Source organism: Arachis hypogaea, chromosome 7 (genome assembly GCF_003086295.3).
Source record: "Arachis hypogaea cultivar Tifrunner chromosome 7, arahy.Tifrunner.gnm2.J5K5, whole genome shotgun sequence".
Taxonomy (NCBI): domain Eukaryota; kingdom Viridiplantae; phylum Streptophyta; class Magnoliopsida; order Fabales; family Fabaceae; genus Arachis; species Arachis hypogaea.
The window spans coordinates 78185995-78258083 of NC_092042.1; the positions used below are offsets into that span (position 1 = coordinate 78185995).

At 34.0% G+C, this 72089-nt stretch overlaps 3 protein-coding genes across 5 annotated transcripts; 1 reads left to right on the forward strand and 2 right to left on the reverse strand.

Moving 5' to 3' along the window:
• Positions 1-6738: 6738 nt before the first annotated feature.
• Positions 6739-10783, reverse strand: LOC112703573 (BES1/BZR1 homolog protein 4). Of its 2 annotated transcripts, XM_025755087.3 has the most exons (3): positions 10180-10783; positions 7170-7903; positions 6739-7054 (listed from the first exon to the last, which is right to left on the reverse strand). In XM_025755087.3, exons 1-3 carry the CDS (start codon positions 10390-10392, stop codon positions 7039-7041), a joined length of 963 nt encoding a protein of 320 aa, XP_025610872.1. In that variant the 5' UTR covers positions 10393-10783; the 3' UTR covers positions 6739-7038. The 2 variants fall into 2 exon arrangements, with proteins under 2 accessions (XP_025610872.1, XP_025610873.1); XM_025755088.3 differs by lacking the exon at positions 6739-7054 and having other exon boundaries at positions 7166-7903.
• Positions 10784-17537: 6754 nt separating this feature from the next.
• On the reverse strand, positions 17538-28998 carry LOC112703574 (uncharacterized). 2 transcript variants are annotated; one of them, XM_025755090.3, is made up of 4 exons: positions 28219-28998; positions 19578-20066; positions 18423-18540; positions 17538-18325 (listed from the first exon to the last, which is right to left on the reverse strand). In XM_025755090.3, exons 2-4 carry the CDS (start codon positions 20000-20002, stop codon positions 18104-18106), a joined length of 765 nt encoding a protein of 254 aa, XP_025610875.1. In that variant the 5' UTR covers positions 20003-20066; positions 28219-28998; the 3' UTR covers positions 17538-18103. The 2 variants fall into 2 exon arrangements, with proteins under 2 accessions (XP_025610875.1, XP_025610874.1); XM_025755089.3 differs by lacking the exon at positions 28219-28998 and having other exon boundaries at positions 19578-20275.
• Positions 28999-65800: 36802 nt separating this feature from the next.
• LOC112703576 (protein HEAT INTOLERANT 4) lies at positions 65801-71295 on the forward strand. Its single transcript, XM_025755091.3, has 14 exons — positions 65801-66186; positions 66516-66554; positions 66661-66714; positions 66815-66878; positions 67007-67065; positions 67391-67515; positions 67588-67629; positions 68000-68058; positions 68250-68329; positions 68525-68563; positions 68981-69043; positions 69120-69167; positions 69251-69376; positions 69844-71295. Exons 1-14 carry the CDS (start codon positions 66049-66051, stop codon positions 69889-69891), a joined length of 984 nt encoding a protein of 327 aa, XP_025610876.1. The 5' UTR covers positions 65801-66048; the 3' UTR covers positions 69892-71295.
• The last annotated feature ends 794 nt before the right edge of the window (positions 71296-72089 follow it).

Here is a 72089-nt window from a genome sequence, read left to right on the forward strand (position 1 = left end):
TAACCAATAATAAGGCACACGTTTGCATTTCCCCGGCAACGATGCCATTTTGACGTTAGGATTTTTGCTAGTAAAGAATTTTACAAAAATATAGTCGCGTTGTGAGTATAGATTCTAAACCAATAGAAAATTCCTTCGTACAAATGTTTTGGTTGTCACAAGTAACAAAACCTAATAAATTTATAAACCGAAGTATTCAAACCTCGGGTCGTCTTCTCAAGGAATTGCTGGGAAGTATGATTTATTATTGGTTATGAAAAAGTAGATTTTGGGATTTTCAAAAGCGTTGAACAAGTAATTTAATTGACAAGAAAAATAAATAAATGACTATAAAATAAACTCTTGGCAAGATATGAGAAATTGGAAGTCCTATCCTAGTTATCCTTATCAGGTGTGATGAGAATTGGATTTTAATCCCACTTAGTTAACCTTTACTAAAGCAAAGGAAAGTCAAGTGGACTAATTAGTTTGATCCTCAAGTCCTAGTCAATCCCTGTGGGAAGACTAGTTTTAGAGCGATCTGGATCAATTAGAATCTGCCAATTTCAACCACTGCTGAGTTTGACAACTCAAGAGTTACCAATTAATCAACCAAAGCCAAAAGGGAATAAAATCTACTTGAATGAAAATAATTTGGATAGAGTCGAAGCATCAATAACATAAATTAGAGAAAACAATCATAAGTCTGAAATACCTCAAATTATATTAATTAAGAAAATCCTAACATGAAAAGTTCATAAGCCTAGGCAACATAAGTAATACGAGCATTAAAGCATCTAGAAGTAAAAGAGAAATATAAAGTAAAAGGAATATTAAACCTGATGAAGAGTCGAAATCCTAAATCCTTTAAGAGGAATCCTAATCCTAAATCCTAAGAGAAAGGAGAGAACCTCTCTCTCTAAAAACTGCATCTAAAACTATATAAAGTGTATTATGAATGAATGAATATGAATGGATGCATTCCCCCACTTTATAGCCTATAATCTGTGCGTTCTGGGCCGAAAACTGGGTCAGAAACAATCCAAAAATCACTAATTTCGAAATCTGGTACGTACAGGTCGCGGGAAAGTGACGCAGAAGCATCGTCCACGCGTTTGCGTGGGTTGAGATCCGCAGATGCGACGCAGGCGCGTCATTCACGCTTCCGCGTCACCTAACTTCGGAGCAGCTATGGCAAATTATATCTTGTTGCGAAGCCCCGGATGTTAGCTTTCCAACGCAACTGAAACCGCGTCATTTGAACCTCTGTAGCTCAAGTTATGGCCATTTTAGTGCAAGAGGGTCAGGCTGACAGCTTTACAGTTCCTTCAACTTCTTGTATTCCTTCCACTTTTGTATGCTTCCTTTCCATCCTCTAAGCCATTCCTGCCCTGTAATCTCTGAAAACACTTAACACACATATCAAGGCATCGAATGATAATAAGAGAGGATTTAAATAAAAGAAAATAAAAGCCAAAGAAGCATGTTTTCAGTCATAGCACAAAATCAGAAAGGATAATGTAAAATCATGCAAATCATATGAATAAGTGGGTAAAGAGTTGATAAAAACCACTCAATTGAGCACAAGATAAACCATAAAATAGTGGTTTATCAGCCCCCATCCAGAACAATTGCGTTTATCTCGGATGCTGAGACCCCCATAACGAACGCGCGTATCTCGGATGCTCAGTATCCGATATCAGCGCATGTTTACATTACGAGTGCATTCGAGATATGGCTCGCAGTCACTCTATCACAGAACGGGGTCTGGACATCTGAAATATGCTCATTTTTAAAAATCACCCTCAACGTCCAAGATTTGACTGAGGATGCATTTTTGTAATTATTTCAATGTTTATTTATTTTCGTAAATACTATATTTATTTAATTTAAATGAAGAATCCAACAAATATATTATAAGAGAGTTATTAATTCTAAAATCTAGAAAATAAAACTAAGACCAAATTTTTAAAAAAGAAACAAGAAAAACATGAAAGGAGAGGAGGAAAAGAAAAAAAAGTGGAGAAGAGAGGAGAAGAGAGGGCCAAAAGAGAGAGGAGATAAAGATTAAGATAAAGGTAAAAAAAAGAGTGGATAGAGAAGAAAGGAAAAAAGAGGGCTAAAAAAAGAAGGGAGAAGAAGATAAAAAACGAAAGAAGGAAGAGTGGAAAAATAAGGGAAAAGGAAAGAGGATCAATGTTATTTTGTTAGTGATATGGTGACAACTTTTTAAGGATTCAAACTTTTTTATTGTTACGGTCTATGTTGGAAGGGAGACTCAAACAAGGGGGTAAGTTATTAAACCGAATTGAAAGTTATCACAAAACCAAACTTAAATTTACAACAATCGAAACTAAAAATCGAAAAAATTGATTTTTTATTATAAAACCAGTTGGTTCGGTTCTGTTTTCACTTGACTCAATGAAAACCGAACTGAAGATTAGTATAGAGTGGCGATGCTTTTACTATTTTTTCCTTTAACCTAGCAACAAAACCCCTATCCGCAACGTTCTTCGTTGCATTGTCGCTAGTTCTAACTACTGCGCTCTTCATAGAACCTCATTTTACTGTGATTAATATTCTGTTAATTAGAATTTAAAAACTGAAAGAATCGGCTAAATCAAACTGTTTTTGGTTCGGTTCAATTCGATTGTTGCAAAAATAGCAAACTGATTAGTTGATGCTGTGTGAGAACCGAATAGATCGGTTCGGTTGGTCTTTTGTCCAAAATCGAACCAAATCAAGCTGATAACACCCCTAACTGAGATTGAGAGACTAAGACTAAATTAAGTCTTTATATCGTGTTTGATGTAAAATGTACTAGACTGAGTTGTGTCAAAGTATCATGTTTAGTTTAAGATAAATGTGAAGATTGAGGAGTAGATTTGGAATTACAAAAGTTAAATGAGAATATTTTTTAAAAGAAATGTTATTGAAGTTCCAATCTCCAATATTAGAAATTTCAATCTCATGTGTTCTTATTTTCTAGAAGTATTGAAAGAACTAAAATTTTGTATTCTTAGACTAAAATTTTAGTTTCAATCTCTAACCATGAGACACAAACACAATAGAGTTATAATCTCTTAGTGTCAGTTCCATCTCTATAAATAAACACTATCATAGAGATAAAACAAGAGCTAGAGAGAAGACAGAAATGTAAAATGCTAAGACGTGAGTTTAAAAATTATAATTGAATTGTAGCCAAGAAGAAGATAACATTTACACTCGTTATAAGAAGTAAATTTCATCTTAAATTAATAAATTTTTAAGAGTTCTAAAATTTAACCAAATTGTAATTTGACATGGTTGAATTTCAAATGATTAAAAGCTTTGTAAAATCAATTAACAACCTTTGAATTAAGTAAAGTGATGATGGTTTATTAGATCTGTTGGATAGGCAAATGGTAGTTTTATTTATTGTCAAGAAAAATAACTTGGAGAGTAAAATAACTCATTAAAAAAGGCTGATTGGGCTTAAATTTTAAACTGTCAAAAAAAATATGTCTTCACTAACCAGCAACGCTTGATCCATGAAATATGGTAGGATAGGCTGACAAGCACCTGTCCTTTCTCTAACACCTTTAATTTAGGGCTACAAAATTAAAATATAAAAAAAGATAAAACCTAATCCTAAAATTCTTATTCCTTTTAAACACAATTTACAAAATCACATGAAAAATATTAGAATAAACATTCAACTCCATCTCTGTCTATCTTTTCAAAAAACAAGGCAATTTTTATTAAAAAAAAAAGGGACATTTCGGCTTCTAACAAAATTATTTTGAGATAATATGATCTATTTGTTAAAAAATTATTAAATAATAACAAAAATTAGTATTGATTATTGAGACTTTTATTTGTAAGTTATAAGAGTTTTAAATCTCTACAAAGTTCTTTTCTATAATAGGACCAACTACCATCACCACTTCCATCATCTTTTTATTATCATCGTTGTAATTTTTATTTTTACTATTTCAATTATGCAGTCATATCTCATCATCATTATTATCTCCTCACCATCAACACCAACAACATCACCATGCTCTTCTTTTATTTTTTGTTCGTTGCTATTTTTCTTTTTTAAAAGGTTTTCGTATTGTAATTATTTTTTCTTCTTGTGATATTATTTCTGTAATGGTCCTTCTCTACTTAATCACTACTAATAAAAAATTTTTTTTAAAGTAAGCTTTTTAATAGTTTGTAGGAATTTAAAATTCTACAAATTATAAATAAAACTCCCACAAAATTAGTTTTCATTATTATTTAATGAATTTTTTAATAAAGAGATCGTATTATCCTAAAATAATTGTTATTGGCCAAAATGTCTCTTATTTTGACAAGAATTATATTATTTTTTGAAAAAATAGATAGAAATCGAATTGAATGTTTACTCAAAATATTACAAGAGAAGATTCTTCTCCAGAAATTAGTTTAAATCATATTATAGATCTAAAAATAATAATGATGATAATTGAGCATTTGAGCTACTAAACTTTGTAAGAATGATATTTCTTGTCCTTTTATGTAGAATATGTACAGTAGACTTGCGAACTTTTATCAAATATTTCTTATATTAAAGGTTTTATTTTTATAAATTAATAGTCAAAATCGTTCCTAAAAGATATTTTGATCTTCATTTTGGTTCTCGAAAGATAAAATTAATCAAAATCGTCCTCGAAAGATACACAACTTGGTCACGTTAGTCCTTCCGTCAGTTGAATGATGACGTGGTGGGTTAATGCCACGTGTCACAAAATAATTGGTTGACGTGTCAGATCAGGTGCCACGTATCACTTGACATGTAAAAAAGTTATTTATAATCAAAATAGTTCTCGAAAGTTTAGACGTAAGTCATTTTCATCCCTAAAATTTTAAAAATTAATCAAATTAGACTATATATTTTTTTATTTTTTTGATAATATTAAATTTGAAATATTTTTTTATACTACTAATTTTAATAGAAATGTAATTGACAAACAAAAAATTAGTAATTGTATCTTTCTTCTTAAAAATTTTTTAATAAAATTATCTCTCTCTTTTAATTCTTCTCAAAATCTCTCTTATTCTTTCCTATTCTAAAACATTTTTCTTACATTATTACATTTTGCTGGAATATATACAATTCTTCTCAAAATTGTAATGTATGTATTTGTTAACCTAAACAAAGTTATATGCTCAAAATCAAAATTTATGTATGTTAACCTAAACAAAGTTATACCACTATTTTTTTTCTACTACATCTTTTTTTTCCATTATGGTATTACTTACATATAGGATGTAATGGTAGTGATATTAAAAGAAAAATATTATAATCTATCTCAAATATATGAAACACAAAAAAAAAGTTATGATTTTTGCATGTAGTATGCTTAAAAAGCAATTTGTTTAGCATATAATAATAATAATAATAATAATAATAATAATAATAATAATAATAATAATAATAATTAAGTAACAAATTTTTAATATTTTGTAAAGTTTAAAATTGAAGCAAAATTTGTGAATCTTCTTGAATTTTGACTTTTAATGTCACTACCATTACATCCTATATGTAAGTAATACCGTAATGAAAAAAAAAAAGATGTAGTAGAAAAAAAAGTGGTATAACTTTGTTTGGGTTAACATACATAAATTTTGATTTTGGACATATAACTTTGTTTAGGTTAACATACATAAATTTTAATTTTGAGCATATAACTTTGTTTAGATTAACAAATACATACATTTTAATTTTGAGTATATATATATATATATATATATATATATATATATATATATATATATATATATATATATATATATTCCAGCAAAATGTAATAATGTAAGAAAAAGGTTTTAGAATAGAAAAGAATAAGAGAAATTTTGAGAAGAATTAAAGGAGAGAGATAATTTTATTGAAAAAAATTTTAAGATATAATTACTAATTTTTTGTTTGTCAATTACATTTCTATTAAAATTAGTAGATCAAAAAATATTTCAAATTTAATATTATCAAGAAAAAATAAAAAAAATTATATAAGGACTAATTTGACTAATTTTTAAAATTTTAAGGATGAAAATGACTTACGTCTGAACTTTCAAGAACTATTTTGATTATAAATAACTTTTTTACGTGTCAAGTGACACGTGTCACTGATTTGACACGTCAACCAATCATCTTGTGACACGTGTCGTTAACCCACCACGTCATCATCCAACTGATAGAAGGACTAACGTGACCAAGTCGTGTATCTTTCGGGAACGATTTCGATTAATTTTGTCTTTCAAAGACTAAAATAAGATCAGATTATTTTTCAGGAACGATTTTGACTATTAACTCTTACTTTTATTTTAACTAAATATTTTTTGTCCAAAGTAATAAAATAGTTTGAAAAATAAATATTTTTTGTCCAAAGTAATAAAATAGTTTGAAAAAGAGGCAGCCTATCAAGTCGCCAATCCGCCAAAAAGCAGAATAGTATTTCCACACCGTGTTTTTAGGCGGGACGGGTCGACCTGCAGGCTTTGGCAAGGTAGGGCAGACATGCCGGTTGCCACCCCTACCTACTTTTGGGTTGTTGAGCAATTAACAGTTATTATACAGAGTTCTTACTTCTTATGTCATGAATGAGGCATTTTGAGAAATGTAATTTTTCAAATGATGTTGGTAATTCTTGAAGGAAACATCCCACGGCCATACTTTGAACAAAGGTTAAAGTTTCAGTGCAGGCTCCCTAATAAAATCAGAAAAACAAAGAAAACATCCCATGGCCATTCAAGTACACTTGAATCTCCAAGTAGAATTTCATTCAATATCATACCGAGATCCATACACGTATATTGATCTTTCTAATAGAATTCAGGGTTTGTGGACACGACACTGACCAAGTCAATGGCAGCAAAACGCCTAAACCTAACTAGTGTATACAAAACTACTAAATAAGTTAAGACCTGATAAAAAAAATTAACAAACCAAACCATCAGCAGTTGCTTGTGCTCACTATGGTTGTTCCCTTCTCCAACTTTGTTACAGAGCAGACAAAAAGGGTGTCAAAGTCATGTGAACCACTGGCTGTTCATTTATGCAGAAGTTTGCCTGCAACATAACAAAATTTAGGTTAGGAATTTATTGAGAGAATATATTTTGATTTCTCATACACCTGCATCGGAATATAACTTTTAAACACTTGATAAATTAAGATCCTAGCTACCTGGTTTTTGAGCTCCCGAGGGTGAGCTCAAGATCATCTGACCCAATAACGATCCTCTCTCCTTGCCAGGCATTCACAAAACCTTTTTTGGTGCTTCCAAAGGCAAACTCATCTGAAGCAGCTTCAGCCATCAGAATATCTGTTGTGTGATCAGAGCTTGCGGCGACAACAGGAGAACAAGTACCACTAGGAATTGGCGTCCAGTTGCAGGAGCTGCTGCCACCAAGAGTCTCCTCCTTGACGCCAAATGGGTTTGAGGAGACCAGGCTGAAGGTTGGAGAAGTTGTCCCATCACCCTGTGGAGCCCTAATCTTGCCGAACCAATCTTGGTCAACAACTTGGCGTCCAGGGCTTGGAGGAGTGGAGGAAGGCATGAAAGAGTACTGCTGTACACCCACCATGGGATTGGCAGGCTGGTCTTCCCATTCAGCTCGCGCAGATGGAGAGCTCAGTGGAGGAGTGACAGGAGCACTAATTGAGCCATTATGAATGAATATTTGGTGAATCCTTGAAGAGGCAGCTGACGATGATCCAGATGAGAGGTTCTTGAGCCATGGAATGAGTGAATTCGGATCAGCATTGGCATTTGTGGCAAAGGGAGATGAGCGCGGGCTAGGGAACGAAGAAGATCCTGGGCTGGGATTATAGGAAGCACAGGGACTTGGATGGAAAGATGAACATGGGGTTGCCACTGCAGAACCACCAACTTCCAAGCGTTCAACAGGTTTGCATCCCTTCATTTACAAATTGTTCAAGGTTAAGAATCTAGAGATAGCATGTAAAATTGTCAGAATGAAACAACTAGAATTTTTATAATTAAAATATATTACATAAGCAACGACAGAGATCCAAATTACAAAAAACAATGTAGCAATTTCTTCATTAACAAGGTTTTCGCGGTATAACCTAACGAGCATGCAAATTAAAAATTTAATACAAACAACATAATCATTCCACAAACAACACAATCGTCCCATAAACAACATAACCACCAAATGTTCAATTCTACATAAAAGTCCTTGAATTAATAACACAAACACAAATAAAATGTTGTGATATAATGTTGTATTACTAAAATAGAATTGGTTTTCATATAAACAAGTTTTAAACTATCAATTGAGGATCTTAGCTCAATGGTAAAAATCTTTTACACTAAGTAAGAGGTATTTGGTTCAACACCTACCTATAACATATACATATATAAGGTGCGGGTTGGTCGGATAAGGTTGAAACTCAAACGGCACCCTACCTGACCCACGCTCAAACCCGCTCCGCAGGTAGGGTGCATGTTGCCACCCCTAACATCAATTACTTGTGAACTCAAAAAAAAATGTGAACTCAAAAAGAAAATAACTGAGCAAACCTGTTCCCTGTCATAATACCACAGTCCACAGGTAAAGTTCTCACATATGCTTGTACCCCAAAAAAAAAATGATCCAAACACTTCTTAAATCATAAAATCACTATTAATAGTAACAATAATTTGTAATTATATATCCAACATTGGTGGTGTAAAACATAGAATTATTTAAGTAAAGCATAGAATTTATCAATAGAGCATTGTAAGCAATCAATCCAGCACATAATGCAAAAGGGACCAAGTTGAATATAGAACATTAAATACACAAACTGTACAACTAATCTTACAAGATTAGTTTCCTGTAGTTTTACCTGATTCAACTCAATTTCAAGTTGTCATTCTTACTTTATTCAATTACATCCATTCCATTACTGATGAAGACCAGCTTCCAAAAGTTTGGCATTGAAGAGTTTAAACATATTTATATGTTCATATGCATTAAATTTTTTAAACAGAATACATCAACCTAGATGCCAAAGTCTTTAGAGAGCAACTACAAATTTCCAAGACATCACTTAACACCTTAACTCAAGTTACATTAATTATCACAAGTAGTTTGCTTTTAACGAAGATAGAATATTGTACAACACCCCCCCCTCCCCCCTCTCTTTTTATTTTTTCTCTCTTTTTTCCCCTTCTTTTTCTCTCCAAAACACACGTGCTTCCAACCCCTTTCTTTACCAAAAACAATTAAAAAAAAAAGAAAAAGAGAAAAAAAAAAAAAGCAAAAGAAGAGAAACCAAACCAGACCCAGAAAAAAGGCCCTATTCAGCATAAACAAATCTGGCGAGTCAAAACAAGCTACATCTCCAGTAATAGCCGGCATTATTGAACACTTTATGTAGGGCGTCATCAATAAAGGTGGGTGGCCACTGCAGAAACAAATAAATACAACTGCAAAATCCCCTTAAAAAAAAACAGAAATATCACGGGTTTTCAAGGAACCCCCCTCTTTTCTCCCCAAAAACAAATGGAAGAAAGAAAAGTGGCTATCCAAATCAGAGTACCATGCAATGTCTGCAAAAGGCTTCTGCCATGTTACCCCTAAGCAAGCGCGCGCACACACAAATAAATACATTACCAATGACTATGAGGACACTTTTTTAAGCTGACAAAACTACCCCTTTAAACCCCCTCTAATTCCCACTTCCCGGTATCAAATGCAAGATGATTTCCTCCTCTCTGGCACTCCCTCGAACCCATAATGGCCATTTTATTCACATTCCTTTACCTCGAGATCTATGCCTTCATCCTATCTATCGCATGAGGACTAAAACAACACACCATACAGCGAATCTTTTGTGCTCCATGCTCAATAGAGAGAGAGAGAGAGAGAGAGGCACAATAGCTTAGCTCCAACCAGATCTAACGTACACTGGTGAAGTGAAATCCCCTAAAAAGCAATAGAATCAACACCCAAAACTAAACACCAAAAGTCCAAAACAATTGCAACACTAACATCAGCATTTTTAACACTGCAAAATCAAAATAAACTCAAACCTCACATAGCATCAAAACAACAAAAGATGATCACAAATTCACAATCAATTTTTGCATAACAGCTAACTTAAATTTAATTTAAACAACCAAAACAAAATAGCATTGTTCAACAGTAACATCAAAGGTGAAGCTTTTTGCCTATTTCATTACCTTCCGATAAGTGGTGCCGTCAGGTTCAACGGTCCAACCGGCTTCGTTGCACAGCGCCTTAAGAACTTCGTTGTTGTCGCAGTGCTTCGGGAGCTTGTAGTTTCCGTACATTCTCAGCCCGGCGAAGATCTTGGCGGCGATCGCCCTCCGCCGCCGCTCCCTCCGCTTGTTGTTCTCCCTCTCCTTCCAAGTAGGCTGCCTCGCCCCCGTCATCTCGCCGGAGAAAAATCCTCCGGCACAACCACTACCGAAGAAACCACCCTTTTCCTCTCCTCAGAACCAGCGAATAAATAAGGATCAAGAAAAACAACCGATTCGAACGTGGCGGCCGCGATCCCTGCGTGTTATCCGGCGAGATCGCTCATCGGAGCGGTGGGTGGTGTCGGCGAGCTTGGAATAGTGGTAACTCGGGGTAACTCGGGAGAGTGGAATCGGAGGAAAACGACGCTGGATTATGGAAGATTTTGAATCGAAGGAAGGTGATCGGAAAATGAGGAACGGGATTTTGGAGACTTTTGTGAGTAAAAAGAGAGAGGAGCGAAGAGAGTGTAGCCGGTGAGAAAGGGTTGGGTTAAATATGTTTGGGGGAAAATTAATTGACCTTGGTTTTCCAAAGTTATTACGATTGTGCCATTTATTAATTATTGTTGTGGTCTGTGGCTGTGAGTGGAGTTGTGTGATTTCGTACGTGTCTGACTCGACTACGTGCCTATGGTTGACTGAACCCCAAGCGCTGCCCCTCCACATGCAAACGATGGATTAAGATTTAACTCATTTAAGATGCAAAATGATCTCTTAAAAAAAAAATAATGAAGACCCATTATCCATTTTAACTAAGGATAAGGTATTTTTTATTTAAAAAAAGAGATATTTTTAATTTTTAATTTTATTATTTTCAAATAATACGATAACAATTTATTAAATAATAACAAAAAATAATTTTGTGAAAATTTTATTTGTAATTTGTGAGAGTTTTATTAAATAATAATAAAAATTAAAGTTCTTTTCAACAATATAGTCATAGTTGTAAAAATCGAACCAAATTGATCGGTTGGATTAAAAATTGATAAAACCGAACCTCCAACCAATTCAAAGATCATTTAAGGTCAAGAATTGGTGAGAACCAGTCAAACTAGTAAAAATTGATGAAAAATCGATACAATCGAACTGCTCAAAAAAAAATCTAAAATTGATAAAAATGTAGTCGCCGAAATAAAGAAGAAAGGAGAGAGGGGCTGCGACGGGGGAGAAGAGAAGAGGAAAAGGAGATGCGCCAGCGCTACAAGGGCTCGCCACCACCGTTGCGTCGTCATTGGGCCTTGGAGGGAGACCACGCTGCTGAGCCGTCGTCACCGATTCGCCCATGAGCTGCCGTCGGGAAAGCACCGGTGGTTCTGCTTCGACTTCTGCATCTGCTCCTTCTTCTGCATCTGTTTCCGATCTGCTTCTGCATCTGCTTCATCTTCTAAATCGGGAGACACTCTCGGAAGCATGCCACGTCAATTATATCATTAAGTACAAAAACCCGATTTTTATATAATAGAATATATTTGGGCTTTAGATACTATTTTATTTGGACTTTAAGATTTAATGGGTGTCATGCTCAAATATAAATAATGACTTTAGGATTTTGGTCCCCAACATACCAAAACTGCCTCTATCGCTTTTTTTTCTATCAAAGGAGTTACAATTCAGTCCTATCAATAATACATAAGGTTTTGGTTGAGGAAGATTGAGACATCTCTTTAATTAATTTTATGGGTACAAGTATGCTATCGCACTATGATATATAATTTTGGGGAATGTTAGGGGAACAATGATTATCTTGAACAACATGAACAACCACCAATCAAATACAAATACATTACACTCTAATTTAATGCTACTCGTTAAATTTACTCTTTTAACTCTATTAATTCACATTGTTCACACATTATTCAAGAATATTATTAGTTACCTATACTTTTTCTATAATTTTTTATGATTCAATATGAATGATTTGGATTAATAAAAAAATAATTTGTTCTAATATAATTTTTTTTAAAAGGTCTTTGTAAATAAACTTATTAATAGTTTGTGGAAATTTAAACTTTCATAAATTAAAAATAAAATTCTTACAAAATTAATTTTTATTATTAAAATAAAAAAGTTGAGAATTAAAATAATTTTTTTAGTGAAAATAAATAAAGACCGGATTAAATTTTACTAAAAACACATTAATGTTTAGGCGGTCCCTAAAAGGACAATATGCAAAGTAAAATTTACAATTTAGCTCGTATTATGCTTTTAATAAGACGTGTTACTTAATATTTAATAGTTAATGGTAGTACTCAATAATTAATCTAAGTCACTAATAAGATGATCAAATGAACACTTGTCTGAACAAAAAAAAAAAAGACGGGGAAAAGGGGGGGGAGAACCGAACCTTCTTGTTTCAGGTAGTTTTTATAGCTGAGTCTTAATATGGAAGCTTTTTGAACTATGTAGTGAATTTTTTATTTTTCTACGAAACTAGGAAAGATGAAGTAGAATATCATAAATTTTTTTATGTTTGTTTGTTTGGATGGAAAATAATTAAGAATTTAAAACAAGCATAAAAGTATGAATAAATAACTAAAGAATGTATGCGACAGGACAAAAAATAACACGATGAAGTATTCCACCAGCTAACTATAAGTGATGCCAAAAAGTAAATAATAATGTAAATTGGTAAATAAATAACGTGTTTAATAATTTTAATAAAATTACCCTATTTAAATAAGGATTGTTTAGACAAATACATACACGAATATTACAAGCAAATATATAATACAAGTGTCAACAAATCCACCCTATTTAATGAATTTTTTTGTATCATCCAAAAAAATTGCAGTAGAAGCAAAAACGCTCTAGCTTGTATCAAATGATTGAATTAGAAGTTAGAAGCCAAGCTTTGTTTGGTAGGGTTGGGGGTGATGGTTAAAGAGCGAAATAAGGTTGCGTTATTACAAAGCACGCTTATTTGACCTGAAAAGCCAAAACTGATGTTGAAATGCCATGAGCCTTTGTGATGGTGATAGATGTGAACATGGATAATTCGACAATCCCGGTAACAAGAAGACAAGAAGAAAAGGCTGAAACTGTGCCAGGGGTACTATAGTAATTTCCACTTGGCTCTTTCGGGCATAGAATGGTTAAAGAAATACCCATTTCAAAAAGTGTGCTCTACAGCTATAGCGTCGTTTCCGTAACGGTATCTCATCTCAATCTCAGATGAGGAAAGAGGCACGTGCGTAGGTGTAGGGTTGCACGTGCTTGAGAGGGACAGTGGGGTGCACGCGACACGCGTTGCGTGGAGAAGGAAGACAGGAGCCGATGATGTTGGTGGCGGAGGGTGGTGACTTTCACGTGACCCCACGGCTTTGCATGACTCTTGTGGGTCCCACTCTACCCAATCCCTTTTTATGTTTTCAGCCAATGTGCTTCGTCCAATTCTCAATCCCTTGCCACAAACGTGTGTGCCCTACTTTCTTTCTTTCTCCAACCTCGTTTCTCATTAAGAAATAAATTATTTTTTATTCTAATTACAGTGTGTTTTGTCTTTGTGTCTGCTTCAGCAATAATTTAATCCCGTAATTATTTTTTATTTTAACATTATTAAGATAATGTTTGGCAAATACATTCCTAGAATTAGATTAGATTAGTTGTAATAGAGGGTGACGCATTGAGAGGCAGTGCCTCCCATTGATTGTAATATCGCCACGGAGTGAAACTAGAAAGAATCAAAGCACGTGCAAAAATGTGGCAAAGACCGGTCAACGTACTACATGTATTTTGTATTGTAATAATGTACATACTGACATACATACTACATACTTGTAGGCATTTTTTCAGAAATAAAAAAAAATATATTTTCTCAAACATTATTTTTAAATTTTAATTTCTCAAATACAATTTTTTTGTATAGAAAAAATTCGCCACACCTACTCTATAAAAATTATTATAGAGTTCACCGAATTTTCGGTGAACTTCTTTTAATTTTTTTGAAATCCACAATTTTAATTCATTTTAATTTATTATTATCATCTCCAAATAGTATATAGATCTACAAACAATATATAGGAGTACACAAAAATATACAGACAACAAACATGATTTTTTCAAGGATTCTTTTAATTATGAATTAAAAAATAAGTTATATTTAACAATGTCAACCATTATCATCGTCTCCAGAAATACACAGATACTACACCGGAATAAGCCATATTTAACAAGGATTTTTTAATACGACTTATAATTAAAAAAATCCTTGTTAAATATGGCTTGTTCCGTGTATCTGTGTATTTCTGGAGACGATGATAATGGTTGTCATTGTTAAATATGACTTATTTTTTTAATTTATAATTAAAAAATCCTTGAAGAAGTCATGTTTGTTGTCTGTGTATTTTTCTATACTCCTATATATTGTTTGTAGATCTATATACTATTTGGAGATGATGATAATGGATTAAAAACGTGGGATTCAAAAAAATTAAAGGAAGTTCGCCGGGAGTTAGGCGAACTCTATAATTTTTAGAGTTCGCTGGGGTGCGGCGAACTTGCTCTATACAAAAAAAAATCGTATTTCGAAAATTAAAGTCTACAAATGGTGTTTGGAAAAATATAATTTTTTTATTTTTGAAAAAAAATCCCATACTTGTATGGTACATGTAATACATAATTCATGTATATATAATAATAGAATAAAACTCTACATTCAAGCAAAATACTTAACCAAGTCTAACGAAGTTGTTATAACAACTTTTACCTCCTCCTTCTTCTCCTTCTCCTTCTTCTAAATTCGTGCATATTCTTCTTCTTCCCTTCCCCAATATTGCGTCTTCTTCTTTTTTTTTCTTTTCTTTTTTTGTTATTGGCATCACCAATAACACTAATATTTTGCTAACATTTTTATTAATTCTGATTTTTTTTATGCCATCATTAAATAATTTCGATTCATTTCTTAGCTTATTTCGGTTTATTTGTGTGTTAATTGAGATTCACTTGATACTGCTGATAAGTATTGACCAAATTTTTTATTCTTTAAGTAATTTTTTAAATGTTTGTTCAAATCTAAATCGAATTCGGTTCATTTGTGAATTGAGTTAGATTTACTTGATACTACTTTTAAGTATTCACCAAATCTGTTATTCCTTAAGAAATTCAGTTTATATCTTAGTTTAATTGAGTTCATTTGCATGCAGAAATGAATTGAAATGTGCTTTTCTTACTGATTGAATATTGACCACTTTTTGTTCAAATCTGAATCGAATTCGGTTTATTTGTGAATTGAGTTAGATTCACTTGATACTACTGTTAAGTATTCACTAAATCTCTTATTCTTTAAGAAATTCAGTTCATCTCTTAGTTTAATTGAGTTCATTGGCATGCAGAAATGAACTGAAATGTGTTTTTTCTTACTGATTGAATGTTTATCACTTTTTGTTCAAATCTGAATCGAATTTGGTTTATTTGTGAATTGAGTTAGGTTCACTTGATACTATTGTTAAGTATTTACCAAATCTGAACCAAATTTGGTTTATTTCTAGATTCAAATAAATCTCAATTAAAAGGAGAAAAAGAAAAAATATAGCAACAACAACAGCAATAAAAGAATGACGATAGAGAGAAAACACACAAAAAAAAAGGAACGTGAAGAATAAAAAAGAAGAACACGAAGAAGAAGAAGGAATGCAAAGATAAAAAAAGGAAAAAACGAAGATAAAGAAGGAAGAACGCGAAGACTAAGACGAATAAGCGTTATTAAAATGCGTGTGTGTATACGTGCGTATAATGAAAGTGATTTTTGTTGAGTTTGAACCTATTTGGTTGGACTTGGATACAAAATTACTTAAATGTGTAATTAGGCTAATGATAATAATGTTGAACAAGGGAAAAATTGAAAATAAACAAATGCGTGCCTCATATAGTTTGCTTCTTTTTCCCTCCCGACAAAAAGAAACAGACAAATACCAATTTCTGCCAAATGCTAACTATGCTTCTTCCCTCACGTCATTCAATATCTTTCTGATTCTATTGTCCTTCGTTTCCATACCCCACCGTTTATTTTTATTTTTTTCAACTTTGCCATATCATGTGCAGTTCTCCATAACTTGTGAGATGGGGACGAATTTGTTGGTCCATTCTTGTTGTGGCTACTGGCTATCGTTATTCGTTGGTACTAGGATGTGCCCATCGTTTGTTTTGTTTTTCTTTTTTATCCTATTCGTTTTTGATATTTTTAGAATTGGTTTACTCTTGTTATTCCCTTTTTAAAGCTGGATATTGAGAATTGACAAAAGAATAGCATAGTTTTAACTACTTATAAACATCAATAATACAACGAAGGACATGTAATTAGGTTGTGATATTTCAATAATGTTAGATCGAAATATCTAAAGTAATTATTGAGTAAAATATCATATACAGAACCAATTTATTGAAGTAAATCTCTAGATATAATAGGATTCAATTGGTAAATGGATTTCAATTGTTAGAAAAAAAAATGTGAGCTCTGGGCCTTTATTAAATGTGTCTAGAAAGAAATTAAATGTATCTCTCCTCTTAACATTCTGGGCCTTTATTCCAAAATGCTGATGCTAATGGATAATATATTTCCTTTTCTCATACAAGCCCCACTAAGAACTCCCAAGAACCCAAAGAATAAGGATAACTTCCTGACAAAAAAAAAAAAAAACGGATAAATTAAACTAACTTTCCGCAACCAAGAAAAAAGAAAAAAACTAACTTTCCTATTCCATGACAAGCTTATAAAATTCACAAGACTAGTATATTTTGTGTTCTCATCTTTTCAAAAATTTTAAAAATATCCTTAAATTTTATTTTGTTTTAATTTTGTCTTTAAAGTTTTCAATTTGCATAAAATATACTAAATTTTCAGAAAATTTAAGACCAATCTAACAATAGTGCATGACAATTATGTTAGATTTGTTTGTATTAAAATTTGTTCTTTTGAAATTGTTACCCAACGAGTCCTAAACTTTTTGTAAACTAATTGCTAAGAGTATATTTGATATAAATAAAAAACTTCTGAAACAAAATTGAAATAAAATAAACCTTAGAGATATTTTTGAATTTTTTAACAAACTTCAAGAATAAAAAATATGCTTTACCTAATTCATAACTCCCTACTATTCCCTCTCTTTCAAAATACTTGCACCTTCCTTCTTTGGTTTCATTGAAAAATTAATGTATCTAAATCAGAGTGAAAGCAACAATTATTTTGAAATGGAAGGAGTATTTATATAGCTCATATGACCTTCTCTAAGCCACTTTTTAGCTGAGGTTAATGTTAATTTTAGAAAATACCAGATACCAAATTTATTTTACTTAAATCTCAAGGGATATGATTTTCAAAATATAGCAAAATCAAGTTAACTTGTTACATAGGTTATATAAGTTAAATTCGATACACAATATGAAATGACACTATTCAAGACTTGAGAGAAAGACAGCAAAGACCAATTAGAAAAAGTGATATGATTCCATTGTGCAACGAACTTCACCACTCATCTGAATTTCTGAATTTCTGGAGTGGTTTTCTTCTTCAGGTGGGTTGAATATTGCCTTCGAGCATCAATTGGTAACAATTTAGGATCATGCAGTAAAAGCATCCATCTTCAAAGATGGTTTGGAAGTCCCAAGTATGCTCACAAGCAACCACTTGGTTAAAATGTGAAGGCTAGACTCAAAGGTTATCAAACTTGAGAATTTGCCTAAGCTCATGGAGTTTTAGTAAACTTCAATCATAAAACTCAGCTTTACACTCAATTTGGGAACCTGAACTTGTAGGAGTTAACTCGAGAGTTTAATAAACTTGGTTGGACTAAACCATATTTCATTTTCACGAGACTCTAAATGCTTCTTAGAGATTTGTAGGAAAAAGCTAATCAGATATGGTTTGACTCAATTTCATAGCCTCCTTAAGCAATTTACGGACTGAGTTTTTCACTGTATCAGGCACTACCAGTTTCGGGTGCACCATCTCTAAATCATATGAGGTAAGTACCTTCATGACCACAACCAAGTTCAAAATCTTGGTGTCACCTTTCCACACACTTTGATTTTCAAACTTGCAAGATTCTCTCAGCACGCATTTGCTGCAAACCTGATGGAGAATGAAACTGTAAATGACAACAGCAAGCAGGTACATGATAGATATATTAGAAGACAAAGTGGAAGTATTCGGTGCACTTATTCCTTACAGTGTTTTCTGGAACCTCAAAGAATTTCCGTAGTCGTTTGCAGGGAAAGACACTTGCCCTGTCGATGGAGGGACAGCCAAACATCGCCACTTCTTTTAAAGCACTTCCTGATAGCCATCTGTGAATCAAAATTCATGTTCATTTATAGAAATTAATAATTCAGAGAAAATTACAAAAGATAAACACCGGGGAAAAAATTGAAATGAAAATGTAATTTGCAACCAATCCAGTTTTAAAGGGAAATGCAAATCTAGCCACTTGCAAGCTTGCATAGGCAATCTCATAGAATTAGAATCAGAAACTTGATAATTGTAAAAAGTTTCTCCACAATGGAAGATAGCTTAATGTATGGCAACCAATTCAAGGTTTCTTTCTCCCATGCAATTAAATTGTCTACTAAATATAAAAAAACAAATCCGGAATCCCAAAAGTAGATATTTTAGACATTCATTTCATCATGACAATCACAAATCAGTTACTATTTGTGAGTTTAAAGCATATACTTGTGTTTTGAAGTCGCCAGACCAACCACATATCAACTATCAGTAAAATCAACTAATAGGAAAGAAATATCCTTGGCATCTAACAAGACCTGAGATGGATAAACTCCTCAAATAGATTCAGTGGTACTCAACATGTTACACTTTGCATACAAGATAATCACTTAAAAAAGCCTAATTCGGATTGGATAGAAGTCAAAACCCTATATTGAACATCAAACCTACTTGATAAGTCACCCACTTCTTTTCTAGGGAAGTATAGAAAATCTAATCACAAACTCACAGGTCTTAAAATAATGATATCATTGCTATGATTTTAGCTACCTACCATAGCATGGTAGTTTATCAACTCATTAACCTAAAAGCCTATATAATCCAAAGTCATCTCTCTTAAGTAGAAAACAGTGCAATTTATTCATTAGTCACTCTGCTAATCAAAATTAATGACAAATACTTATCCCACTAGAGGGATTAGCTAAATTTATACTTAAACCTCTTCATGATCAACAGTCACAGTTTGACATCCTCTTATATATTCTCAATTGAAATCAAACGCATATAACAATGTGGTAACCATTAAGTAACTAATTCACATTGATTCATAGTAACTAATCTTCCCGTTTCATAAAAACCAAACATAGAAGAGCATTCTTACTTGGCCAATTCTTGTTTCTCCCTGCCGAATCTCTGCGCCGCAAACTTTATATACCCTCTTCCAAATTCAGTATCAAACCAGCTAAGATCAAACATGTCCTTACCCTTTGCGAAATTGGCATGGTTGAAGTACCCCATTTGGAACAAAAGCTCCAGAAAACCCTCCATTTCTGGTGAAAGCTCCTTCAAGATCATTGGCTCCCTCTTCTTGTTGTTCACAATCTGGGTGTCGTGTTCAGGAGGCTGGTTGGTGAAGACAGAAAACAAGCTCCTCCTCTTGGTGTTAATGACCGGCACGTGTTTGTTAAAAGTCCTGAGTTGCTGCTGTAACTGTGTGAGGTTTCTCTTCAACTCGAAGTTGCTCTCTGATTCTGATTCTTGTTCTTGTTGGGGATGGTGGTGGTGTTTGAGGCCAACGGCTTCCATGAAGAGGGCGTGGAGGGGCTGCTTCTTGTTGTTGTTGTGGTGGTGATTGGTGGTGGTGACGAGTCTGTGAGAGTGAGGGAAAGGTGGGGTTTTGAGGTGGCAGCGAGAGAGGAGGTTCCTCGGCAGAGCCATCGAAATGAAAGCGGAGGTGTAAAAGTGTAATGATACGAGTATAGTTTTTAGGGGAGAAAAACCCAAAACAGATAATGACCTCAGAAGATAACCAGGTCTTTAATAAAAAAAAAAAAATTAATTTGGTTTTTGAGTTTTATTTTTTTGGGACGGATTAGTTTTTGTGTCAAAAAAAATTCAATGTTATTTTTTATGTTTATTTTGCTTTGAGAACAATATTTATAATAATGTTCTGAATGAAAATTTGGTTTATAATTATATTTATTAGATATTTATAATTACAAAGACTTTAATGTTTGTGAATATAAAAATTATCATTTATTTATACTTTTAAAAATTATAATAGTTAAAAGTAAAAAATAAGAGAGATTTTTTATACCTTTATATATATTATTTAATAGTTAAAAATAAAAAAAAAAGAGGTTATTTGGCGGGCTTAACCCGCCAGCCCGCCAGCCCACCGTTAAACAAAACGGGCTAGAATTCTGAGACCGCCTTACTAGACGAGACGGGGTGGAACGGAACGGACTTCTCCACTTGCCACCCCTACCTGAACTTTTGAAAGAATGTATCATTCAGTCATTATATTAGGATTAACTAATTGATTATTCTATACCTGTTATATTAGGATTAACTATCAATAAGTACTAAACAAATTCAGCCGCCGGCAAAAAAAAATTTAAAAATATTATCGATAAAATAATTCTTAAATAATTTAAAAATATGATTAAAAAAATTAATAAATATTATATTCTTTATAAATAATAAATAAATTTTTATATTTAATAAATGACTTATTTATTAAATTAAAATTTTTTTAGCAATATTTAAATAAATATTCAAAAGATACAAGAAAAAATTCGAAACAAAATATGATTTCTAATTTTTTTTATTTAAAAAATGATCATTCACAATAAAAAGATTTTTCAAAACATTTACCTAACAAAAAATTATTAAATTTTAAGGATAAAAATATTTTTTTAAATAATAATTACAAAAATTTACATTAAAATCGGATCTTTAAAGTTATTTTTTAGAATATATATTTAATATTTAGTTTTTTTGTTATGTTTTTAAATTTTTTTAGAAGCTTATTTATTGTTAGCATCTTTTAAGATTGGTTTGTCAGCGTTACAAATTTTCAGATACTATTTTAGTACTTTACTCTGTTATATTATTATATAGAGTAAATAGTCATTTCTGACCATAAAAAAATTTTAACATTAACAAAATTGACAACGAAAAAATTAAATGAATTTTATACCCATAAAAAATAAATTATGCTCAACAAAAATATCTGATCGTTAAATTTTTATTAACTTCATTTAAAAATACATTAAATTCTAAAATTTACTCTACTAATTATTTTTAACTTTTAACCTCCTGTTATGGCTCCTTTATTTTTTCTTCTTCTTCTTTCATTTCAAAAACAAAAATTTAAACGTAAATCTATCTCCTTTTTAAATTTGTTCATCTTTCTCACTTTTTTATTTTTATTTTTAGAATCATTCATAGTAATTACAACTTAATTAATTATAAGAAGCATAATTTAAAATCATGAGAAAGAAGCAGAGAAGCTTTTGCATTAACAATAGTACTTGAACATGAAGGAAAAAAAGGATTTGAAGAAAAAAGAAAAAAGTGAGATTCAAAAAGAAGAAAGGGGTCCTTATAAACCTCTTTGGTCAAAGCAGGGAGGATCACCACGGTGACAAGTTACATAATAGTTCTAAAAACTTATGTGGTGAAAGGCTTCTTCTTATTTTGAATGCTCAATTCAAAATGGAATACTCGATGAAAAGGAGCATTTTAAAAGCTTAAAGGGAGAGAACTTGCTGAAATGAAAGCGGGTTATGTTGGTCTTCGAATTTGATGTAAGGGAGGTGTAGCTACGGAGCTAATAGAAATGGGGCTTAGAGTTCTTTTATTTTATTTTGTTTCTTAAACAAGAGAAAGAAAAAGAAAGAAAGAAGAAGGTATAAAAAGAGGTTGAAAATTAAAAATGATTAGTGATAGAGTTAATTTTAGAATTTGATATGTTTTTAAATGGAGTTAATAAAAATTTAATGATTAAATATTTTTGTCGAATATAATTTATCTTTTATAGGTATAAAGTTTATTTAGTTTTTTTTATAGTCAGTTTTGTTAGCGTTTAAATTTTTTATGATTAGAAATGACTATTTATTCTTATTATATACTATATGCAATGATACAAAATTTTTCAAAGCAACAACTCAACAAATGCACTATAAAATTTTAAGCAAGGTCTTCTCTTAGGACAAATTCTATGGTATGGACAGTTGAAGACATTCATATGTCTCAATGTTACGTGGACTTGGTATGCTTTCAACACGTGCAAGGGAGACCAGCAACGTTGAGATTGTTCAGCAGGTAAAATGACTGACACAGACAGTCAGTTGCAGACTTGCAGTTTCTTAGAATTCGTTTCAGGTGACATTACCGAAACAAAGATAGGTGATTAATTTAATGATGTAGTTTATCTTTTTTGAATTATGGACCGAAAAAAGGCACATAGATTATTTTTTTATAATTAGTTTGAATTTGGATGTCCAATACAATTAAAAAAAAGCCTAAAAACATCAGAACTACAAAAGAAAAAAGCATACTGGGTTAACCAAAAATAAAATCCACGAGCATTCAAAAACAAAAGCTAACGCTAGTGAAGGCATAAAAAAAAAATTCAAGTTATAAGAGCTCGTTATAAAATATGCATTCCGTTGTCAAGGATAACAAAAATTCATTGTGAGTAGACTTGAGAGGAAAATAAAACCCTCTGAGATTGCTCTGCTAGGGTTTCCGTACTTTACGTCTTGCTGAATTTTTTTTGCTAAGTCTCCTTTAGAGACTACCACCATGAGAGGTGGATTTGTGAGAGGTGGGGCATCTAGATCCCATACGCCGAGAAACACACCTAGAGAGGATGAAGAGACTTCCAAAAGGGAGCTGAAGAAGAGCAAAACTGCAACTCAAGGAGAGGAATTCTCAGGCAAGGAAGCCATTGCAGTTAGAGTTGAAGACTGGATGATGGATGACACAAGGAACTTGATGGAGAAACCCACTATCCATGAGCTGGCTGCTGTGGAGGAGATAGATACCAGTAAAATCGGGACTAAAAAGATTTCCTTTGCCTCAATGGTGAACAAAGGAAACCAGGCATCCCAAGAGAGAGAGGCATCTCAGGAGCACAAAGAGGGGGAGACAGTCATGCAAGATGATATGGAAGCTAATGAAAGTGATGATGAATCAGATATTCTCATAAAAAAGTTGCCAAATGGATTATACAACCTAGTCATCAGTGAAGGAGTGCAGAGAGAATTACGAAAATATTGGTGGGAGACCATCATTGTCAAGCTCTTGGGAAGGAAGATCTCTCTCATTACTCTCAAAAGGCGCTTGGAGGCTATGTGGGGTAAGATGGGGAGTATAGATGTTATTGATCTAGGAAATGATTTTTTCTTAGTAAAATTTCATAACTCTAGTGATCTGGACTACGCTCTGATGGAGGGGCCGTGGAAGGTATTGGATCACTACCTTACTATTCGGCTATGGCAACCGGATTTCAATCCTACCACGACAGCAATCGATAAGATAGCAGTCTGGATTCGACTGCCAGACTTGCCTATTGAATATTATCATAGAGCCATTTTACAGAAGATTGGTGGGATTGTGGGAAGAACCATCAAGGTTGACACCAATACAGCTGAGATCACAAGAGAAAAGTTTGCTCGTTTGTGTGTGGAGGTAGAACTGGACAAACCCCTGGTATCCTAATACCTTATCAATGGACAAGTGCATAAAATTGAATATGAAGGAATTCATCAAGTTTGCTTCCAGTGCGGTAAAATTGGACATAAGAAAGCTTACTGCCCAGAAAACAGCAAAGTAAACACAGGAGAGCAAGCTCAGGCAGAGAGGAAGAAAGAGAAAGGGGATGGATCAGAGGTTAAAGGAGAGGGTAGAACAGGAATTACAACGGAGGATAAGGGCAAAAAAGTAATGGAAGCTTCCAATGATAACTTTGGACCTTGGATGCTTGTACAACGTAATACACGTGGCAATAAGGGAGCGAGAGTGGGAGAAGGTGCGAGCAAAGGTGATGGCAAGAATGAAAAAGAAAGGAACGTGGGTACAGGGGGACATGCATCCCGATTCAAAATCCTGCAGACTGAAAATAAGGAGGTACAAAATTACCTAATCATGAGGTGTCAGAAGTTGAGGCCGTTTACAATAAAAGGGGAAATGATAAAGCACCCCAACCCAAAGTAACCAGAGTTAACAAACAGAATGAAGACCAAGCTCAACATCCTTTAACCAAAGCCAGCTCCAAACAACCCCACACCAATAACAATAACCCAAAGTCCAAAGATGCAAACACAAACGTAACCACAAGCCCAAAACAGAAACCACAAAGAGAAAACCAAAACCAAGTTACACAGTTTGGTCCAAACCTAAACACACACAAAGACCACCCAATAATAACCAATATGACCTTCAACAGCCCCATAAATCACTTTCAGGAGAATTAGGCTGAACCTGAAGCCCACAGCCCAAACCAATCCATGGAAGTTTCAAATACTGAAAGAGAGGGAATTATGATGGAAGAACCACCTGATCCCAAGCCCCCTAATTTTAACTCAGAATTCATTTCAACAAATTCTAGTGGCCTCAACAATGCCATGATACCTGTTGAGAAAGAAATACTAGTATTAGCTAATGACAATATGGAGGAATCTCCCCTTCAGGGGGATGAAATGCAATGCTAGCAAACGGGCTCCCTGCCCGGTTACCTCCTTGGGAGGATGCTTTTTTGGGAAGATACTCCATCCTTATAAAATAACAATGATTATTCTAGCCTGGAACATCAGAGGGGTAGCGAATGCAGCCACAATTCGCACTCTAAAGGAAATTCGAAAGCAGAAGAAACCAGACATTGTTCTACTTTTTGAAACAAGGTGTAGCGGAAATAAAGCTTAGGAGGTAATTAAATCCATTGGTTTTCAATTTTATATTGTAGAGGAAGCTATGGGCTTTTCAGGGGGCATCTGGGTGCTATGGGATAACCCCCATTTTAAAATACGGCCTATAGAACTGTATTATCAATACATTCACTTAGAATTAGCAAACACCGGGGCTAGAAAATGGACTTTAACGGCTGTCTATGCTAGTCCCCAGGAGAGAAACAGAAAAGAATTTTTTGATAAAATTCAAAAATATGCTGATGAGATTCAAGATCCTTGGATGCTAATGAGAGATTTTAACGAAATTGCTGAAGTGGGGGAAAAGAAAGGAGGAACCAGAACAGATGATCATGCTTGTTGAAAATTTAGAGAATGGATAAACAATTGCAAACTCATAGATCTCGGCTTTGTGGGATCGAAGTATACCTGGAAGGGGGGCAAATGGAAGGATTGGATAGAGTCTTCAAAAGGTTGGATAGAGCTTTAACTAATGTAGAGTGGAGAACAGAATTTGGAGATGCTAGAGTAGAAATTCTTCCGAGGGTGCATTCAGACCACCACCCTTTATTGGCAGTTTTAAGACCGAATCGAATTGACAGCGGGGAGAAACCTTTTCGTTTTGAAGCCATGTGGGCTACACATCCAGAATTTAGTGAGTTCATTCAAAGGAGTTGGAACCAAAATAACCATTTTTATCAGAACTTGAAAACTCTCACCCAAAAGCTTAAAGTCTGGAACAAAGAGATCTTTGGTCATATTCTCAAAAAGAAAAGAAGGATTCTAAACCGGCTGGAAGGTATTCAAAGGAATGACGTATATGGAAGAAACAGTTTTCTTCAGAGATTAGAAAAGGAGCTCCTAGCAGATTTAGAAGAGATTTTGAACCAAGAGGAAATTATGTGGATGCAGAAATCAAGGCAGCAATTTTTTGTTGATGGGGACCGAAATACGAGATACTTTCACACGAAAACCATGACTAGAAGGAGGAAAAACAGAATTCTAAAGCTACGAGACAAAGAGGGGAACTGGTGTGAGGACATGAGTGAGTTACAAAAAACAGCAGTGAAGTTCTACAAAGATTTATACCTAGAAGATAAAGAAGACACTCCTGCTTTATTGACACGAACCACATACCCTCCTCTAGAGGTGTTTGATGTAAACTCCCTTCAAAAAACTCCTCTCGAGACTGAAATTCAGCAAGCTCTGTTTCACATTGGATCGTTTAAAGCACCCGGGGAAGATGGATTTCCAGCATTCTTTTTCAAGGAGTATTGGGATACGGTTAAGGAGAATTTTTGCAAATATGTTGAGTTTTTGTGGAGAAATCCAAAAGAAATCAGAGACATTAACCAAACTCTCTTAGCCCTTATACCCAAAGTGGAACAGCCAGAATTTATCACTCAATTTCGCCCTATTGCACTATGTAATGTGGTGTACAAATGTATCACAAAGATTTTGGTAGCCAGAATCAAACCGATGCTTGCTGACAGAATAGCCCCCTACCAGTCTAGTTTTGTACCTGGAAGAGTCATACATGACAACATCATCATAGCTAAGGAGTTGACACGTGACATGAAGAGGATGAAGGGGAAGAGGAAGTTTATGGCCATCAAGATAGATTTTGAAAAGGCTTATGACAGACTATGGTGGAAATTTATTGAGGAGGTTTTGGAGGAGTTTGGGGTGAGAGGACATGCTAAGAGAATTATCATGAACTGTGTCTCAACCGTCTCCTTTAAAGTCCTCTGGAATGGATGCAAATCGAAAGAGTTCCAGCCAACACGAGGAGTGAGGCAGGGAGACCCCATATCTCCTTACCTATTCGTGATTGCTATGGACAAGCTTTCCCACCTTATAGAGGATAGAGTTATTGAAGGAAGGTGGAAACCTATGGTTGTTGGAAGGGATGGACCACCGATAGCCCATCTACTTTTCGCTGATGACCTTCTTATTTTTGCTGAAGCTTCGGAGGCACAAATAGAAGTGATCAATGAAACTTTAGAAGCATTTTGTGATGTATCGGGGTTGAGGATAAATGCGTCAAAAACGTCAATATTATTCTCTAGGAACGCGGAACAAAACCTTAAAAGGAAAACTAGTCCAGAAGAGTGGATATAAAGAGGTGCCATGCCTTGGAAGATATTTGGGCGCCATGATTACAAATAACAGAAAATGCAAGGACAATTTTAAAGGCACGCTGGAAAGAGTGAAGAAGAAATTGAGTGGCTGGAAGGCTTCTTGTCTCTCCTTTGCAAGACGAGTCACCCTAGCACAGTCAGTTATAGCCCCATCTTTAAATTTTGATATGATGCATATGCAAATTCCTAAAGGGGTCTGCATAGAGATAGAAAAACTACAGAGGAAATTTATATGGGGAGAGGAAGGTAACTCGAGGAAAATACATATGATAAAGTGGGATATTATGTGTAAAGCCAAAGGAGAGGGGGGACTTGGATTTAGACGAGTTGTGGAAATGAATCAGGCTTTCCTCATGAAAGTTGTATGGAGGCTGCTAAATGAGTAAGATCGTCTATGGACAAATGTCTTATATAGTAAATATGGAAGGAGCCTAAATTTAATATATGAAATGAGAAGCGCTTCGACTGATTCACAATTTTGGAGGAGCTTAGTTAAGATTACAGAAGAGGTAAGAAAAAATATATGCTTTTCTGTAGGAAATGGAAGAACCATAAGATTTTGGAAAGACGTGTGGATCAAAGGAGAACCCCCTCTAATCGAAATTCTGAACCAGGACTCTATTCAGGAAGATATGAGAGCCAGAGAATTCATTACTACGGAAGGCACCTGGGATATACATAGACTAAGAGAATGGCTGCCAGAAACACTTCTAAAGAAAATACATGCAGTCCCCCCCAAGAGATGAAAGGGGAAGTGATTCTATAGTGTGGACGCTCACTCATGATGGTAATTTTTCTGTTCGCAGTGCCTACTATTATCTAACCCCCCAAAACAGCACACAAGATCAAGTTTGGAACCTAATTTGGTCTTGGAAAGGACCACAGAAGATAAAATATTTTCTTTGGCAAATCACACATAAAAGAATCATGACAGTAGATAGAAGAAGAAGGATCTTTGGAAGCTCACCTAATTGTCACTGGTGTCACGGAACCCCTGAAACCATAATCCACGTTTTTAGAGACTGTCCTGTAGCGTCCCGAATTTGGACACAACTCCTTGATCCCTTCAAGATTCAGGAATTTCTCAGAGCTCCCTTCGAATACTGGCTGAGGTGGAATCTGTCCACTGAGCTAGGGAACCAAAACCAGCATGACTGGACCTCAATCTTCGCATCACTTGCTGGTGGCTATGGAAGTGGCGAAATCAGAAAATCTTCAACTATCCTGGTAAGCGTCCAAAAGATCCAATAACTTTTATTAGGCAATATGTTGTTGAGAAAGAAAAGGCTTTTGATAGAAATAGAATTTTTGGAAATCAAAGAAGAAGAACGGAGATTCTTATAGCCTGGACGCCTCCCCCGGAGGGATGGGTCAAAGTTAATACGGATGGAACTTCTACTGGCAACCCTGGAGATGCTGGATGCGGTGGTGTGATTAGAAATGAAGAGGGAAGGTGGGTAGCTGGCTTCATCATGAACATTGGACACTGCTATGCTTTTGAAGCTGAGTTATGGGGAGTCTATCAAGGTATAAAATTGGCAAAAGATTTGGGATTTAGAAGGATAGCAGTGGAAACAGATTCAAAGTCACTTTGGCAAGTGCTAAGGAAGAAGAAGGGGCGAAAGCAGCAATCAAATCCTCTTGTTAGAAGTATAGAAGCTCTGTTCGAAGACAATAAAAAAATATGCCTTTCACATATCTATAGAGAAGGAAATCAAGTAGCTGATTGGCTATCTAAAGAAAACACAAAGTATTCAATAGGTGTTCATTTTTTGGATAACTTTCCAAAAGAGGTGGGTCAGCTTTTGGCTAATGATGCAAGAGGGGTCTTGGTACCCCGTAGTGTGACTGTTTAGTTTTTTTTTCCTTTAGGCCTTAGGCCTCGTTTGTAAACCAAAAAAAAAAATATGCATTCCGTTTCTACCTTAGCTTTTTTATTGTTTTAGCTATATCGAATTATCGATAATGCTTTTTAGAATGTAAAGTAGTGTATGTTCCCGTGCCTTACACCGGATAATACATAAAATTATATAAAAAATTTTATTAAAAAATTAAATAAAAAATATATATAATAATTATTATTATAAATATTTTATAATTTAAAAATAATTAGTATTTGTTTTAATTAATTTAGATTAATTGAATGGTCATCTTATTTGTCTGCTTAAGCAAATATTTAAAACTCGAATCTCGCTTCACAATTCATTGATTAACAGCATATCCTTAATAAATAGAGTATCAATATATGATGGATTAGTTCTCGACTTGCCAAGTTAGGAAATCCATAAAAAATTGTATTTGTCTTTAAAATAGATTAATTTCTCATTAATAACAATACTTATAGACTTTTGTCTTTGTTAAAATTTACTTGGGACAATTTAATTTGTTGGCATCGTATTCATTTTTGAAGTTAAAATAATATGATCAATATTGTTACTTGTTGAAACTTCACATTTTATGAAATAATTTTTAAACTTTTAAATTGATAAACTTATGCCATTACAAAAGTTATTAGATCGATTAATATTTTTTGGTAACATGGTGTATCGAAACACTACCGTTGAGTATTAATAAGTATGAAGAGAAACCAATAACAATTTTTGTTATTCAATATATAATTTATTCTATTGAAACATAAATTAATATTTCTTGAACTGATAAATACATTTCCTTTTAATTTCTTACACCATTTTATTTAACAATATTTACCATTAAAAAATAGTAAATGACCATACTATCCTACAATATATATGATGTCCAGAATAATTTCTTATCTTGAAATTAATTATAGTTAGTGAGATAAAATTTAAAATATTTTTATTTTCTTACTCAAATTTAAATTTAAATTTAGAATTGATTAACAACTCGTATTTTTTTAATTTCAATAACAAAAATAAAATTAGTTAAATACAAAATATTCAGTATTTAATAATTTCAATCATTTAAATTTTAGTTACTAAAAATTGGGTTAAAAATTAATTATAAACTTAATAATCAATAATATATATATTATATTAATATGTAAATAATAATATCTAATGTATTAATTATTTATTTTTTTTACAGGACTAATATATAATCTATTGAGAATTGATTTATTATCTAAAATATTTTTCATAAACTTTTGTAATATGTGAAAATAATTATCTCATTTTTTGTTATTATGAATAATTTTTTAATTATGTAATTAATTTAATTAATAATTTTTATTATTGCTTTTATACTAAAAAGTAATAATTTATACCATTTATATAATTTTTTACTGTTAATAAATAAGTAAATATTTGCACTACTATACTTATTATCTTAAATGATAACTTAAATTATTTATTTTGTATGTTAAATAATATTTTAAATATTAAATTTATTAAATATTAAGATGAGAAAAATTGTTCAATAAATTATATAAATAGTCATTGCAGAAAAGAAAAAAATATTTATCATATATAATAATTCTTGATATATGTAGTGTCATGTATATATTAGGATTATCTATTTTAGTTATGTGAGTGATTATTGTTATTTTTATTTTTTTGTTATATTAGTAAATAATATTTAAAATGAAAAAAATATAATTAATTTTTTTTAATTTGAGTTAAATATTTTTTGTATATATATCCAATTTTTACATATACTAAGTGTTATAATATTAAATAGTATAGTATTTATTATAATAATGACTCAAAATATTAATCCAAGATATATTTGGGTTTAGTGAGACCTCAATGCAAGTAAGATCAATCTTAAAGACCCATTGTTAGGGTCCCAAATTCGACTTAAGTTTATTACCTTAAAGGCCCAATGCAAATGAAGTCCACATGTCCCCTCTCAAATTGGCTCAGTTGCTAGTTAGGTATGGTAATGGGTACTCAGGAAAGTGTGAGAAGCCAGAGAGAGAGAGAGAGAAAGAGAGAGGGAGAGAGAGAGAGAGAGAGAATTCAAATTGGAGATAGGAATTAGGGTTATTAAATTCAAGAAATGGATTTATTTAGGATTTATTTATATATAAATTAGGATAAATTAATAAATTTATATCCGCGTGTATTTAATAGGTTTTATGGGACAGGTACTTATGTCCATTTTCTCATTAGGGATGGCAAATGGAAAAGCCCGCCCTGCCCCTCCAAAAGGCTGCCATCTAGTGGATTGGACTGCCCCGCCCCGCCTAATGAGATGGTCCTAAATTCCTCCCCGCCCCACCTAACAGTAAGCTGGCAGGTTGGCGGAGGCAAACCCGCCAAATCTCTCTTTTTTATATAAATTATTAAATATTAAACAATATATATAATTTCACAACCATTTCAATAAATTTATAATTTCTAAAGATATAAAAATTATAATTTCTAAATTCACAAACATTAAAATTTTTATAATTATGAATATATAATAAATATAATTATAAACCAAATTTTTTAAAACAAAATAATAAAACTAACATTGTCCAAAACAAAATAAATATTGTCCAAAACATATAATTAAACATCTTCAAATTTATAATCAATCAAATATAAAATATAATCCAAAATATAACTTATAATATCTTCAATTATTATTTTTATCATCTTATAGATCAATAACATCATTGAAATTTGAAAAAAGATGGCCCTGACAAAAAAACGGTTGGCCTGGCAGGGAAGTCTACCCAAACTCACCCCATCAAAACACGCCAAAATTCACAAATTAGGCGGTACAGGGTAGGCGGACTTTTTAAATTTGGCGGTCTCAAATTTTCAGTCCATCCCGCCTTTTTTGGCAAGTAACGTGGGCCAGTCTGATGGGTTTCAACCCATTTGCCGCCCTTAGTCCTCATCCATTTTCACGTGGCAGGTTGTGAAGGTTTTCCAGGTTCCCATCTAACCCTAAAACACGAGTAATTTCTGCAAATATATGTTTCGTCTGTTTTTGTAATTATCCTTATTGCTAGCATTCGTTGGCTCGTGATATTGAGCTATTTCTGCTACTTAGTAAATTCTCATATAATCAAAATCTAGGATATATCTCTTTTTATAAATTCACATGTATCCTTGTTATAACAATATTAATAGGAGATAAATGGATAAACACTAAGCTATTGTTTGGATATAAGATGAAAAATAAGAGGAAAAAATGGAAAGAAAAAAAGTGAGAGAAAAGAAAAATAGAAAGAAAAAATATTTTTTGTGTTGTATAGATAAAAAAAATGAATGAAAAGAAAATAGAAGAATTTTTTTTTTTTGCTTGGATAGAAGAAAAAGTAAGAAAAGTATAAATTATAATTCAAGGGGTAACTCTGTACTTTTACCCATGTTTGCATTTCTCCATCAGTTTTTTTCACAACTTTGAAGAAGAAAAATTTACATGAACTCCATATATACCTTTTATGTTTTTCATTTAATTTTTTTGTTGATCCAAATAATGAAAAATTGATTTTTCCATCCATTTTCTTCTCCAGTATTTTATTTGTACAAATTCTTCTACTCCAAATAATACACAAATAAGTCACATTTTTCATAAGTATAACAATAACTAATATCATATATTATAACTTGTGAAATCATAATATTTTGAGAAGTAATGTATAGACAACTTAAATATTGATAAGTCTAAAAAATTTTAGAAAAAAATAAAAATATAAAAAAATTGCATGTTGATCCATAATTTTTTTTTTCAAATTTGTCCGTAGTCTACGATTAATAACTTTAAAATTATATATATGTTATTTATCTTATATATTTTTTATTTTATAGAGACTTATAATTTTTTTATCTATGATATTAGTGGTTACAGAGAGATTTTTACTTTGAAATAAACTTATAAAAAAATTAAAAACAAAATTGGTTACATTTTTTTTACAATTCATTTAGTTTAAATTAAAATTAAATTATATATTCAATTTATATTTATTTATTTATCTTAATGATTGTATATAATAGATAATATATTTAAGTATGTTTTGAAAGAAACTATTGAATTTTATATAATTGAATTTTCATATGATTTTATAGATAATATATTTAAATTTAAATTTTCATAAATTAATTTATTTTTGTTAAAGTGAATTACGTAATAAAAAATTCATAAAAAATTCATATATTAAAGTAGAAAATAATCAATTTATAAATAAAAAATTAAACAATTATTTTTTAAAAATTGAATATGCAGATAAAAAAATAAATTATAACTTACAAAAATTATCTCTAGAATTTATTATAATAAATAGTAAAACTGTAAAAGTCATATATCTATATAAATTAAATGATATTAAATTATAATATATATATATATATATATTTAATCAACCTAATTAATTAGTTATAAAGAATTTGATTGAATAATTTAAAAAATTGAATATTTTTTTTTAAAATATGTCAATCCAAATAATATAGATTGAAAATAGAAAAAATATAACTAAATTATATAATACAATATAATATCACTTCTCGAATTATTATAATTTTACAAATTATAATATATGGGGTAATTTACCTCTATAAACCATTTGCAAACCAATTTGACGTATGCCCTCTGTTCATACCCTGATCTAACGCTAAGGCCCAGATCCAACTAGGATAAAAAGGCCCAAATTACAGATTGGCCTCCCCATGTAACCAACCTCCTCAGAAGAGGTCAGATTCAACACAAACTTCACTCCAAGGAAGTCGGGACCGAAGGTTAGCTGACAGATATCACTTATTCAAATAAGTAACTGCTCCTAAAATCTCTTAGCCCACTTCCTAGAGTCATATCTCAACTTTCGTAAGATAAAAGGACGATTATCCTCCTTAAAAGGTGGAATTACTCGAACAGTGATTATTGGTTCACCACTATAAATATACTAACACCCCTCAGGTATCTCTAAGTTCCAAAATTCTCTAAACCTGCTTAGACTCTTGCTAACTTAAGTATCAAAGTGTCTTTGCAGGTACCACCCCCATTCCTCCACACACGCTAATCGGACGGAGGCTCCCTGACGCAAATCTGGTCGGAGACTTCCTCCTTCAGACGATTGGGCAAACACAACGAGTCCAACCCACTAATCTCCAGTAACTCATCGTAACATCTCCCAAAGTAAAAATGGCTACGTGCAGGTCTCAATTTACATATCTATGTAAATTAAATTTATGGAGTTTGAATTATGTGTTTTCATAGTAAAACGAATCTATAAGATTCGAATTACTTGGATGCTATCTATGCTACTAAATCAAATGAAGGAGATTCAATTTACAATGAGATGGATTGCTACTACGTGAGTATAAATCGAACCTTATTGCTTCGATTTAGCATGAACCATATAAATCAAAATTTATAATTTTGATTTAGTAGGGGATGACATAATTCGAATTCTTTGAATTTAAATTACTTTCGAATCACCATGTCAAGTAATTCATATCCTATAGTGGCAATTTACTACTTATTACGCTAATTCGAATTCACTAAGTTAGATTTAGGGTAAATGATAGTACTAAACCAACTTGTATGAGATTTAGATGTTTACGCCAAACGAAAAAATGAAACATGGATCAACCAAAGGTATGTGTCTATATAATTCGAATCAACCCTATTCGAACTAAAAAGTTTAGTAATTCGAATCAAACTTCTTCGAATTAGTGAGGGAGTTTGTAGTCTTAGTAGTTCGAATAAGACTGATTCGAATCATGCATGGGGAAGTTCGAATCAACCTGATTCGAATTATGCATAGCTAGTTCGAATCTAGCTGATTCGAATTAGTACTTGAGGAATTCGAATTATAGTTTGAGTGACTCTGTTTCGATTTACTGATAAATTGAGTTTTATCTATAAATAAAATTTAGACTATTAAATTTAATGCAAATTCAACCTATATAAATATTAATAAAAATTTTGTAATAAAAAGGAATACTTAACTTATCAATTTTTATATGTTATTTTTAAGTTAATAAATAAATAAATATTAAATTTTATTATAATAGTAAAAAATTATAGCATATTAAAATAAGATATTAGAAAAAATACTATATAATATAAAAAAATATACTAAAAAAAGTATAAAACTTAGTATGTATAAAAGTTGGATATATTTACAAGGTAATTTTTTATTCAAGTTGAAAAAAATAATTATCTCTTTTTTTAGTTTTAAATATTATTTTTTAATGTAATAAAAATACTGAAAATAACAATAATCACTCACATAATTAAAATATATAATCTTACTATATACATATACATGACCCTATATATATCAAAGATTGTTATGTATGACATATAATTTTTTTTGTTTTCTGTAATCATTATTTATATAGTTTATTGAAAAAAAATTTCATCTCAATATTTAATAAATTTAACATACAAACTATTATTTAGCATATAAAATAAATAAGTTAATCCATCATCTAGGACAATAAGTATAATAGTGCAAATAGTTATTTATTTTTTAGTAGTGAAAAAATATGTAAATACTATAGGTTGATATTTTTTAAGTTTAAAAGTAATAATAAAGATTATTAATTAAGTTAATTATATAATTATAAAGTTATGAAGAATTTCTTAAGTAATAATGAATTATAAGATCACTATTGTCACCTATTACAAAATTCCAGAAACAATACGGGGATAGTAAATCAATTCTATATAAATTATACATTAATTCTGTAAAAAAAAAATCTAATACATTGGATATTATTATTTACGTAGTACTATAATACATATATTATCGATTATTAAGTTTATAATAAAATTTTAATATAATTTTTTAACTAAAATTTAAATGATCATATTTATTAAATGCTGAATATTTTGTATCTAACCCATTAATTTTTTTATTGAAATTAAAAAAGGATGAATTGTTAATCAATTTTAAAATTAAATTTAAATTTGAGTAAGAAAATAAAAAAAAATATTTTAAATTTTATTTCACTAACCAGATTAATTTGAAAATAATAAATTACTTTGTACATCATATATATTACAGGATAGTGTAATTATTTGCTATTTTTTAATGGTAAATATTGTCAAATAAAATGTTATGAGAAATTAGAAGAAAATGTATTTACAAGTTTAGGTTTTAGGAATATATTTTTCAATAGAATAAATTATATATTGAATAACAAACATTGTTATTGATTTCTTTTCACACTAACTAATATTGAACGATGGTGTTTTGGTACACCATGTTACCAAGATAAAAGTTTATTAAAAAATAGATTAAAAAAATGATGCATAAAAAAATAATATTATAATATAATATCATGTCCTCTTTAGTAATTATCTGTCTAGCAGCGAGTTTAACTAATGTTATGCAAACGATATTTACTTTATCAAAATAAATATTTGTATGGAGTTGCCAAACACAAAGTATGTTATCATACAGTGACTTCTACTCGAGATCAACATGAAAGAATCACTTTTATTCGCACTCCATTTTGACAAACAACAATCCAAACACAGACTATGCCTCTAGGCTTACTCTGAGTGTCTATACATGCTAATTAGGATATCTGACTGATAAACCTGGCATGAATGCTCATGGGCATGCATTTGGAAATTTCAAACACTAGACTCGCGATATTGAGTCTGATCAATTTGATATCAGTTGTTTGGTGTGAACAAGAACAATGACCGAAGGAACGACAACCGTCCGGATTCGAATTCAGAAGGGCAAACTAGTACCCAACCGGATGACTTAAGGTGCCCAAGTTGCAACAAGTACTATCCAAACAGACCATGCAGTTTACGATTATGCATATGTTAGAAGTGCGGGAAGTCAGGGCGTGCATCTCGAACTTGTCCACACAAGAAAGGCCGGGATGCACCCGAATCGGATTTTCAGATCCGAGGTAATTATGAACTAACAGTTGAATTTCTAACTTCGTTGCATACCATTAATGTGTAATATTCGTTCATGCCGCATGACAAGTTTCAATAATCATAAAGTCCAAGTCAATGATTAGTCAAAGACTATTAGTTGTTGAAACGAAGCGATACTTAGTTAACTTATATGAGTGGTTAAGCTCTTGAAGGTTCAGGATGAAGGTGCCACAGTAGAAACAGGTTGGATTATATCTAAGGAATCAGGAGTGTTGAGAGCTACGCAAAGTTATTGTTCAGGACCCAATGACAGTGAGCCACAAGGATGAGAAATGGGACGGACTCAACTTTTAATTGCTTGATGCTTAAGAGGCGAGTGAAGTGAAGACCAAGTCCCTATACGAGAGAACTTCCGGGACATTTTTTGAAAGCGTACCAGAATTTTCGTCTTAGAGAAAGTGAGTTTGCGGTAGATTTAGTGCCAGAGGCCAGATTAACTTTGATTGCACCATGATAAAAGGCACGTTATAATCAACAAGATTTTGAAGGCAGTTGAAGGAAGTTGCGGAAAAGAAAGCCATTCAGCCTAGTGTTTCCCTGCGGGAGGTACTGCTTATGTAAAGTGAAGAGGGAAGACAGCAACAGGAATCCCCACGCAAGATGTTAGTAGAGTTGGTCATATTAGCCAATCGTCTTCTTCAAATTTTAGCTAAGACTTCTTTGGCTTTATATGCTGTATTCTTCCTACCAAAGATCCTTGATTCGAACTCTTTTTTTGAGATACACCTAGGTTCCGAAACCCTTTACATTCCATTATTCCGATAAAGTTCTGTTTGACCGTATACAAGATTTTCTTTCTAATTTCTCATGAACACCGTTCATAATGTTCATTTATCTTTCGATCTTAATGCCTTTTGGAAATCAGCTCGAGCTTATATTAATATCGTGTATGAGTCCTAGCTATAACCACCGAGACGTTAATTTCCTTAGGGCGATACTTTTGGACGCAGTTGATGAAGCATGTAAGTATGCGACATTAAGAGGAGTTGTGGAGCTTTGATTTCCTGCCGACCATAATACGTATGAGTAAGTTAACACACTAGAGTGCACCATCTATATGGATGCATAAATGTGAAAAAGGTTGCTGCTCTTTCAGAATCTATGTGTTAAAGATGCACTTGGTACCCCGAGCTTGCGAAAGGAGCTTTTGAAAGATAAATGAAGGATTAACCTCAGTGCCAGTAATCATGATAACCAAACTTAAATAAAAACTCAGAATTATTGTGTTGCATTATCAAGGGGATTAGGATGTCTGCAAATACAACACCATGAAGTGGTGGCAGACGCCTGAACAGGAAATCTCTGAGTATTGTTTAGATGATCAAAGGAAAAGAACTATTAAGTAAGTCAAGGTCTTAACGTTAAGAAAGTGGATGCAGGTGTCGGACTGAATCCATTACAAATTACAACAAATTATAAGGTCGAGAATTAAATTTGAATCAATTTAAAAATTAAAAATTTAGAATAAAAGCATAGGTGAAAAATAAAAAAAAGTGTTTGATTTTTTTGAGATTCCAGTTGGACACTCACATCAGTTTGATTTACATCATTTTAAATTTTTTAACAAAATTAAATAAAAAATATTTTTCATTTTTATTAAATTATAACGACATTTTAGTGAAATTAGTGAGTTGATATTTATTTTATTTTAAAAAAATATGATGTTGAGGTGGAAAATAAATTTTATATCATTATATGTTATTTGTCTATAATTTTTTACGTATCGATACGTATAAATTTATCATCGTACCGTATCAAGCACCTAAACTTATTAGCAATATGCCTACTCAAAATTTAAAGATAAGAGTCTTCTGCATAATTAACCGTGTGAAGGTTATTTTATTTCCTATGAGCTATTAACACAATAATTAAATACGCATGTTATTAATAATTTTTAAACTGATAATTTAGAGTATGATACTCTGCGTAATCGATAGTAATTTTGTTGCCAAAGTATATTATTTCATTTCACATATTCCACAAAAAAATCTAATAACATGTTCAATTAGGAGACTTCTTTAAAAATAGTTACTTATTTATTAACGTGCGATAGTACTCCTTTTTAGTATTTTTAGTAAAAAGATTATGACTAAACGAATTGTTGATCCTTGTTTTGGGCCAAAGTGAGTCCAAAAACTAGAGAACTATAATAATCATGGTAACGAAGGAGTATGTCGAGCGAACATCTCCACGTGCTAAGAATCTATCTTTATTTTCAGTTAAAAATTTATTATAACTTCATATAGAAATAGATATATACAATAATTTTTCACTAATCATATTGATTATATTATTGTTAAAACCAAATAACATTATCCTTTAAACATAACTATTATCACTCGTGCTTATGCAACTGTATCTTTAAAATTATCCTTTAAGATTTCTTTTTAAAACAAAAAATTTATACACAACAAAAATTTCATGTTTGTAAAGTTCTCTTTAAAAATGAATTTTCGTCCGAAGATAATTTAAAAAATCATATCTCAGTAGGCGGGAAAACATAAAACTTATTTAATGTGAAAATAAAAATTGAATATTGACTTCAGTTGGGACCATTTGATTTTACTCGTGCGGTCTTCAAGGAGTTACTCTGCATGAACAATGTTGCTTCGGGGTCACGCTTGTGCAGGAGTCACGTCAGTGTCACAAGTATACATGAAAGATTTGACATGGACAATAACCTAATGTAACGGGACATCTAACTAGTCAGTTTAGTGTGAGGGAGAAATAATTCCATGGTTACATTAAGTTGTGAGAGTGTGCCACCGAGGTTGTGGGCCCTAGCAAAGGAGTCACTACAAATATCCTTTGCTCGAAAGTCACATAGAGGAGAGAAGTCTTTGCTGTGGTTTTCTTGTTCTTCTTGGTGGGTTAGGGAGGATGGGGTTCCCCTTTTATGCGGTTAAGGTTGGCAAAGTACTTGGTATTTACACTTCGTGGGTTCGTTGCAAGGCCAGGTCGACGGTGTTAGCAACGCTATTTTCAAGGGTTTCCGATCTCGCGAGGAAGCCCTGAGATGGCTTCACACCCATGAAGAGATACTTGTGGAGACATTTGCCCTCGGGGGCAATGATTGTGTGTTTAATCCGGTGACGGACTTCGTTGCGGAGAGACAACTCTCTGCTCACGCAGGTCCTGTCTCCTTTGGGGAGTCGTCACAGCCGGAAATGGGTGTTCAAAGGAATATTTCTAATCATATGGGGCTAGTTTGTGTGCGTGGTGTGAAATTTGAAGTTCCTAATCTGTGCATGGTGCTTTGTCCTTGTATGAAGGGTTGCGTGGCAGGCGGACAACTTCCTCTATGTTGAGAATATGGAAATGTTATTGGCACGAGTGTATACTTCACTTGGTGTTGGGCATCCCCTGTTTTATCGAAGAGAAACCAGTGCGCCGGACAAGGGTCCACTAGTGGGGTTCGCCGTGGTTCTTCCTGCAAATCCTCTAGTCTTGGCCATAACAGCTGAAGGTGAGCTAAGCACGTCTAAAGGGGATGCTCGGGAAGACATTGCATTTCGAGGGATTGAAGGGGTGTTAAACGCGACGGGTAAGAAGATACTAGACTATAACTACCGCGTGGTCATGCGTGTTCAGAGGCAGCTTCAGGACCTATGCCGGCAAAGCGCATATAGGGATCGTGATCGCGTATATCAACTTGAGATGGAGAATAAAACTTTGAAGGCTCAGGTTGCCCTGTTCAATGATATCTTAATATAAGCGTGTCTTCAAATGTCATAGCTAAACTTGTATCCGCACGGACACTTTGCAGGTAGACTTATCGTGGCTTACCCGTAATATTTTATTGAATTGGTTAGATTAGGGTTTTGGACGGATAGTTACATCTGTTTCCAAGAATATAAATTGGTTCTAGTGTATTGTCCCTAGATTCAGGCACATATATTTTAATTTTTTAATTCAGGCTCAACCCTGTCAACTAGTTCCGCTTAGTTTTGCTCTTTTCACGGGGTTAGAGTCGGAGAAAAGTGTGTAAATTTAAAGTTTTCATCACTGTTCAAGGTCTTCAGCAGCATGGGCCCGGATGCTACAGGTTTTTGGTTGGGAGTAGTCCAATCAATGTTATGGTTAATTGTACTGTGCCACTTTACTTGGACGAAAAACTGATTGACCTTTAAAGTTGGTGTTAATGCGTTATGATCTGTGTTATTATTGCTGTCCAAAATAACAAGTTATATAAAAAATTAACGGCTAAAATTTTTTTATTATGGAAGATAAATGTGTGCGATTCAATTCCGTTGGTGTGTGCATGTATTTTATTTTGATATGGGAATCAGTAATCGGACCTACTGATTACTTTGTAACTTGATTTTTAAAATTTTTTAAATATCAAATCGAAGAGTCTGATTTGTTTGTTATGATTTTTTTAAAAAAAATTTACAAATTGGAGGGTCCGACTTTTTGTTCTTTATGAATCGGATGGTCCGTTTTTTATTCCCAAACAAATCGGAGGGTCCAATTTCCACATTTTAAATAAAAAAGTTCCACATTTGAGAATAATACCCTTATTATCTATAATCCTAAAAAACACTATTTTCACCCCTAATATCAAAAATAATTTGTGAAAATTAACTGTCGGTAATCAACAATATTTAAGGAAAAATTACTCCAAATGTTAGTTAGAGTGGATTTAACTATTAAATAGAATTTTTAATAGTTAAATATGGTTTAGGACGTTTAACTTTTTTTTAATATTTAAGACATTTAAAAAGGAAGGACCAATTCCTGAGATCACTATATCAGTAATTAATTTTTTTTTATTTTTCATATTTTTATGTTAATAAGTTTCATTTCATTCGAAGAATTGGTAATTTTCTTTATTTTTCATTATTTTGATTTATGTGATCTCTAACATGTTTTCTTCCTTTAATCCGATAAAAAATGATGAAAGAACAAGAAAATAAAACAACCAAAAAATTAACTAAATACCTAATGAAAATCATTAGAATTTAAAAAAAAATCAAAATTATTAATGCAAAGAATACGAAAAAATGGTTGAAAAAATATATGATAATTAACTTTTCTATTTATAAAAAGATTTGGTCATTCTTTTGACATGGTATAAATATGACAGTGAAAATTTAGTTCGTCTTAATAATTTTGGTGTTAAAAATCCGTTTCCATGAATAAATTTTTCTAGCCATCTTTAAGATTAATTTGTCTACAATATAACCAGTACAAAGTTGGAACCGAATACAATAACAAAATTAAGATTATTGACAGTATTTAAAAAGAGTAATAACAGGTGGTGTATGAACATGATATTTTTAACATCCTGAATAAATAATACTATGTATTTAAAAAGGAATACGTAAAAAGTTGTCGACCTTTACATGTTATTCTTAGTGTTATAAATATATATTAGTGTTGTATTCTTTCATATCGGAGTACTTACATCTAATAGTGATTTTCACTAGTACTGTCCGAAAAACATTTATTTTATCAAAATAAGTTTGAGTACAAAATTGTCAAACATAAAATCAACTTGGTATAAACTCACTAATACCTCATATTAATTCCTACAAATTATCTTTTATTCCAGCTCCGCTTTGACATGCCTCAACCGCTAACACATACATGATTGGTAGTTATGTATTTGACATAAATCTCAAAAACAGGGTATGAAAGTTTAATGGGCCAATGTTTGAGAAGGCCATGGCCCGAAAGGGTGTTACTGGACAAGTTAGACCTGTAAAGGTTCAAGTCCAAAAAAAAAAGACCTATAAAAGTTGGTGCTGGTGAGAATGTGACCTCGTCTGAGGATCGGGTTCTGCAACTGCACGGGTCCATCCATCAGGTACGACTACAAACTTATTATGCATCGTTGAACGTCATTAACATGGTGGAATCTGGTCCGGTGATGTTTCAAGTCTTTGTTACCTTTTTTACAGCATTTGGAAAGGGTTGAAGCAACTCAGAGTGCAGCGGTACGAATTCAGAACGACCAAATACAGTCTCTGCACGAAGTTGTTGCCGGTCATGCCAAGGCTATTGAACTGCTTTTGCAGTCTATAGCGACGGGAGTGAAGAGCAAGCCAGCCGTTGAAATGAACATCGGCAGCAACCCAAGATCAAAGACCGTCCGTGGATGAAAGGTGGCATCTGTGGCACATAAGCGGGTTTCGTTACGGTCAACAACCAAGATTCCTCCTCAAGCCATTTTAAATCCAGGCCGAAATGTTCCTACCCTGAAGGTAATGAGGACAGAAGTTGGACATTTTGCACGCCATACAATTCTAGAACACTATTTTTTAACTTTGTGGTAATTTTTTTTCATCTGATGCAAGCACCCGTTTCTGCCCCAGAGGAAGCTGGAGTTCAGTGACGATGACGGGTCTGACGGAATGGAAGACGTTCAGCAGAATGGGTCGGAGACACCCTTCACATACTACACGCACGTTGGCTATTACATGGATGGCGGAGAGATCCCCAATGTAAGGCATTCCAAAAGTCACTTCTACACAATCAACGGGTAATGTACCGTAGTTACATTGTATAACTGTTTTTTCTTGTAACAGTGCATGGACATATTGTTCCCACCTCCAGAAGTGATGGAATTTGGGGGACTGGATCTTGTGGTTACCGCGTACATTTTCGGTAAAGGCCTTCCAGCTAGGTTGGTCGGCACCGTTTTCGGTGACGAAAAATTAAAAAGTTGTTTCCTACATTATGTCTACAGTTTTATGCCTCACTTTGATGTGGCACCTGTTGCCTTTGGTTACCCGATTATGATGTCCCTTATCTTCCATGCAGTGAGGTGCTCATTCCTGATGAACACTACCCCATCACTAGAGGGTCTCTACATACACTATGTCCCGAACAGCAAGTGATCGATGACGTAAGGCACCCATGCAAGGTGATTACCCATTATATGTTGCTACTTGTATGACATGCGAATGTGCAACGGTCGCAGGTGCTCACCTTGACCGCTGCGATGTGCACTAGGAGCATCACCGCGGAGTCGTCTTTGAAGCGTTGGTGGCTTCCTAATGGATTCTCAGTTAGTACCTGTAAATCTAATTTCCTTCTATGATCTGAAGTAGATTGTTATAGTTGTTTGGGTCCTGGAATACCAAATATTCGTCTCCGTCTTTCATGTCTTGACAGCAAATTGCACTGAGCCTCGGCCACCATTGTCCATAAACCCTGGAGTACATTAAGAAGAAGTTCATGGGGTTGGCAGACAACTTATTCAAGGTAGTTTCTTCATCGTATTCATGGAATCCAGAGTCAGATAAACAGCGATGGTTATTCATTGGTGAACCCGTGTTATTTTTTTCTGTGCTACTCCAATAGGTGTACGTGCCAATGCACAAGGATAATCACTGATACTTCATGATCATCGATTTCGTGAGCTCCGAACTTGTGTACTTAGACTCTCTGAAGGTTGGTACGGAGACAAAGGCCCGCAAGGATCAAATGCGATATGTGGTAATGCATGTTTTCTTATTCTTTCATTGTGATAATTTGCCTTACTAAACGAATGTAACATAAAGATTTTTACCGGGTGCGTAGGCATTTTTCTTGGAGAATATCCTTGCTGATCGTAGTTTCTACGACGATAAGGGCAACTGCATCTTTCCAAAGCCTTCTACCTTCGATGTCATGAAACCTGAAATAGACCAGTAAGATGAAAGATTGTGTGTTACGACATCAAATTTAATTTTATCATGGCTGACATTTACCTGAGATATTTAACGTCACATTGTGTCCAAACGATTGTAGGTACAATTGCGGAGTATGGGTGGCACAGTGGATGATCCAGTCCCATCTGTAGTGAAATTACAACATGCAGGTAACGTAAGAAATGCACCTAAGTTGACTTGTGCCCACGACACGAGAGTTCTATTTTGCAATAACTCGTCCTTGGTCTGCCTCCACTGAAACCAGGTCGTTAATACAACGATTCGAATGCGACTAGCTCTGAACCTTGTCATGGGGAGGCATAACGCACTACGAACGGACATAGGACGCATGGCCATTGATAACTAGGATGCGATGTGCCATCGATCAGTAAGAAAAGCAAGGAAGCACGTACGGGATTCGTCGGGCAAAGTCGCACCGATCGAGTAGGCCGTGTCGGCGGAACATAAACCAGTGACACACTCTTTGAATGACTTTTGACACTTTCTATTCGTCGCATTTTGTTCATCCTGGAGAGGTCAACCATTGAATGCCATCTGCTGCACCTGTGGTTTGCTGATAAGAGCATACTGTGTTTTGTTGAACTGACATGTTAAGTACTGGGTGCCTCTTTTGACTTAAGCAGATCATGCTCAGTAACCGTCCCCGCTGCTGATCATGTAGATCGTTAAGTTGTAGTATTTTAGTTTGGAGACTTCCAGTTGATATTTTTTTGGAAGTATTGGCTACATGTGCGTGCTTGTTGTTACGCACAGGAAAATAGTGACTCTGTTATGGCGTGGAATTTGATTTTGTAAGGCCCATCAGGTATTTGTGTAAAAATATTATGAATGAACAAGCTTTACTATTTATGTCCACAGTTTGGGCTCGTAAGCCATTTTCACCATGTTTTGTTGTGTGTCTGCTAAGTACTTTAATGCAAAAAAAAACATTAGCTTATTGAGTTTAGGTAAATGCTTTAGCAGTTCATAGAATGGACTAACGCCCAAATATGTTTATATGCAAGCTGACTAGCAATAGCAACATGTAGGAGTCTGAGTTCAGATAACATCTACGAACGAAAAGCCATAGTTGGGGTATCCCCTAAAAGAAAAAAAAAACGAAACAAAATGACCAAGATAGCATTGAAAATTATAGCCGCATGGTATCTACCTGTACCATCGGACTTCCCTACCACTAAAGGCAAACAAAATGGTCTTGCACCTCAATCTTTGAGCATTTCATTGAACATTTCCATACACACCTTTAGTTCCTCGTTCTCCTATTCCAATGCCCATACATGCTTCGAAAGAGAGTCGACAGCTGTGTTCTTCTCTTCCTCTATACGCAGTATCTTCTAGTAGTTGAAATCTAAAATCTCAAACCTGGTGATAGCTAGAATCTTGTCGAACATCAGGGTGGATGCTTGTTGCCTGGCATCACGGTCTTTGTCACAGACAGGACCCTCGGCATGGACATTCATAAATCTAGCACTGTTCGGCATGAAAACAGAATACCAGAAGCAGACATCTCCAAGCGCGTTGTTGGCCTTTCTTAGAATGAAGGTCGGGGACCCTACGAACAGATTTGCACACACCCTCAGGAGCATCAGCTCCATATCCTCTTCGTAGATGAAGGTGGCATCACTGGTTGGGAGCCCATCCGTGATATTTACCCTTGCAAGAGGAGAGGTGAAAATGTGTGGAGGATGGACATGTAATAAGGGTGCGTCGTGTACACAAGGCTAATGCAATAAGGTGTTAGCTATAGTTACCGAGTTACGTACCACTTATTTTTGTCAAGTGATCCCCATCACCTCCTGTCTGGAGACCGCTTGAACCTGCATCCATGGCACAATGTAATGAAGTGTTGTTTCTTTTCTTGGGATATCAAAAGCAGTGAGATGCATATGTAGTTATAGCAATAACAAAGTCACAAGGATAAAGTGCAGATTTCCAGTCAGCCGCATGCCTTTCTGCAAATCCAACGCAGACCTAACTTTACCTACTCTGCATACATCTTTTTGGTGGCTCTCCCAGTAGGATTTTGGCTGTAATCTCACTATTGATACGACCCTCGCCGTCTGATTTTGTGAAGATCGATGCACCCATGACGTCACTGGGGCTGATTGTAACTCCATCCAAATAACAGTACTCCTGGGCTGTGAGAAAAAATTGCATTTCCAATGGAAGCATTGTACAGTTTATTGGGAGACGAAAAAGTGGCCCAGTTCAGGTTACTTGCTGGCAGGTCCATGCCTTATCCAAAAGATCACGTTACCGACTCTTATCTAAAAGCTTTGAGTGGTTTCTACGGGTTACTGTTGAAAATATATTTCTTTAAGTTGTCGCATCATAGCTATTGAAAAACGAATAATTTAATAGATGAATTATGTGTTTAAGAGGTTCACCGTGATCGTGTGGGGTATAATGGTGTTGTATCGTTTTGTTTTTTCAAAAAGAATTCGCAGTTATGTAGATTAAAGAAAAAATTGTTAGTCTTTTGTAAATAAATTTTTATCCGTGTTGAATTAGATATTAATTATAAATTTTTAAGCTTTCTTATTAAAAGTGATGTAACAATTGTGTAATATCAGCAGGTTCACTGAATTTACCATGTGTAAATGGTGCGGTTAATGTGAGTTAAACTTAAATTTCTGGTTGCGACCCGGTACAAGAAGGTCATGGCGCGATTCCTGATGGAGTATGGGCTTCGAGTTAATGAAACAGTTGACGCCGGGGCAGCTGGTGCGCCAACGTTGGGGATGGATGACAATGTGATGAGCTCGTTAGCCAAACGATGGGGATAAAATAGCCGAAGGTGCTACGATGGTAGGTTGGGGCCAGCCATGGGAACTATGCATAACTTGCCGCCTCTTCATTGGGCCGGGATGATCAGGTGGGAACTAGGTCTGGCTTGCTATGGTTTTCCGTTCGGGTCATCTTTGTTGGGCTAAGCTTAGCCAAACACCCAAAAGACAATTTAAATTGAGAGTAGAAAGTTGCAAGCACCTTTGTAAAGGATACATAACCTAACCCTAATTCAGGACAGGCCGATTCAAAATTCTCGAACCCTTCGTCCTTATCAAACCCTCCGGTATCCATGGTAAGCCGTCACCTCTATGTTCTCGGTTTTATATGTGTCACAAAGTGAAATATAAAGTTGAAATTCTTTTTGCCTTGGTGTGATATAATAGACAGTCCAAACTTAGCTGAATTCGATGATGGGAATTGTCTGTGGCAACTTCATTGTGGCGGAGCTGCTATCGGAAAATCCCGATCGAGTATTCAAATTTCAATGTTGGTACCTCTCCTTTCGATCATTCTTGTTGTTGAACTTTTTACACTCTAACCCACTCTCCTTTCTTCCACATAGAAATTTTTTTTATGTCTTTTGGCAAAGGTACACTGATACATCTAGAAAGGGCAATATTCTCAAGAAGACACACTATTAAGGGAGGAAAAGATATCAGCAGCTGGAGGGAGCGGGAAGAAGATTATTCCTAGTGAGAAAACATCTTTTCTCTGATCTATTCTTTATTCTGCTATTCTTTCTTCTCCCCGGTTAGTGATTCAGCGTTGGTCGTATTCTGTAATCCTTATGCAGGTGATTGCTGCCTAGTTTTGTTCGTTTCTTCATTCCTTATTCTTTGCATGCATACTTCTCGAATTTGTGAAAAAAACCCCAAACTATACCCCTACACCACTACTAATTCGTTCTTTCCTATTATTAGTTGCCCCCTTTTGACCATCTTATTTGTTGTTTGGTTGTTATTTTATTGTATGATATAATTGTTGTCAATAGTTTGTTATTATTTTTCAATTTCAATTAGAGAACATACTCATAACCGCTGCTTGCTCTTACTAATAAATACAATGAAGACCAATTTGTTGTTTGTTATTTCATTTTCTAGTTCGTGTGCAATTTTTACTAAACGATTTCTCCTATTCCTCTTTCCAGTCTGAGCCTTCACCTTCTGTTATTTTATTATATTCTTGTTTTCTTTTATTTTTCTATTATACCTAGATTTGAAAAGGCCATCATAAAAGTGATGTGTGAGAAAGCCCTGAACTAAGTATTTGCGTAAGAATTTATATCACATTGTTAAATTAAATCAAAGTTAACGCAAAAATAATTATTAAGCTAAATCAAATTTTTATTGCAAACAAAAATATATATTTTCAAAAACTTCAAAAATAAAAATATATAATACCTCAAATAATAAAAGAAGCAATATCGTGTTAACCCAAATTAATCAGATAACAGTGATTATTTTTTAAGAATAAACCAAAAAAAATGTTAGTATAACTATTAAAAATTACTGGAACAATTATAAAGGGAGAAGATGTTGAGTTTTCAATTAATTGATTTTTTTACAAGCAAGAGAACAAAAATATCATAACTGAAATTAGCACGACTCTCTAACAGTTCCCTTTAGTGTTTATGAAGTTAAGCTTGTTTTAGGAACACAAAATCTTTTGTTGAAAATAAGTGAATACAAAATAATGGGTTGGGATAAATTTATAAATATTTTTCGCAATTCCATTGAATGGAGCTCTAAATGAGAGTTTCATCAAATGCTTTGCCTTGTTACTATCTGTTTGAAGATTAAGTTTGTGATCCTATTTTCTTATCAACTTTCCGTTCTTGCGTTGCAGGTCTAATAGATGCATTTATCACTTGCCTTAACGCCTCTGAATCCCTTGATGCAACAAGAAAGGGAAGTGTTGCCAGATTTATAAGTCACTCCTGGTATATCAATCAAATAGTATGGTAAAGTTAAATGAAACTACGTTGACTTGCAAATCATAGTAGCCAGTAGTTACCCTCGTTGTTTCCCATTCCCCAGGGTTCAACATCAAGTTACTTCTTTTAAGTTTGCATTCAACCAAACTGTGAGACGGGATAATGGAATGTTTTGGGCGAAATAACTATTGGAGTAGCTGCGAAACATGATACTCCTTTTGGTGCTGAAATGGCAGATGACTATAATTTTGAATGGTTTGGAGGTGCCAAGGTTCACTGCCTCTGCGATGCAGGTAGATGTTGTGGATTTCTTGGAGCAAAGTCTCGTTGTATCCAAGTAAGCTTTTTCTGTTGGCCACCTTTTAAAATAGTTGATGAACTAAAAATTTTATTTGTTCCCGAGGTTCTAAAACAACTCGGTAGCCATGATTCATGTAATCACCATATTAAGTCATCAAATAACTTCTTTGGTGTACAAATAGACATTGCTCGTCTTATTTATGCCGTTAATAACTCTGCCTGAGGCATAAAACTGTTTTGAGCAAGGCTGCGAGAATCGAACAGGTCAATGAACTGGTAAAGTGACTGGTTCACTCCGTCAATGGTTCGACCAAGGTTCATTGAACTAGTAGGACTCTTGCATTCTGCCTAAAATTCATAAATGATTAGGAAATAAAATAACATTTTAAGATGAAATAAATACCCGGAAAAAATAGTTAGTCTCCACAAACCGAAGTCCCAAATGGCAGAACCTGAGCGATCTTAGTAACAAACCACATTCACAACAAAATAACGGAGGAGGTAAATATTTGGTGTGTGCTTATCTATTATTTTTTTAATAAATAAATCTTTTTTTTGTAGTTCCAATCAATTAATCAGCGAGAGAAAGCTCAAGTAGAGAGACGCAACTGCTTAATAAGACATGGAGGAGCATCTCCAGATTTGTTGTTGTAGCACTTGATTACCTCCTCCTCCGCATCATCGTGAAATCCGTGTCTGTGTTCCTTAGAAGGTGAAAGTTTTTAACAGAATGACAACATAGTGCAAGATGCTACATAGATCCTTGATTCTATTTTCCTAAAAGAGTATTTGCTACAAATGTGGAGTGATCTTTATTTTCTTGTTCTCTGAAACTTTTGGATGCTTGATTTCACTCTCTGCATTCATGTGTCAAAAACTGTAACAGGTACCGGCATGAGTATAATAATTTTCAGTTTTAATTCACTTCCTGTTACGTTTGTCAGTATTATTTTTTCCAGCCTTAGTTGAATACCCGCGTAATATCTACCATGGTCCATGGAAAAATTTATTCTAACCAGTTCATTTGAGGTTGCTTTACGACTATGATTTGAATACCCGCATATCATCTGTGTAATTCATTTTCTATTTTTAGTTAGACTATGTCTATTTATTGATGTTATTTAGGGACTTTGATGTCTGAGCACTGAGCAAGAATAGTTAAATAATACTGATGGAGAGAGATGCCATTTTGGCCAGGATTGAAGTTTCACAAGCACGCTTAGAGTTCAATGTGGTCCATCATGGATTCCCCATTTCACATGATGGAGAATTTGGGACAGACAACAATTTTTGACTTGGAAGGCTCCCTAAAATTCCAGTAAGATGCGAGCATGTCCTGTTTATTGTTTTAACTTGTTGCTGACCCGAAGGTGCATGGTCTTTGTGTCTTTGCCTGGGTTGCAAAGTCTTGAGTGTGAACCTTACAGTTCAAGGCTAGTTGAATATGTAAGATGTAATGATAGTGGACTGTGCCACTACTATGTATAGGACTTTGTTCTTCTCGGGAAGTGGGAGATTTCCGGGAGGCAAAGTGCACATAGCAAAGTTCCTTAGGAGCCTCCAAAAGATAGCGGATGAGGTAAAAGTCGATGTAGCCTGGAAAGTAGCAAATTCTGTTTTTAATTTGATGAATTGATTTGTCCATGTCGCTTAGATTGCTGAATATATGACAATATGTATGACTTTTCTTGGCAAAACAGAACAAACTTCTCTGTGATTCAGACACAGCTAATAATTTTGTTTATGTAGTTCTACTACAGTTGTCTGGCTGTCGTCACAACAAACCAGATAGCTTCATAGGCAGACGGTGATGCAGTCTTCGCTGTGCCTGAACTCACCCCTATTGGAGACTCATGTTATGGCTGATGCCACCAATTCAAGATTCATTGACGAGATCAATGGGTGTTTTCACTTGTAATTCTGGCCCAGCTGGGTGCTTATGCTGAAAGTTTGGTCTTTAATTCAATGAATAATAGCTCTTATGAAAGGAAGAAGAAATGAGTGCCTATGTAAATTGACACGTTCTCCTTGTTTAGCTGAAGGTGAAGCCATGTTTCAGAGATATGGCAACGGAGTCCCCGATGTTAAAGACTGACAAATGTTACTATTTATTTTTATAGTTTCCCTATTTGGGGAGAGGGGGCGTTCATATACATGGATATTTTGATGTCAAACTTGGTGTCTCTTTTTGTCAAATATTTATAAAATTCGTTGCTGTGTTGTGATGGTCATGAATACAAAAAGTTTGTTTGAATTGCATTGTAGGAATCGTAATCATCAATGTTAGTTAGAGTTGCCACTTTTCTGGATATAAAAGATGTAAATTAAGCCCATTTCTGTCGCCTATTATGCATGCTGATGAACTAAATGCTGCCCTTAATTTTACGGTTATGTCAACTCCGATTTAAATATAAAATGAAAGCGACGAAAATTTGGAGGCATTTCATAGTTGGAACCAACTTAGAGTTTCCAATTTTCTAAAAATCAATGATGACATTTACACCTGAAAAGAAAATAGGCTAAGAAACAAGTAATGGGAAAATAAACACATCCAAAAAGAACGCATGATTTACCAGACCCATTGCTTTGGCCAACCTTAGCAATTTTGTAGTACCTTTGATGTTTGCTTTGTTATACATCAAATCTATTTTATCACTGACATATGCCTCATACATTAACCTTTTGAAGCAGAATCCCCAAGCACTTGTGGTCAAGATCAATGTCTTGTTTCACCCCCTTAGGTGCTAGATAATGCCAACTAAGATGTTGCATAGCGCAGATATAGAGGGAACCCGATTGGAAAATCCATAGTGTCAACAAATGCTCACTAAGATAATAGTGGTATCAGATTAAGTAGGAGAATCAAATGCTTCAAATGCAAATTCTACTCATTATTGGCAATTAACAAGAAACCAAATCTTATCATGATGACTAATAGACACACAGCACACAACCCTATACAAAAGAGGGAAGCTGAATACAAAAAGAGGGAAGCTGAATACAAAAAGAGGGAAAATAAATTAAACAATAGGGAAGGAATGATCAATTTAGCTTGGCTTTCAATGACAGTGTCTCAATAGTTGGATTTTAGTAGACATCTATTCAGTTGTAAAAAAATTCATAAAGCAACAGCTTTCAGTGTTCCCAAACCAGTGCACGACAATTAAACTCACACAAATGCATCAGAGCCAATAAGTAACATTTAACGACACCTATGTTGAGGTCCAATTCAGTCGATAACTACAGTTAATATTCAGCAAGTACATGTGCACAAAAAAATGCATACACAGCCTGTTGCAACCAGTGTGTTAACTACCGAAACATTAATTCCGCCTGAAAACTATACGGTACACATAAAGCGCAACTCACTTCAAATTCCCTAGTCATAAGGCCTTTGCAAGAGATGCCACCATGTCCATCAGCTGTGGCATAATTCACAAAAGGACGTGAATGAGAAAGGAACTATGCAATTTTACACAAGCACCATTTGCGGATTGAGAAAATAAGACACATAAAGCATACCTTGCTTGTCTTGGCATCCTCCACATCAAGACCGCCGACAGTGCCCTCCCTCAAGCCTGAACCGTATGAACCGAGTATCGCCTCATCCACTCTGGACTCATTGATTGTCCCGAAATTGAGATCGTGCATGGGATGAGGATGACTAGAATGACTTGGCTGTCCAACCTCTTCATTTGACCAAGTTATCTCATACTCGGTCACCTGCATGCAATAGCACCAACATAATTTATAACCACCCAAGGACCTCTAGAAATATAGTAACTAGCATAAGACAACCACATATACAATAACCATAGTGTAAACATAAACTGTAACTAACACATATCCAATAATACTAGTTTAACCTTTGTGGTGTGCCCGCCAGTACATGCGACAACAACGTGAGCATCGCCAACATCCATCCGCGTGGTATGGGCCCTTTTTACCTTATTTTTCGTGCTGCATATAGGACATGTTCATTTGGTATGACCCGGCAACTTACATGCTGCACACTTCCTCCTGTTCTGGTTTTGTTTCGCACCCTAAGTGCACCATTAGTTCGCACAACATCAGGATCACGGAGTTCGGCGGCCGTGACGTCACCCTTACCGTCACCCTTTTTGGAGAACATCTCCTCCAGTTTAGCACGTAGCTCCTGTAGCCCCTTCATCGCCTCCGTGAATAGACCGAATTGTTGTGCCCCAAGAAAAAACAACCAATGAGACGCGGAATGCAATGCCCCCTGACGAAGCAAAAACTCCCGGTCACCATCATCATATTTTTTTCCACATACTTGCCAACATGTTTTGCATCTTTCGTCCATCGCTTCAACACCAAACACTTCGGGACCTCCATCACATGCTCGTGCTTCATGACGAAGAACATATGCTTACATGGGTACCCGTGTGTGTCCCAGAAGTAACAGTCACACTGCAACCTTCCCATATTCTTGTCACATAAAATCACAATAGGTCGGCCGGGATGCCCAAATTCATCTACTGTGTACACTTTGGTGGTAAGCAACTGCCGAACCCCCACAAAGTTAACAGAAGCAACGGCTTCGAGTTCCTTCTTCACATCATTGAAAGCTGTTCGGGTATACACTCTAGCGGCAAACCATTCCAAGGAGTCCAACGAGGTCGTCAACACAGGGTCACCATAGATCAACCTGAATTGAGATAGTAACTCGTTATTCCTAAACTCCCAAAGAAGAAGCTCAAGGTTTTATACAAGTTCCAACATTGTGTGCTTTGACTGACGAAACTTCTTCACCACGCTGTTAATGCCCTCACACCGCGATGTTGTCCGGAACCCAACACAAAACTTATTCCACAAGTATGCGCTGGCCCACATCTCCCTCTTCCCGTACACCTGGTTCCCCCACAAGGTGTCATTCAATCCATACTCAGCCAATGCTTCGGCCTACTCGGTCTCAAACTCATTGACCCCCATGTCTGCATACAACCACCTGTTGAATAGCTGTCGTAAAGCCACGTCCTTGACGTTAGATGTAACATTCTTCTCAATGTGCCATGCACAAAGCCGATGGGTTGCATTCGGAAAAACTTTTCGAACAGCCTCCCGGATTGAATCATCTCCGTCAGTCACAACAACCGGTGACACCTTGTTGCACATGACCTCCAAAAAATTCTCCAGCAGCCATGTATATGATGCGATGCTCTCATCTAACACCAACCCAAACCCAAATATACAAGTTTGCTTGTGGTTATTACAACAAAAAAATAACCAGCGGCCTGTTATACTTGTTCTTCTTATATGTTGAGTCGAATGCAAGAACATCGCCGAAGTACTGGTAGTCAAGCCTGCTACCACCGTCTGCCCAGAGTAAATTCACTAGCATGTCATCCACGGTAACATTATACTGCGTCATAGACATCGGGTCAGCATCAACTTTTTCCTCCAGGTACACTATAGCCGAGTTCGCATCCCCGTCGGCGATTCTAGGCCTACTCTTGTCGACGTAGTTATAGGCATCCTTCTTTAGGAAACCAACTAGAGAATACCCACCGACCATGCCGGCCAGGTACTGCATCGTCTTCAAGGTTGAAATTCCATACCCTTGCATCCCATCTATTTGAGCTTTTGCCGCTTCTGTCACGGACTGAAAATTTGGAATTAGGTGGACCATGCCAGGATGTGTGAGCGCATGGTTGTGCTTCATGATAACCTTCTTCACCCGCCAGATGTTATTGCTCCTGTCAAGGTATATGCACATCCTCGCCTCACAGTTTGTCCTTGTCTCCGGCTTGTGAGGCCTCCTCCTATTGCAAAAAAATCTTCGCCTAATTAGGTTCCCACCTCCATCCTTAAACATATCCCCTTACGAATTCCAAAACCATGAAACCTCCCCAACTTCTGATAGAAATCATATGCATGTTCTTCCGTTTGAAATACCATTCTTAATATGTCATCGTCGGTGAGAGAAGCAACATCGCCGTAATTAACACCATCATCACTCCGTGTGTACAACACATTTTCCAAGTTGACTGTTGTCATCTACGTATTCATTGAGATTTCACATTATACAAACAACATTCATGACTTAAGTTTGCACATTTTCAATCAACAATTGTAACCAATGTTATTTTTTATTTTACTATCATATGTACAAATCACTTATATTACAAAAGAATTTGTAAAGAACTAAAAAATAAATAAATAAATTCACTATTTATATTGAATTAGCTAGAGGCAGATGCATGTTTGCCAAGAGATACATGATTGTTTATGATTCCACTGGTAATTGAATATGTGCTCCAAAGGAGAAGTTAAATTCAGGGAACTTTGATGAGCTCAAATCTAGCAGCATATAATATAATTGAATAAATGACCATTTATACGCATGAGAGATGAAAACGCTGACATTTGTACCCATGATAGACTGAAACTAAAGTTATACCCATGATAGATGCTCTCTGTGTGACAAAAGTGTCATGACTTGGATCTGAGCTTGGTTCGTGGGAATCCAATCCTAGGTGGCACTCCCTCCCTTATCTTCAACCCCTCACACACACACACACACACTCTCTCTCTCTCTCTCTCTCTCTCTCTCTCTCTCTCTCTCTCTCTCTCTCTCTCTCTCTCTCTCTCTCTCTCTCTCTCTCTCTAACAATGGCTATTGATTCTCACCTATTTACTGAGTCAACTTAGCCAGCCACAACTCATACAGCTTTAACTCTGCACTTCGACTTTCCCTTCTCCACTATTCACGCCTCCGCACTCTTCACTCTCAAAACCCCACTCTGGCCCCTTCTTCCTCAACACTCGCTCCCTCACCATCCACTCAGCCCTTCATGCCGATGAAGCCATCCTCTTCTCTCTCCCCACCACCTCTGACCCCATCAAGGACACCCTCCTCACTCTCATGCTTTCCAACCACTCTTCCTTCATCCTCACCTTCTCCACCTCCCCTTGCTCTTCCACACTCCAACAGCTCTTTCCTCCACAAATCTGCAATAGAACCACCCTTACGTCTACACTCAGTGCCAAGCCATCCATGCACGCTCTATCTTTCCCTCCCACAATATTTCTGTCCGAACGATTTGTTACTCTACCATCCTCAACATCCCTTTCGAGATCTCCGCAATCATGGCTGCAAGCTGCATGATGACAACACCCTCCGCGTGACGACAACGCCGCTGCCCTCACCTCATTAAACTTAAACTGGTGCAGTCACGACCAACTAGGAAGGAGAGAAGCTCTTCAGAAAATATGACTAGGAAAGGTTTGATCTTTTGGTGCTGTCGCCAAGTTTCCCTTACGGGGAAATGGAGAATCCAAAGATGGTTGTCACAGAGTTTTGGAGGTAAACCAGTGAGGAGCAAGATTCGAGCTTTACCTCTAACAAAATTAGGGTATTCAGGGTTCTGCTGGAGCTATTGCTGGCGTTGTTGATCCCAATCGAAGATATTGGGGCCTAGGGAGAAGGCGGCAATGGCGTTGGAACTGAAAGGGGTGTCGTTGTCGTCGGGGTCAGAGTCGGAGCGGATCTCAGCGAGAATGCGGTTGGTTTCCTCGATGAGGCTCTGGTTGACGGCATCAGCGTAGGAGGAAGAGAGGTTGACACCGATGGTGCTGGAATTAATGAGAGAACTCATGCTTTATTTGTGAACTAATACTATATATTGATACCCTTTATTACAAAGATTCTGTTTTTGGTTTTTGGATTTGAATTCTCTCATTTATGAGTTTTCTGATGAGAATGGTTGTGTGAAATACTGAATATGGTTCTTATTTTTGTTTCAATCACAGATTGCTTTGGTAGAACTAGTTGATTTTTCGAGAATTAGGACTTCTATTTTTGGATAAAAGCAAGTCTCTTTGAATTCTTTGCCTTGAGTTTTTTACTCCGAAGGATTATAAGAACTAGAAAAATATAGGAATTAGTCTAACAAGAAGGTAGATAGAATTCAAAAGCTTTAGCCATGTCTATGGCATTACAATGGGTTGTTACCTCCACCAGCTTAGTGGTCTTGAGTTCCATAGGCTTTCTTGACTCTGTCCGAGTGGTGAGGCTCTTAGATTCTTCCAAGTTTATGTCCCGGGACTTTGGGTCAATTCGAGCAAAGAGGGGTTGAAGAGTGTGTGAGAGAGAGAGAAGAGTTGAAGATAAGGGAGCGAGTGCCACCTAGGATCGGATTCCCACAAACCAAGCTCAAATCCAAGTCAGGACACTTTTGTCACACGAAGAGCATCTATCATGGGTATAACATTAGTTTCAGGCTATCATGGGTACAAATATTAGCATTTTCATTTGTCATGGGTACAAATGGTCATTTATTCTAATACAATCCATAGTTGAAGAGTTTAGCAATGAAAATATCTAAATATGCATTGAAAATGTACAAAATTTTAATAAACATTACTAAACATATGCAAGAAAGAACGACCATCATTCAGCAACAAACACTACAAAACAGCAAAAAGTAATCACACTATTACCAAATTCAAAAAGAATGAAAACCAGATAAACCCAATCATAAACACAAATTAAATAAACCAAAAATCACCTTGCAAATCCAATTAAAAATAGCTTTTCACTTTGTACCCTAGACACCAATTAAATCACATGAACCAAAATTAATTTGAGGGAAAACATGACAGTTCAATGCTTATGAGTTTAATGAGAAAAAAATGGCAACAGCAGCTAGGGGTGGAAACAGGCCAGGCCAAGCCAGGCTTTGTTCTTAATAGGCCTGGCCTGTCATACAACTTGGCCTGAGCCTGGCATGCAGCCTGTTATAGGCTCTTTATAAAGTACTAGGTCTGGCCTGTTATTCAGCCTGGTCTGACCTGAAGCCTGTTAAAAGACCTGATAATTTTTTTTACAAAAATAAAAATATTATTTAAAAAATTTATTTTTTAATAAAAATAGTTATATGTAATATGTCATATATTTAATATTTATAAAAAAATTTAAACTTTTAACATATTTAAAATATACAAAAATATTTAAAATAAAATATAATAAATTGAAAATATCTCATAATTTTATTAATAATAAATAATTATTTATATATTTAGTTATATTTTAACAAGCTCAAACAAGCGTGACAAGCCTATAAAGCTAATTAGTGAGCCTGGGTCTGGCCTATTAATGTATAAAGGCTTTTAAAAGAGCTTGGTCCTATACCTATTTTATAACAGGCCAGGCTAGGCCAGGCCAAACACAGGCCAGGCTGCAGGCCCTGACAGGCCGCCTGGCCTTTTTCCACCCCTAACAGCAGCAGAACAAATCAGTTATCATTTATCACAAATTTTAGATTCAAAACACAAATTAATAATCAAGTAATCAGAGATATTCAAAATCACAAATCACTACTTCAAACTTTAGAGACATTCAAATTCAATAATCCAAGTACTTCAGAGACATTCAAATTTTGCCTAAAGCCTTCAACAATATACAAATTTCCACCATTAGCTAAGTTTCTACCATTAGCAACCATATAGAGTAAATTCTGCCTAACATAGTAAATTTCCACCATTAGCAACCATACACACAAATTTCCGCAGAGTAATAGAGCATTCAGAACCATACATCCAAATTGGCAAATACAAGACAGAATCAAACTTCAAACCAAGACCGAAGACTAAAGAAGAAGAATTGAAGAACCAAACTTCAGAATCAACATGCAAAGCAAGACCGAAGCAGACTGAAGAAAAATGGAACAAAAATTTAAGAATAAGACTAAACCCTCCGTGAAGATGAAGACGAGAAGTCACTAACCTGGGTCCGTACCGAGAAGTCAGCGTAGATGAAGAGCCGAAGAGGATCTGCCGAGTTACTGGGTTAGGCGGTGACGCTGGAGAAGTTGGGTTAGGTGGCGACGATGGAGGAAGAAGCGGTGGTGCTGAGGACCTGCGACGGGCGGCGGCGCTAACGACCTGGGTTAGGCGGCGACGATGGAGGGCTAGGCGGAGGGCTAGGCGGCTAGGGATTCTTTGATTATGCATTCTCCAGTACATGAATGAATGAATAATTGGGGGAAGGGGGGTTTGGGTCACGAGTGGGGTTGGGAATGACTTGGATCTGTTTTTTTTAACAAATTAAAAACCGGCGTTGTTTTATCCGAACAGGCCAGTTACGGTCCGGCCCAACCGCCAGGTTCAATGGTTTTCATCACCATGACTCTTACGCATCTTAAATTGTTCTTTGGTACTGGATCCGTATAATAACTTTCGCTTGGGCTACTATCTCATTTAAACAAAGGCCAACACAAAACAATCATTCACTCAACAATAAGGCCCAACTTGCATAGCCCAACACTGCCAAAAAATTCCATTGGCCTACCAACTATGTTCTCCCAAAAAATTGTTTAACATCATCCTTCCATACCAATGATACTTAGCAACTAATTCTCTGCACCCCTGCATGACCCACATCTGAAAAGTCCATCTCTTTCCATCTTGTGTCAGGAGCACTGATTGCCTAAGTCTGTGGTGTCGTCCAACGGATGCATGCACATGGCATCCACACCTCTAGATATTCCCTTCAATCCATACCATAGCCTTTGTCTTCTCTTAGAACCCTATGCAGAGATTTTCAATTTTAAATTTATACTTTGGTTACTTTGGTTTGAGTAAACTACCCATTGCGTATACAACAAGCGCCAACAAAAATTTATGAAATATGTGATTGTTGAAAATAGGACAAAAATAACAAAAAATATTATATTTTTTATAAGTGACAAAAATTTTTTTGTATTTAATAAATAATTTTTATTTTTAAAAAAAATTAAGTCATTCACAATAAAAGGTTTTAAAAAAATTATTTAACATAAAATTATCAATTTTAAAGATGAAAAAGATATTATTTTTTTAATAATACTTACAAAAAATTGTATCAAAATATAATTTTTAAAGTTGATTTTGAAAAAATATATTTAATATTTAATTCTCTTGTAACATTTCTAAATCTTGAGATTTATTTATCGTAAACATGTTTTAAAATTATTTTTATCAACAATATAAATATTCAGCTACTATTTTAATAGTTTACTCTTTTAGTTTTAAATTTCTTCTTTTTTTGTTAATATTATTAGATTTAGAAGATTTTATTTTTACTTTTTGTTATAAAAGGATATTTTGTGGTAACAATAAAAAAATTTAGTATTTTAATAAAAATAGTTACAGAGATATGTTTGTTTTTTTATAATTATTTATAAGAATATTTTTTATATATATAATGATATATTTTAAAAAAAATAAATAAAAATCAAATGCTGATATAGATAAATATAATCGTAGTGGTGATTTGTTATTCCTCCACCTATCTTATTGTACCGACACTTATAAATTAATGAATTGTGCCAAGTAAATACCAAAGAAATATACTACTTTTTCTTGAAACCACTCATGCGTCTATAATAGGATGGCAAAACAAATTAAATTCGTCGAATCCACACACCAAAAAATACTGGTTGAGCAGAAATTTTAAATTTGCCAATGTAAATTTCGAAACTAATTAATTAATAAATTAAATTTTTAATAATAGAAATTAGAAATGTAAATTTAAAATATAAAACAAGATAGAGTTAAATAAAACGAAAATTTTGATATTAATTTCAATAAATTTAGTCCAAAATTAAATTAAATGGGCCGAACCAGTCGAACCGGATCTAAAATAGACTCAAGACCCAATTACACCCAACCAACCTTAATTAACACAACACCTCTTTCTCCTTTTTGCCTCCATTCACGCTGAAAATATTCAAGGAAAGGGGACGAGTAAGTGACAACCCCAAACCCTAACACCACAAATCAAACCTCCATAACTTTTGATTCGGAGGTCTGATTGCTGCACTGTTTGTGGCCACAGGACCGTAGCGTTGAGCTTTACAAAGACCAGTATATCACAAGGTATGAAAACCATTGCTGTGCTTCAGTTTCTTCCTCTCTAAAATTCGAATTACATGAACAATTATGTTGAAAATTGCTTGATTCCGGTGTTTAGGCTCAAATTAGCTTAAGGAGAACATTCAATCTTGCTTCTTTGATGCTTGTGTGAGGTGAGAATCCTAGAACTCTAGCTAATTCATTGATTTTGTGTTTTGGGTATTGAATTTTGGGAATATGTTTGTGATAATTATGTTAGGTGCATGTAAATATGTGATATGAGGTAATTGAATATGTTGGAAGTTTAATTGGAAGCTTGGAGTGAGATCTAGTTACTGGATTTTGGTGTTTGAGGCTTACAATTTCGTCTTGTGGGTTGCCTTTGGGTTATATGAGGAAATCGGCAAAAGTATGGTTTAGGTTTCGCGTATTTAATATATAATGTACTGTGAAAATTTAGCCTAGACGACCATAGGATATGTTAGAACGTAAATGAATGATTAATGTTTAGTATCTTTGTGATGATTTGTGATATGAATTGTGTATTGGACTGGGAGATTGCTACTGATGATAATATTAGGATGTGAATTGGTGAATTGATGACTAATGACTTGATGACATGAAGGTATATATTTAGGATAGGTGATTTATGATTTTGTTGATTTATTTGAGAGATTGATGCATAAGATTATTGATTTGAGATATGGTAAGACATGGTGGTTGTTGTGGTGTTGAGAAAAATGTGTTGTGTTGGGAATTTATGGGTATGGTAAGTTAAATTGAAATTGAGTTTTTAAGAAAATAGAGGTTTTGAAGTTTTGTGTAACTTTGGTTTTTAACCAAACTTCGGTGAGCTATAACTCGACTTTCGGACTTCCAAATGATTTCAAATATATTTCATATAAAAATTGGATCCGTGGAGTTTACATCATTTGAAGAACGGAAGAAAAATGTTTTAAAACAAAAAATTTATGCTCGTAAAAAATTCGGAGGGCAAAGTTGAAATTCTGCAGACTTAGCCATTTCTGGCCAAATTGCAATGTATGCGTACGCATACCCTTCATTCGCGAAGGGTCGATTCTGCCCCGCGTACATACGTACATGGACAAGGCTATGCATACACGAAATGGGCCAAAATGTCCTCCCATGCGTACGCGTGACCTAGACAAAATTACACGTATGCGTACGCATAGTTCTGTTTTTCAGCAAATGGATATTTTGTATTTTAAAGCCAATTTTGACCCTTCAAACCTCTATTTTCATTCTTTTAACCCTAAATCTTATTAGTAAGCCTAGTAAGAGGATGGAGTTAGAAAATGGAGGTAACTTGAGGGTGAAGTAAGGTTAAAAAATGATGAATTATGTATGAAAAATACAGAGAACTGAAGTATATTTGATGCCATGGCTGTAAAGGATGATTATGCATTGATTATAAATGATTATGAATGAATTGGAAAAATGAAAAAAACTGATTTGGATTGTGAAATTGAAGGAATTTGAATGAATATAATGATGATGAGATTGAATGTGATTGCAATATGCCTTCGGGTAAGATGTAGTGGTGTTATCCAGTTGCTCCAGGTATAAATTTAAAATGAATAAATGGTAATGATAATGAAAGTGTGTTTTTTTATGTGACTCCGAGTAAGATGTAGTGGTGTTATCCACTTGCTCCGGGTAAGAGTCAATAAGCCGGGTAAGATGCAGTGGTGTTATCACTTGCTCCGGAAAAGTTCAAGGCTTCGGGTAAGACGCAAGGGCTATGTTTTGTCGCCGCTTACTCTGGGTTGAGAACTGTAACACTGCTTGGGTAAGAGGCAGGGTGAAGTCGTCCCCTGCTCTGGGTACGCGGGTAAGATGCAAGGATTGTGGCGTTGTCCCACTTGCTTCGTGTTTGTTGTTCTATCTACGGTTAGCTACCAGGACATGTCGGGCTGGCTAAGTAATTGACAGTTGATATCAACAGTCATATACAGGCATGCATCATAAGCATATTGCTTGAATTGCTTGTTCATGCTCTAATTGGAAATGCCTATGTGACTTTCATATGCTTACTTGTATACGTGCTACTTGCATTACTTGTATCCTAATTGTATTTGTTATTGTCTGCTTGCTTGTCTGTGTGATTTTACTGGTGATGGAGGTTTTGGAGGAAAGAGGATGATGGAGGGTTAGGTTAAAGTATTTGGTTAAGTTTAGGAATCCTTAGAAAACCACCCTTATTTATAGTTTCAGTTTTAATTCTTAAGTTCTATAATCTAAATGTTGGTGTTCTAGGATTGCCTCTGATATTCCCAAGACCTTTTATCTTATGTGTGTGACACCTTTACCATATTGAAAACCTTTGATTCTCATTCCATACTATGTTGTCGTTTTTCAGATGTAGGTCGAGAGGCACCTCGGTAGGTGTCTGGAGTTTCTGCGGCGAAGTGGTTTACTTTAGGGTTTCCTTTTGTTATTTTGATATTATTATGTATAAATTTATAGTTTCTCCTCTTGTGTATAAGAATGCTTTGTTTATGTACCTCTTATAGGTTTTATGGAGAACTAGGGTTTATGTATGTGCATTTTGGGACTTAGGGTTATGTATATATATATATGTAAATATTCTCCGGCCAACCTTAACTTCACAGGCTGAGTTAGGAGCTTGTTATTTTGTACCCTTGATCTTCTACTCTTATCTTTTGTATAATTATGTTAGTGTACTTTAGATTTTTTCGTATGCAAGTAACCACGTTTCAATTATTATACTATATATATATATATATATATATATATATATATATATATATATATATATATATATATATATATATATATATATATATATATATATAAAGGCCGTAGCGCCTCGTCACCTCTGTTTTACTTTCTAGGTATAAAGTTCTATGTGGTAGGGTGTTACAATCAACCTTAAAAAATCTGCTAAATCCATTCTGCTGAACCAGACCTTTAGTACGACGAGACTAGGGGTGGCAAGCGAGGAAGCCTATCCTGTCCCGCCTCGCCTAGTGAGGCAGTTCTAAAATCCCACCGTCCCGTCTAACAATGGGCTGGCGGGCTAAACCCACAAAAACTCCTTTTTTTATTATTATTAACTACTAAAATAATATATATATTTTCACAATCATATTAATAAATTTATAATTTCTAAAGACCTAAAAAAATTATATTTTTTATATTCACAAACGTTAAAGTCTTTGCAATTATAAATATCTAATAAACATAATTATAAACCAAGTTTTCATCCAAAACATAATTATAAATATTATCTCCAAAACAAAATAAACATAATCCAAAATATAATTATAAATATTGTCTTCAAAACAACATAAACATAATATAAAATACTTAATTTTCATTTTCATACTCTTGTAAGTTGGGTTGGGAAAGTTGGATTTTGACAAAAAATTACAAAAATATCCCTTGTAAAAAAAAAATAATCTTGGTAGGGAAGTCCACCCTGCCCCGCCAAAGTCTGTTTAAGCGGTGTGGGTTAGGTGAGCTTTTGCTCTTTGACGATCCCAATTTTTCAGTCTGACCTGTCTTTTTTAGCGGGTTACGTGGATTGACTTGGCTGATTTAGACCCGTTTGTCACCCCTAGGCGGAATAGCTCGTCTATTGATCCTTACTTTTTTTAAAAAAATTGAAGTATTTATTTAATGCATCTTTTTTTTGTATTTTTTTTAGAATTTATTTGAATGCTGTTAAATTATTAGAAAAAGATATTTTTTTAAAGAGAAAATATTTTTTTAATATGTTAAAAAAATTTTAATAGTAAAAATAAAAGTATTATAAAAATAGAGTTTTACTATCTTGTAACTTAAAGAATAGAGGTTAAACATACCATAAAAAAATATTTTAATGCTATTTATTACTTTTCATGCATTAAGAATGTAAAAAGTTTATTTTTTCAATGAATAACAAAATATTTTGTTTATGATATGTTTAACATGTGCTTTTAAAATTAGGGATAGCAAAACCTATAAAAATAAAATATATATTTTTTAAAAAATTACAATTTATATTTGTTTAAAATTTTTTTACTTAAAAACATATTTTTACATAATGAATAAATAAAAAATATTTGTATTTTATTTTATTTAAATATAATTATTAAATAATTTTTTTTATATAAAATATCTAAATATAAAATTATTTTTAATTTAAAATATCTTTTTAAAAAAATAACTTAGATGTGATCTCTTCTCTCAGCTGTCAACCATAGCTCTGCAGTCTGCACTCCTCTCTGGCTCTCTTCATCGTCTCTCTTCGCTCTCATTCCGTGAAGCTCGCTCGGCCCCTTTGCCTCATTTTTTCGTCAAAGTACCAACATAGTGGCGACGACGACGTTCTTCTGTGCGGCAGTCAGCGAGCCTCTCACTTCAACCTCTGACTTCGTGTCTCTCTCTCTCACTCATTGGAAAAAACGTCACAATGAGGAATGCAAGTAAGAGGAAGAGAGAACCCCAACATGGTCCACAACAAAACAAGAAACATTTCACGAAATCACCTTCTCGATCTCCAGCTAACCCTAAGCCCCAGGAGGAGTACTTCGAGGAGAAGCGCAACTTGGTAACCACGCTTTACTTGCTTCTGCTTCCACAATGTAGCTTTTATTTTTATTGGGAAAGATATATTGTATATGCTCAACATTTGATGATGATTTCAATTTTAAGTTTTATTTCGATTCAATTTTGCTCTTAATGTTCTATTTGTTTCAATTATACCTTTTCTTTCAATTTTTTATGGTCAAAGATTAGTCAGTTTTGTTTTTCATTTTTCAAATATTAGATATATAGTAAAATTCCAAATAGTAGATAAATGATTCCCTTGAATTTATCCATCAGTATACATGTATGCTTCTACTGATAAATAAATATTTGTTGATTTGTGTTTTATAGGAAGATTTGTGGAGAGAAGTTTTCCTTGTTGGAACAGAGGTTTGTTCATTTTTGTAGATTTACTAGTTTCTTAAGTTGATTATTGAATTGTCCTCCTTTTTTGTCCTTTTTCTTTCTTACCTCCTCCATCGTATTATAATGCCAGTGGGACCAATTGGATTCTGTCTATCAGTACAAGTGGAATTTCTCTAATCTGGAAGTGAGTTTAGTTGTCAAATACAAATTTTCCTTTGATTTTGTAGTTCTGTATTTGGTCTTAAGAATTTAGCTTACTAATTTGATCTCTAAATTGTTTTCAGAATGCATTTGAAGAGGGCGGTGTTCTACATGGGAAAAGGGTTTACCTTTTTGGTTGCACTGAGCGTAAGTATTTCTAGCTTTTTATTCGTTTCGTTTCATTACTTTGCAGCCCTATTGACGATATTTATGTAGGTTAACATTGTCACTTATTTTGGGCATTCATCTATATATGCTTTTGACATGGTATGCAGCTCAACAAGTCTGCTTTAAAGATGTAGAAAAAGTTGTCTTCGTACCTATTATTGTCGCTGTAAGTTTCCGACTCAAACTGAGCTCTGTCTGCATTAAAATCTTCTAGCTAAGTTCATCATTGCTTGAGGTATCTTTTATTTATTCTTTTATCATGAAAAATTAAATTCTTTATTAGGCAATTATCGATAGCTTGATTCGTGACTTGTGAGTTGATCCAGGTATTGAGCATAATATGAAATACTTATGTTTAACTATGTCTAGATTTGCTGTAGAAATTCCTGTTCACCTATTGTTGGTTAAAAAAATTGGGATTATTTTTGTAACTATATCAACTTTGATAATTACAAACGTTATTTTCACTATTGTTTTGATTTTAAAAATAGGTAGTATCACCTTTCCCACCATCTGATAAAATTGGGATTACCTCTGTTCAAAGAGAGAATGAAGAGATTATTCCCATGAAACAAATGAAAATGGATTGGATCCCATATATGCCTCCAAAGGACCGGTAATTTGTCTACCCTTCGTGTTTTATTTAATTTTGGTGCTTGTCTTTATATATTGTATTCAATGGTGACAGATTGAAGTCTCAAATATTTATCTTGAGTTGCACCCAAAGGAGGTACGACACTATCTTCGCTAGTCTCCCTCAGTATCAATAGCTTGCTTCACAATTTCAGGTTGCAAAATGAGTATGGTATATCCATTGAAAGTGAGTGTGTTAGGATGAATATGTTACTCTGGTAAAATGCAGTAGTGGAGCGCAAGTTTTTATGTTCTCTGTTGTTTTATGATGTACCTTCCATCACTTGTTTTCTTGTTTAACTGACTAATGTATAGGGGACCCCAATCTTAAAGCCATAACGTTATTATGTGGCTAATACAGATATCCTATAATTTAAATGATATACTTATCTTCCCCATAAAATTATTCATCTGGTATGAAAATGTTGATGACTTTTATTTTATGTGTGATATACTCTGTGATTCAGGTCTGCTTTAAAACATCTAAAGTTGGAACAAGTAAAAAAGTATGAGTACTGCTTGCCATGTGAGTTTCTGGCTTTTCTTTACAGTATCATTGATTACATTAATGTGTTGACCATTTCTATCTGATAGAACAAAGAAGATAAGATGCCGTCTTTCTATTATTATTATAAAGAAGATTAAGATGCCGTCTTTTTATTATTCTTGTAAAGAAGATTTGATTAATTGTGTCCTTTAATATCATTCTTTCTGAAGATTTCTACCATCCATTCAAGGAAGACGAACTTGAACAAAGTACCGAGGTTCAAATATTGTTTCCAACAGAGCCGAAGCCGGTAACTGATTGTTGAAACTTTTGTCTATTGAAATGGCAATTTTTGTGATGCTTGAGATCCCCACTTTATATGCATGTTTACATATTGATATCACTGCTAAATTCTGTCAGAGTATCATTGTATCAACAGTAGTAGGAAGTTTAGTGCCATATATGGTTTTTGTTTTCCCATACTATTGTTTACTTTTTATCGCAGGTCTTTTGTACATTTGATTGGGAGTTTGAAGATCTTGAGGTAACAGATTAACTTTCTGATGTTTATGATTTTGTCGGGTTAAACTCGCTAGAAGATAAATTCTAATGTGGAAACTAGAAAAGTTGACATTTCGCCATACAATCATATGATAATAGCCAGTAATCATGATGCCTGGAGTTTTCTTTTAATTTGCAGCGCATTCTTCAATTATATTCTCTTTACAGATAAGAAACATCTATTTTTGAAATTCAATCTAAAGAATCTTGACATATCTTTATTGAGAGACGGGAAGCTTAAAGCTTGAGGAGAGAAGCTTCTATTTGTCTTTTTTTACCCCGATCCTTTTACTGTCTCTGCATTGAACCTCCTCGTAAAGTAGCATCAAATAGAAGATAGCTGGAAAAGAATATGATAATAGACAAGTCTTTGAGTGCATACTTGCTTTATATTTCACAGGAGCTCACTAATGCTGTCATACAAGATGAGGAATTATCAGCAGATCAAAAAGATGTCTTCAAGGTACCTAGTAAATGAGAAAGGTGCATGCTTCCAACTTTTCCAGGCAGGATTTTGGCTGATCCTTTCTTTGTTATAGGAATTTGTCAAGGAAAGAGTACGTGAAGCAAAGAAAGCTAATAAAGAGGTAATTTTCTTTGGTTTTGCACACCCTGTTTTGTTGCCATCTGCTTCTGCTTTTTTCATTTTTCACTGATTTTGTCTTCGTAGGCAAGGGAAGCTCGGAGAAAAGCCATTGAGGAAATGAGTGAGGAAACTAAAGCTGCATTTGAAAATATAAGATTTTACAAATTCTATCCTGTGCAAAGTCCAGATGCTCCTGATGTGTCAAAGAAGGTAAGTGGACATGCTAATATGAAGATATTTAAATTCCAAGTTATGTTGCGGACATCCTAATAATTTGACAAGCATCACTTGTGAACATTAAGGAATCAAATTGTGTCCTTAAAACTGGTATTCTTTCATGTAACATACTGATAATGAAGATAAAAAAGAGTGGCAAGCAATTTTAGTCAATCTCTTCTGAACTCTATCATTTACATGGATATTTACCTGATAAATCACAGTGAAGTTATCAAAGTTAACTGATGGAAATAAAGATTACATTTCTCTTTAATCTTTGGATTATAAATGTGGAGTAAAGAATTGGTCAAGGATCACTAGTTCTTTCCCCAGATTTATGATTTGTGTGTTTGGCATGTCTTTATGGTATCCATGAGAAATACTGCTGAATTTATGAGACGTTTCTGTCATTAGTTTTCTGTCGCATTCAAAATGATGCTCTGTAATTCCTTTATTGGCAGTGTAACGTCATTAACAGGTATTATGGAAAGGCTCATGAGTATCTGTGATTTGCTCCCAGACGACGATGTTGACGGCTTAAAACTTTCCATGCTTGTTTTGCGTGTAGCTAGAAGTGGTCTGGTTGTTGTTTACCGTTCTCAGTGGCGTAGTTATTAAGATCGAACAGGTAATTAACTCTATCAGAGTATTGGGTTATTGGATTACTAGTTCATCCATTGAATCGCAAATTGATCTGTTAGATTGGTTATAATTAAATAGATATATATAATTATATTTCATTCTTTTCATAATAAGTATTTTTTTTAATTTTATTTTGGTATTAATTTAACCATTACTTTTTAATTTCAATAATCATTAGACAGTTTATACCTATTATATATTTCTATTTATTAAAACAATATCATATAGTTATAGAAAGAGAAAATTTATTATGACTAATAGTGTTTGTCCTTTTTTTTCTAATTTATAAATATTTAATAAAAATTATTATTCATTTTAACAATTTTATATAATTTATAAAAAAATATAGTTAATTGGAGAAAGAATGAGTACAAAACTAAAATTAAATTTTATTTTGGTATTAAATTAACTATTACTTTTTAATTTCAATAATTCATTACGTAGTTTATACTTATTATATACTTCAAATATTTATTAAAACAATATCATATAATTATAGAAATAGAAAATATATTATGATTAATAGTATTTTTGTCTTTTTCTTTTAATTTATAAATATTTAATAAAATTTATTATTCATTTTAACAGTTGTATATAATTTATAAAAAATATGGTTAATTAGAGAAAGCATTTTGTTTATGTTGAGGGTATCACCTTGATGTTGTTGTTGATGCGGCTTGCTACTTCTATTTTGGGCCAAGCATTTTTAAGCCCAGTGAATAGTTTTCGTTTTCCCCTTATTTATAAGATGTGTTGTTGACTTTTTATCCTTTGTTATTATTTATTTACTTATTTTTTGTTTTTATTATACATTAGATTTTTTAAAATACTATTATAATATATCTAATTTAAATTAATATATATATCAAAAATTAAAGAACATAGAATACATTTTTTCTAAATTAAAAAATGAATTGAGATATATTTATATTGACATATTTTTGTGTGTTTATTCTTTATATTTTATAACATGTAATATATAATATAATGAATTATGTGTGTGTGTGTGTGTATAACTCTTGATGTTAATTTTTGAAATTTGACTATTTTTCTGTGTATTTGTTTGTTGTGTTGTACTTATATAGAATTGTGAGACTTTGGTTGGTATTATATTTTTAATTTGTGTATTTTTTAATTTTACATTAGAGTATATTTATATTTTATTTATTTAAATTTGCTATTATACTATCAATTTGTATACTTAAATAAGATTATAAGATTTTAATTATAATTTTAATTATTAATGTATTTTTTAAATTTAAATTAGAATATATTTATGTCGTTGAATGTTTATTTATAATTTTATATATTATTTTATAAGATTTAGATTATTTCAGTGTAATCACTATTGAATTGGCCTCAAATCAGTAAATCAGTAGCGAGAACAGTTCAATGACCAGTCCAATTATCAGAACCTTGACAATTACAATTATTTTCCTTGTAGTATATGGTTATGTTCTAACCTCAATTTGGCCAAGATCATGTTGAGCAAGTTATATGAAGTGAGATGTTAGTAAGACCTAAGTTTATAACGTTTTTTTTTTTCTACACATGAACCTTATTTGGTGCGCTCAGTATAGGTAGATGCTTCAGTGCCTTTTTATACAAATAGCTCCATTCTTGCATGAGGCACTGCCGCACTGGACCTTATCAATTAACATATAAAAAGATGTAAAAGTACAATCAGTAAAATCTTGCATTTAGGTACTGTTCCTTCATATGGGGCATAAACCATTTCTAAGATTCAATAAATCCAAAAATTGCCAAGTAAAACTATTGTGCAACCTCCATTTCATAATCAATAAAATTCTTGGGTGAGCTGCATTAAAAATCTTGAAACTTGAAAGCTTCTCTTTATCGGTGATCAATTTTTGAAACCGCTCATTCATCAGAACAATGCCCTATAAAGATGATAACTTCATTGTATCACTTGTTGACAAAATCTCATTCAAGAAAATGTAGAAGATTCTCTAGCAGTCCTTGTCTCTTTCGACTAGACTGATTTTTAAACTTTATATGTTGGCAATTTACAAAATCTACGTGATACGGTTAGTCTCAGATTTGA

Excerpts from the sequence above, each read along its gene's own strand:
- LOC112703573 (XM_025755087.3), bottom strand. The coding sequence starts at position 10,392 with ATGACGGGGGCGAGGCAGCCTACTTGGAAGGAGAGGGAGAACAACAAG. Across the intron at positions 7,904-10,179 it reads ACGGCACCACTTATCGGAAG|GGATGCAAACCTGTTGAACG; the intron begins GTAATGAAATAG and ends TTGTAAATGAAG.
- LOC112703574 (XM_025755089.3), bottom strand. The coding sequence starts at position 20,134 with ATGGCTCTGCCGAGGAACCTCCTCTCTCGCTGCCACCTCAAAACCCCA. Across the intron at positions 18,541-19,577 it reads GAGAAACAAGAATTGGCCAA|ATGGCTATCAGGAAGTGCTT; the intron begins GTAAGAATGCTC and ends TTTGATTCACAG. Across the intron at positions 18,326-18,422 it reads TTGAGGTTCCAGAAAACACT|GTTTGCAGCAAATGCGTGCT; the intron begins GTAAGGAATAAG and ends ATTCTCCATCAG.
- LOC112703576 (XM_025755091.3), top strand. The coding sequence starts at position 66,049 with ATGAGGAATGCAAGTAAGAGGAAGAGAGAACCCCAACATGGTCCACAA. Across the intron at positions 66,879-67,006 it reads CCTTTTTGGTTGCACTGAGC|CTCAACAAGTCTGCTTTAAA; the intron begins GTAAGTATTTCT and ends CATGGTATGCAG. Across the intron at positions 67,516-67,587 it reads TATATGCCTCCAAAGGACCG|ATTGAAGTCTCAAATATTTA; the intron begins GTAATTTGTCTA and ends CAATGGTGACAG.